Source organism: Agelaius phoeniceus, chromosome 3, assembly GCF_051311805.1.
Source record: "Agelaius phoeniceus isolate bAgePho1 chromosome 3, bAgePho1.hap1, whole genome shotgun sequence".
NCBI lineage: Eukaryota > Metazoa > Chordata > Aves > Passeriformes > Icteridae > Agelaius > Agelaius phoeniceus.
This window is the reverse complement of record NC_135267.1, coordinates 58,357,617-58,414,912: the sequence shown is the minus strand read 5'-3', so window position 1 is coordinate 58,414,912 and position 57,296 is coordinate 58,357,617. Positions and strand designations below refer to the sequence as shown.

Below are 57,296 nucleotides of genomic sequence, written 5' to 3'. Positions count from 1 at the left end.
AAATACTGAGGGAGGGGAATATAATGTATTGTGCATTGCTTTAATGAATTGCCAAAAGGTGGAAACCCTGTTGGTTGGAATTGACTTTTCCCATGTCTCAAATTCAGCCTACAGCTCACTACGTTGATCTAGAGGTCTGGGAAAGGACATATTTCATGGTGTACATTTGCCACCTTTTAGAAAGAAAAAGAGGGAATCTGGGAGAGGAAGAGGGAGATAAAAGAAGAAGATGAAAGTGGGTATGGGAGGAAGAAGAAAGATTAATAAAGTGAAGGGAAAAAAAACCAACAGCAACAAAAACCAAAATACAGGAACTGTCAGAGAAAAAGCTACATGTAGTTTAGTGTCCTGACCTGGAATGTAACTGTACCATGTGTGGGAGAGGGGAGCCTCAGCCTCTCTAACTGCCCCATAAAGTGGTCTCACTCTGATCTTAAAAAATCCACTATCTATTTAATCTCCAAAACTGAGCTCTCCAAAACTGAGCCTTTCCAATTCTTGCCATCTTCTGCTGTGAACCAAGCCCTGCCATTAACATCTATGCCATGCACTTTGAGATGCCACTGGCTGCTTCCCTGTTGCAGTCTCTGCTCTGGGGTGTCCAGTGAGCAGAGGCTCAAGTAGTCCCCAAATGCAGGGCTGTGGAGATCCTCACCCCTTCTCCTGGCATGGAGAGTGGAAGACAAGGCTGGTGTAGGCAGTCTCCTGGCCCTAGGTGTGAAGCTGACTGGTTTGCACCCTTGCTGCTTGGGGCTATCTAGTCTTAGCAGTTTTGTCTGGGGGACAAACATTTGGTACAATATGATGCTGCATCAAGTGAGATAACAAGCAGGGTGGATGATTGCTGCCCAAGCTTGTTCACAGTCATTCTTTTATTCAGCAGAGACATGTGTCTGTATGGATCTTAAACCTAGGCTGTGGTTTTCTGCATAACTTTATCAATGCTGTCAGGTAGGATGGTGCCCTCAAGTGCCTGCAAGCTGGGTGATGTCACTGCTCCACTGCTGACAGTGTTCCAAGAAGGACTTCGAGGTTTATAAGTGATTATCTGACGCAGTGGCAGAGGTTATCCAGGGTGTTGCAGTGAAGTTTTAACTGTCCAGGATTCAGTCACAGTAGGTATTCAGCAAAACGTCTCATGCTGTCATGCAGGCATGGATAAAGGGTAGTCTAGTACCACATATGTACAGGGAGTGGATGTGCCTTCCTCTCTGGACTACATGGGTTTCATTCCATGTCCAAAATAGCTGTGACATTTGGGCTGCTAAACAGAGCTCCAAATGAAGATGCCTGTGATTGTAATTTAGTTGTACTTCTATATCTCTATTTTCTCTGCTCCCCTTTCATCACCACTTCTGCATCTGCTCTTTCCCTGGCTTGCTCCCTTTACACTCTTCCCCCTCCTTCTTTCTGTTCTCTGTTTTTACTGCTTCTGCTCTTCTCATCAGCCAACATCTTCCTTGGCTTTTCCCAGTAACAAAGAGTATCATTTTTTACATATGCATAGGACAGAATGTTTAAAAGGATGACCCAGAGATCTGTTCTCAAAAATTTAAAAGCATTCTTTCATGAGGTTACAGTTACAGGCTTTGTGTACTAACCCATCGTCTTCCTGTCCTTAGATGTGCCCTGCTCTCACGGCACATGAAGCTGAAGTTCCAGGAAAAGAATGCAGAAGGCAGGAATTGCTTGCTGTGGAATAAATGCCATAATGCACACTCTCATACATCTGTCACTGTGATATTTTAGATTTCTTTGACAAACTGGAATCTTGAAGTACACTGATATGGTGGCAAATACTGATACACTGGTTTTGGACAGAGAACTTAAAATACAGGTTAACACTGAGAAACCAAGGTTAGCATGACACCACATATGCCAGGTGGTGGAAATGATTTCATTGGATGGATCCTTGCCTCTATGACCTGCAGTGTAGCTGCAGGGAATGTTAGGGAGGATCCCAGATGTCCTCTGCCTTGAGCTCAGCTCTGGTCTCTCTCGGGCTTTCTGGCTTCTGGTCTGACAGACTGCAGTGCATCTGCTGTCCATGACCAGAGCATAATGGACAGGGAAGTGTGAAATTTTGGGCTACTAGACCATGGGCTACTAGACCATGCATTCTTTTAGGGAAGAAGGTAACTCCAGAAGCAAGGTTGCAACAGTGGACTGAATTCTGCCTCAACTGAATCGAGCTCCATTGATTAGCAAAGTGTAATCACACCAATGGGTTTCTGAAACAGGAGGAATGTGGGGCAGCTACGTTGGTGCATGGCATTCAGGGGGTTAACCCTCATGATTCTGAGTTGAGCTAAAATTCTGTAGTGTAATAGTGGAAGGTGTCCCTGCCCATGGCAGCAGGGTTGGAACAAGGTGATCTCCAAGGTCTCTTCCAACCCAACTGTTTCTATGATTCTATGGTAATATTCAACAGGGACAGTACCAATATTTTTTAATTGTGGTAAGGCTTGAAGAGCAGTGAGTGTTTAATACACCCTTGGCTGGACCCGTGAGAGCGGCACATAGTCTGATTATCAGGGTCTGTCCCTATTTCTCATCTTTATGGTCTTCCTTACAAGACAATCTCCTCCCCTGTCACTGGAAGCTGTTGGAAGAAACATCACCTTTGACATCTCAGCATGATTGACTTCCCAATTAGCCCTGCTGGGATAAAAGAACTTCACTTGTTTGAAACCAGCCATCAGAGTGTTCCTCCTCTCCATCTGGACCCTAAGCTCGAGTACTACAAAATAGCATAACCAGGTATCCAAATTGTCTCAAAAGCATATTCTGATGCAAGCACAGGAGTGCACCCACCTAGAAATCTGCATCTTTGCAGAGCTCACACCACAGCACCAGTTTTCATGCCAGATAGCCTGTATAGGAATCAAAGCCTTCCTTGATTTGCACCTGTTTTTAAAATTGTACTTTGTTTCAGAACTGTAGACACCCATAGTCAAGGCTGTTGGTAACCAAAGACAAGGGATTGCAGGAGTCGTCTTTGATAGATGCTGTCTCTCTGCTCCTTCCCCCAAGAGAATACAGTTGCCATGGACCTCATGATCCTGAGGTTCAAAAAATCCCTCTATTGAATCTCTGATTTGATTCATGGTGTTCTGCCCAAGATATGCTCACATGCACCCTGGTCCTGGCTCCCTCTCCCCTTCTCCCCTTTCCTCAAACAGCTGAGTAGAAAAGTGACATGACTTGTTTTCCATTCATTTTTGAGAAAGAAACACTGACATTTATCTTTAAATATTTGAGAAATTTTGTGGAATTAAATTTAACAAGGTCATGTACAAGCCTTGAACAGGTAGATCAAACTCTAAGAAAAAAAAACAAACTTGGATTTTGGCCTGTTGCAGTTTGTGACCCTCCCTTTATTTATGCCACAGAAGGAAAAGGCCCATGTGGATTAGGTGTATACAGATGCTGTAGTAGTGCCTTGGAGAAGTAATTAAACTTTGCCAGAGTACTAATTTCTATTTCTGGATGGAAAGACTTTAGGTCTTTTGAAACCACTTTCTTTCTGCCCCTGCCATCCTGCAGAGAGCCTGCATCACTCACTAATGCTTTTTGCAACAGCTCCTGGGCTCTTTCCCATTTAACTCTGCTTTACATATTAATTATCGCAGGTGCTGCGGGAGCTGCCCTTTGCGGCTCGCCCGTCCCGAAGGAGTTAACGGGGTTTATTACATAATCTGTTTAACATGCGGGATGAATAGGAAACGCACGCCCCTCTCTCTTCTCCGGCACTCCGTGAGTTCGCTGAGCCCGGTGCCCGCCCCGCTGCCCGGCTGTGTGCCCGCCCGGTGCCCGGCTGCGCTGTGTGCCCGCATGCCCGCCCGCAGCCGAGCCCCGCTCCGCCTCCGCTCATGCCCCGCCGGCACCGCATGCCCGCGGGTCTGTCCGTCCGTCCGTCCGTCTGTGCGTGCACATGAGAAGAGAGGAGCGAGGGGAGGCGAGACCGTCCCGTTTGTAGGCAGCGCCGGCGGCCGGTGGGAAGCGTGAACGAGAACTCTGCCACCTCTGGGGCTGCTGCAAGTGGACAGACCGCCTCACATCATGCCATCTTTTGATGAGGTTTTGAAGGAGGCCGGGGAATTTGGAAGATTTCAAAAGAGGGTCTTTTTCCTCCTTAGCCAGACGGGCATAACTTTTTCTTCCCTGTTCGCCAGCGTAGTTTTCCTCGGGCGAGCACCAGGCGACTTCTGGTGCAGGATCCCTGGGGCAGCCGAACTGAGTGAACGATGTGGCTGGACGCTGGAAGAGGAGCGAAACTTCACGGTCCTGCCCCTGCTCCTGGGGAACGAGTCGGTCACGGGGCAGTGCGAGAGGCTGGATGTCACCTGGGACGCCTCTGGCAGCTGCAGCAGCCCGCTCGGCCGCCACGGCAATGGCAGCGCGGGCAGCCCGCCTCTCGCCCCTTGCCACCAACACTGGGTCTACGAACAGCCCCGCGCATCCATTGTCAGCGAGGTAAGGAAAACACCCACCCTCTGACCAGTGGTGGATACTCACAAAAGGGGATTGCCAATGCAAGGGTTGTTGCTTTGCTGGCTGGTTTTCCTTTGCAGATTTATTCAATTCCGAGTCACAAGCAAATCCAGACAATGAGTATGATCAAGTGCCGGCACTGAGCTTTTAGGGAAAGGTGAGCTGGTATGAAAGGTGGCTGTTCAAAGCCAAGTGCCCACGCTAAGTTGGATGCCCTGCAAAGGTATTGCTCTGTCTGTAGAGGAATGTCAGATTAAAATAAAGAGTTAAGTCCTTGCAGCTGAGGCTTCAGGTGCTCAATTTCAGGTTTAGAGGTGTAAATTCCAAGTGTACTCTATGACCAGGATCAATGCAGGTTATCTCTTCTCTATATTTCCAGTATTGAACGTGTAAGTTTGCAGGTAATAAAAAACAACAGGTGGCAGAGTGCCTATCTGAGATCTGTCAGGAGTCAGCAGAAGTGATTGTGCTTACTAAAGAAGAAAAAACAAAAAACAAACACGTTTTTGTCCAAAGCTAACATTCAGCTTTTCCTGAGTATCAGTGTCAGGGAACAGCAGGTTATTATCACTAGTGGTAAGCACTGGCAAATGCATTGATTTTTTAATGAGGCTGCAAAAGGCCAGTGAAGATTCTTTCCTAGGAGACCCTTTGTGTAATCTGTAATTGTGCCATGGGTATGCTGTGGTCTGGCTTCAAAATACAGTCTGCACACTGGGAGTGTGTATTTTAGGGTCATTCTGACAGCAGTTGTCACTTGTGCAGCGATGAAAAATCCAAAGTGTGCTTAGAGGGATTGGCTCAGAAATAATCAAGGTGCACTGCAAAATGTGCAGTTGAGGGCTCTGGTTCCTCCCTCTCTGGTGAGCCTCCTGATAAGCTTTTTAATTCAGTGCTTGCACTGGAGCTGTGTCCTCCAAAACAGGGAGCAGGGCACAGCAGGCAAAGCCCTGAGCAAACACCGACAGGAGATGCTTATCCCATCCTTCCAATTCAGCATCCTTCTCCCATCCAGCTGGGGCTGCTGTATCCTCTGTCAGCCTCGGGCTGTGCCGAGCAGCAGCTTTGTTCCCTGAGCCCCGTGTGCAACCTGAGCAGCTTTAGGCGGGGTTTGTGCCCAGCAGAAGAGAAATCAGAGCACCCGACTGGCCCGGAGCAAAGGTTCAGATCTGGCTTTTGTGTATGATCTGTGACATCAAGGCTGCTCAGAGGGCTGCAGATGGCATGCAGTGAGTTGGTGTCAAACTTTGGTCCCTAATAATGATGTGTCTCTGCCCACATTGGCAGTGGAAGCCAGGGAGGGCACACAAGTGGTGCCTGGGAGCTGCAGCCTGGCTCTGGATCAATCCATAGGACATGGATGTGGTGGGAAGTTTATACTGCTGCCTCCAAGGTACCTCTGCTGGGGGACTGCGAGGAGTTACACCTTAAAAATAAACATATAGAGATTCTTTTTCTGTTGTTGTCGTCCATTTTTCCCCCTGCTTCAGCCTTGCTGCAGGTGAAGGCATGTGGGCTGTGTCCACAAGATCATACTCAGAGTCCCTTTATGGCAGCACTTTGTGTATCTAACAGAGCCACTGTGATTTTCCAGCAGCAATGGGCACAGCTATGGGAAAAGGAAACAGTATTTGTCTTGCAGCAATAAATGGGAGTGAAAGGTTCAATGTTCTCAGGCAAATACCTCATCCATCTTCACTTTCTTACTCTTCTCTGCTGAGAAGACTTTTCAGGACCAGGGAAAGGAGGAGGGATGATTGGGCAAGCATTCCCACCAGTGCTCCCAAAGGTGCATATTGGGAAAACTTTGGAGTAACAGTCTGCAAAGCTGGGACTGTCTCTCCCCTCTGCCAGGGCAGCAGGTCCCACCACTGGTGTCACTGTGACTCCTAGAGACACTCTTGCTGGCTAGGTCCACCTCAGATGGAGTCTGCTGGGCTGTGACCTGTGCAACTTGGAACCTCTTCCCAGTTTTGCAACATTTTCTGGATGAATCATATCTCATGAGGCTCAATTTCTTAATCTAAAAAGGAGGCTTGTGGCATTCATGTCCTGACTCAATTGCTCTGAGATCAGCTACTAAAAGGGGCTTGATATCTTATTAATGAGTTATATATCCAGCAAAGACAAAATTTATGATTTAATTTAGTCTCTTTTCTCCCAGCTGAGTCTCTAACAAAGCGTGACTCAATTTAGGCTCTGTTTAATTAGCTCACCAGAGACTTCTTTTCTTACCCGTCTACTTGTAAATGCTTCATTCTGTCCATGATTGCAGAAATGTTTCTTTCAGCTAAAGATTTCTGGCATGTCTTGTTGAATCAGCAGTGGAAGTGACCAGGGAGACAAAGTCAAAAAGAGGAGTTACAAAACAGTCTCAGGATTCTTGTTCAGGGAGAAAGAGAGAGAAGGGGGGGAAAAGTCAGTGTACTGAAGGAGTGCTTCCAGGGCTATGGCAAGCACGGCTCCAGTGTGGATCTGCACTGTGGCAGGGGATTCAGAGGGCAAAAGCAGGCATGTAAAGCCTTCTCTTTGGATAGATGTCATATCACACAGGAGGTGTGGCAGCCAAAGCACAAGCTATTGCAGTAAGTTCTGAGCACCTTCAGAAGCTAAATCACATGGCTGATTTGTGAGGAGCTGTGAAACAAACGGCTCTGTGGTACTTCCCTGCTCATGCTGCCCACTGGCCGTTCTCTCTATCTTATTATCTCTCTTATCTCTATTGCTTAAGTTGTCTTATGCAAATGTGTTCACAGTAGCATCAGTAGAAGGAAGCAAAGGAAAACAGGGGAGTGTGGATTGATACAAAGCACACACTTCTTTGTAAGTACTACTGGGGGTGCCTGCTGCATCACCTGCTGCTGCAGGACTCCCAGGTCTCAGTGTTGGGGGTACAGTGAGGTTCTGGGAGAATATATGTTGTCATCTTATTGCAGGGGTTCCATGTTGTTGTCTCCCATCACAAAAGTTCCCTACCTTCTTGGTGTTTCTCATGGGCAGCTCCTCAGGGCACAGGAGGAGCTTTCTTCTTCACAAAGTAGCCAATGACTCCAGTTCCTGTCTCACCCAGCCACCCCACTCTTTTATAGCACTCTTCTTCTCATTGGTTACAGCTGTGGCCTGTTAAAGTCAGGCCTATTCCTAATCTTTGATGATTGGCCCAGCTGCAACTCCTTAGGGGTAAGATTACTTTCTACACTATCTTTATTTTCTTATATTCTAGCCCCCTACAAATGTGCAGGACTTTCCTCCTTCAGCATTTGAGAAGAGCAAATTATATTAAGAAGTCACCACAGGAGCAACACATGGCAAAGCCAGTTACCTTGTTCTAGTGATGGGCAATGCAGTTTTGCTAAAGATTCCCTCTTAAGATCTTTTGTGCCCAATGGGCTCTGAGAATAGGTCCTGACCTCTGCAGTGACATGACCAAGGGTCTCTGCGCTCCATTGCTTTAGGTCAGGCTTTTCTGTGAGGGCAATCCAGATTTCAAAAGTTGTCACTGGTGTTGCACACACAAACTTGCACTGTGTTTGAGGTGAGCAAACAAGACCTGGGTTGACAAAAAGGTTTCAAGATATCATTTTGAGACACAGCTGAGTCGAGGTGGTGGAGCTGTGCAGAGGACCTTGGCCCAGTGCAATCAGCTCTGGGTTAATTGAGTGAGCCTTGCCTGTCTCCCTGTGAAGCTGAGTCAGCAGCAGGATGGGAATGCTGCTGCAGTGAGGAAGTGGATTGTTTCCCAGTTTGGGCTATTGAGATTTTTCTTGGAGAGGGAAGCTGACAGGGTAAATAATCAAGGTAAATCAATTCCTGATTCACACCAGCTGGTGCCATCTGAAATGATGCTGGTCCCAGAAGGTGGCTCTGGCGCTGCTCAGGAGGGAGGGCTGGTGACAGCAGCAGCTGCTCAGAGGGAGGAGGGAAGGGAAGGACTGTGTTGTTTCTGTGCAGCAGATGGAGAAACAACAAATGTGCGGGGAGGTTGCAGTGGACTGGGGGGGTCACAGCCTCATGCTCTGGCCCAGGGGTCTGGAGGGGAGCCAGGTCAGCCCCTGACCTCTGTAGCACTTGAAACAGAAAGTGTTCTGCCTGCCAAGTCCTGCTGGGTGAGCCTTGTGAAGGACCCATGTATCCAGCACATACAGAAGTCAATAAATCAAACTTTTCCAGGAAACTGTGCTGAAGATGGGGTCACTGATCCTTAAGACTTCTGGGCTTTAGCACTTTGCACTACTCTCCCTGAGAGACAAATCAAGCAGTTTGTGATAGGGTGGCTGGAAATAGTGTGCAAAGGAAGAACCATTTTCTTCAGACATTTTGTCATTGGTGACTCCTCAAGGCATAGGCATGAGCTACAATTGTGACTGCAGGAGAAGGCCTGAGTGGTGGAGGAAAGGAAGAGGGAGATCTGTGTGGTCAGCAGCAGCTACAGCACAGATGGGCATATTTTAGGCAGCATTGATTTCAGCCTTTGTTGGCAGGAGTTGAGCAGAAGGGACAGATTTCAATATGTCCTGTCTGCAGCAAAGCTTCACCCTGTAGATGATGCCACTTTGAGCCCTAACAATACTTTGTTGCTGAAGTGTGAGGTCTGAGGAGGACAGATGATAATCTGAGCATAGCCTATTATACCTGCTGGGAATCAATCTTCTTACTTCTCTGCTTGCCAGCCATCTCAGAAAATACCAGTCAACATTTGCAGAGAAACCTGGAAGGAAAAAAAAATAATGTTTGTCTCATGGTTTTTAGTCCCTCAGAGAAGGAGATAACATGTCAGTCAAACTCAGGGTGGAAGAAGCACAGCTGATCCTTATGCTATCCTCCTCCAAGGGAATAAACAACTCAATTTACCCTCAAATTGTTGATCTAGTGTGACTGTTGTTATTGGCATGGCAGTATATCCTGTCTTATTTTCACTGTCATGGTGGGATTAATATTAATTAGGGGAGGGAAAAGGGGAAAGGTCACACAGAGAGCAGAGGAAGCAGCAACTGCTGAACTTCCAATGAAACTCTGACTAAGATTTCTCTGCATGAGAGGGGCTGGAGCAGTTGCTTGCAGGGCTCAAGCCAGTGGGGCTGTGTTTCTTCCACTGCCATCAAACCCTGGTACTAGTTGAGGGCTCCATTTTTTTTCTTATTATTTTAAGGACAGTTGCTGCTTTTCCCCCATTAGGAGATGAAGACTTTCTCTACCTCTTTCTTGCTTTATCCTTGAAGAGACAGAGAAAAAGGAGAAGTACAGAAAAGGCCTTTTGTGCTAGGACACTCAACAGGTGATCCCAGTGGCAGGGACACAAAGTTCATGGGCTTTTGGTCATGCACAGGAGATACAAAGCTTTCAAAACTCACCTTTCCCTCAGGCCCTGAGCCCCAGGGCCCTGGCACAGGGTAGTGGCTGACTCCTCTTGTCCTGGTAAGTGCCCAGCTTGAAACAAGACATGGAGAAGGACAGTTGCTTGATCCCTGAGCATTCTGCCAGAAGCTTTAACAGAAAGCAAAAAAGAAGACAATTTCTCCCTTTGCACTGCATGCACTTGCAGAGGGGTTTGATGCAGTAAGGGTGTAGGAAAGATAGCAGTCTGAAAGGCCAGTGGATGAGAGGAGAAGAACTGCCCAGCAACAACTCAGGAACATGTAGCAACAGTCAGCATCTCCCCAGCTTTCCTTAAACTCTGAATATCTCACTGAACCATTTGTCACTGGCAGTGAAAGGGTAAACCAAATTCTTTTTGGTCACTTGTGTGAATGCCATTTAAAACGTATGTCTGGGCTCTGGACATGCTGCTGCAATTGGGCTGGGGAGTCACTGTAAAATTCTTTATTGACCATAGAGTTTAATCCATTGTTTTGTAATTTAATTGTAACAGACAGTAAAGCTCTTCAAAATTCCTCCCCAAGGATGCTACATTTTGAGGAGCTGTTAGTGGCATGTTGTGATTTAAACCAATATATTTCTACAGGGATATGTCTGCTGAAATGAATAAAGGTCACTCAAGTACCAGGAATTACAAGTTTGTGGTTAGTCTGCAGGTCAGACTGAAATGGAAAATGTTGGCCTTGCTCAAAAGCCATGAAGAAAGGAGAAGTTGCCACAGTTCCATATTTCCCAGTCATTAGTCATGTACAAGCTCATCCAGTTGCTAATCCTTCTTACAGTGATTGCACCACTGAGGAGCTACAGGGAGCAGAGCAAAGCCTCTTCCTTCTGCCAGAGAGATCTCACTTAGGTGGTTTGCTGCTCCTTGATAGATCAGTGAAGCACCCAGCACTGTTCCTTCCAGTCACAGCACTGCTCCTGTAAATCTGAGCATCTTGTTGGTGCCCAAGCCTCAGCACATGTGCAAACATTCATGACAGGGTTGTATTTCCAACCAGCAGTGGCTGGACTGCCAGGCTGGCAGGGAGGACAGAACTGTTTTTTCCATCTGTTAAGGACACTCTAGGAGAATGTCTGGAAGGAGCTGGTTCCTGCTGCCTGTCTGTGCTGGCAGCACCTCATTTCTGCTTACAGTGGCAGCTCATCGTCAAGGCTAAGAGAGAAGCAGTGAGGAAGTGGATAGTTTCCCAATTTGGGCAGTTTTTCAGTCAGCTCCCTAAATGGAAAGGGTGTGTTCAGGTGCACAGTGGCTTGTGTCCTAGAGTGGACAGAAATCCTGTAGGGGAGGCCAGGACTGAATGCAGAGGTGAGTTGCAGGGCTGTGCTGGGTGCCTGCACCAGTGCACTGAGGGGCTTGGCTGAGAGCACAGCAAAGCCAGGAGGAGGACATGCCCTTAGCTGGAGCTGGCAGGATGAGCTAGGTCACTTGCTGGGTGATTACAGTGAGGAGTCAGTTTCTAACTCTCTGGTTTCTAACAGGGTCTGTTGGGGTGCAGCCAGCACTGTACAGAACAACAAATAGGCTTAAGATCAGGGTAAGAAAACCCTAAGGCTTTACATCACATTTTCATATCCTTATCTCCCCACCCTCTGGCACTGCAATAATTGCTTTAGCATTTTCAGAGGTGTAAACATCAGCCTGTGCATGGAGAGGTGCATGAATGTTCAGAAGGAGAGAGGAGGCACCACACCACTGCCTTTTGGGGAGGCTGCTAGCAAGGAACGTGGGAGGTGTTTGGGAGAGGTGTCATCCAGGACTAACAGGAGGCAGTCTGAGCACGTGGGTAAACTCTTGCAGATTATTTTTGTCCGAGGGATACATAAAGGGATAACTTTCATGCACAACCAAGCCAGGTCACAGCTGAAGCACTGAAGTGGGTCTGACAAGCAGCCTGGATAAAGAAAAGGTCTCTGCGGGATGTTCAATTCTCTTTTAAAGTTACATTCCCCTCTAAAGGTTATATTTGCAAAGGAAAAACAAGACATTAGCAGCGTGATGACTTCAATGCTAGGTGCTACGTCAAGCAAGCAGAAGTGCTTATCTATATCAGAATTTATTTAAATACTTAGAAAGTGACAAAGTGCAGGGCTAACTTAGGAGAACAGTTAGTGTATGTCATTAATCTTCACAAAGAGCCCTTAGCTCCTTAGGAAGTTTCCTGTATGGTACTATTTCCCAGAATATATATACAATATTTGACTACATTGTTAGTGTAGAGGTCGTTTCAGCTGCTGTATAAATAGTAGGAAATTGCTGTACAGATGAAAGAATCCTCTCCATTAAAGATACTTTCCCCTTCCTTTCTGGTATCCATTTGTTCTCCTGCCTTCTTTCATGATAGTTTATTCCTTGCTTGTTCGCAGTAAAGAGAGATAAAATAATTTGTAAAAAACAGGGGTTTTTTTCAGTTTTTGAAAAGGGGTCAAGGAGAGTCCCAACATCTGTCATCAGCACAGGCAATTGCATTGTGACTTTAAAAAAATCTTCTTTTAATGGCCATTCTCATAAATCCCCACTGTTTTCCAAAGATGCATCTTTTGATACCATTTGCTGGCATTGTCATAGCTTCAAAAAGCAAGAGGTTAAGCAGCATTTGAAATCTGAAAGTGCTGCTCCATGTTCAGTCTAATTTAGGAAAGCATTGCAATTACCCTTGAGTATGAAGCTGAGACCAGGTTTTGTTCTTCTCAGAGGTTTCTGCAGCTCTTGCTCAAGATTTACAGAAGTGGAAGCCAGGTGCTCATACTTTCACTTGGCTGACATGTGGCCAGTCAGGCTCCCTGGAGTAATGGGGTTGACATCCAAACCATGACTTTGTTTAAAGTCAGTGGAGGTGGGATATACATCAGATTGGAGACCTGTGAGGTGCCCCTTGTATGTCCTGTGTGATCTGAGACCTCTGAGATCTCAGGCCAAGATAATACTCTGGGCATTACAGCATGCAAATGGGCTGGGATGGAGCTCAGGCACATGACACAACATTTTAGGGTCTGGAGAACTGGGAATGGCCAAAGAGGCTGTTGTCTCTCTAGCCCACCCTGTGCCCACTCTCTGCTCAAGCAGAGTGCTTGAGCCTTGGTGCTGCCATGTGCTGGTGAGCACAAACGTGGCACATTGTGTGTGCTTCAGCGACCGGCACCTTGTTGACAATTAAAAAATTTCTTATAGCTCACATCTGAAAGCAAAAGGGTCTCTCTAGGTAAAGGCTGGCAGCTGCTGTTGTCTGTGTCTTCCTTTGGTCCTGAGGCCTCATTGTTTCAAAGATTACTCCATGTATGGACTGAAACCTCCCAAGTCCCATATGGTCTGCAGTGGTTAAATTTCTTTATTCTCCAGAAACAACTACAGTAATTTCCTATGCCATGCTTCCTATAGAATTACTTCCGTTTTAGTTTAATTCTAGTTTTAGTTCACAGTCCCTTCCTTCCTCTCAACCACTTTTCCCTTCCCTTTGCCTTCTCTCATCCCCACCCCCATCCCTGCTAGTAGTGCTAGGGAGTTATGGATGCTGGAGTATAAGGAATTGAAAAGTCTGGGAATGCTTCAGCAAGAAAACACATATTCAGTGGGTCTGCAATTGACCTGAGATCTGTTTTCAGTTTCCTTGGAGACTATGTGTTTTTGCTTTTATCTAGAAGGCACTAAGGAGAATAACTAAACTAACAGATATCTATAAGATGCTGTTTTTACTGGCAATAGCTGTGGACCCTTATTCTGCACCAAACAAAGTCAGGACTTTGCCTTGGCACCATATTTAACAGTGGTGTTTGCAGAAGAGTGATTTGCTTTCCAAATCTGGACAATTGATGTATGAAAGGCAGCATCCTCTTGGCAAGGAGGAGCTTTCCCTGTTCATGACCACTTTAAGAGTGGGCCCACCAAGTGCTTGTTATTGAGCAAGCAAATCTGAGCTTCCCCTTCCTCTTCCCCTGCCCTGTGGACCTATGCAGTTCTGTAGTGTTTTGCCCTGAGGGTGACAAATGACCCACCTGGGTGTGTTTATGCCTCTCCCTTGTTCCCACAGTATGATCTTGTGTGTGGCAATGCCTGGATGCTGGATCTCTCACAGGCCATCCTCAATCTGGGGTTCCTGGCTGGAGCATTCATCCTGGGCTATGCTGCTGACAGGTACAGTATGAGCTCATACTTTGGTTTGTTGGGAGGTGAAACCATTCTCAGTATCACCTGAAATAGGCACGTGTCAACATTTTGCAGGTTTAATTATCTTGGGATAAATATCTCCAAACTGAGTTAACAAAACCAAGCCAATGTAATCTTTGCTTTGATTTGGGCTGGAAACTTTATGCAGTTGTACTTACTGGTCCTGTTTGGAGCTTAGAATGCCACAAAATGAGCTTTTCTTGTGGTTTCCAAACTTTTCTGTGCACATCTGGACCCAGAAAGGGCATAAAGACACAGAAACAAAAAGGAAGCAAAGAGGAGCTTTCTGACTGATGTTTATGAAGGATATTTAATGGGCACCATTGATGATTTCCACTTTCTTTTCCTTTTTCAACAGATATGGCAGAATCCTCATCTACCTGCTCTCCTGCCTTGGGGTTGGAATATGTGGTATCATAGTAGCATTTTCACCAAATTTTACTGTATTTTTGATCTTCCGGTTTCTCCAAGGAATGTTTGGCAAGGGAACCTGGATGACATGCTACGTGATTGGTGAGAGCTGTTACCCTCTTTCTTTCTTGGTTAGGGAAAGTGAGGGGTTTTTGGAGGACAAAGACTCTGGCTGCATCAGCTTGTCATTCTATTTTTTCTTGGGAACAAAGCACTGGCCTGGAGTCAGCAGACAAAGAGTAACCCAAATCCATCCTGGTTAATGCACTTGTCCTCCAATGATTAAGAAGTGAGGGAATGGATTATTAATATATAAAGTTTTTGTTATTACATAGAAGATCTAATAACCAGGATGATAAAAAATCTACAGAGCAAGCCCCAAACAAACCAGATACACAAACAGGGACATGGCTTATTTTGGCAGAGTCTGCATGTCTCACACAGATGCTCAGAGGAGTTAGCTGCTTCTCCTCACTGGGAGGACAGCTTGGCTGGCTGCTTTCATTCTTTAGCTGAGTGTCAAGGCTGGACACCAGGGTCCATATTAGGATTATTATTTTCCTGAAATGGGAAGAGAAAGGGAAGCTTTGTTTTAAATAGCATCAAAGCAGTGGGGATACAGAATCTTTGGTAGATTATAATTTATCAGTCTGTAGTCTATAGCAATGAAGCCCTTGCACAGCAAGCTTCCTTTTGATGAGGAAAGGATATTGTTGTGGTGTCTTGAATGCCTGCCAGGTTCAGTAAGGCAGTCATAAAGCATGAAAAAGCCAGACATTGAGGAAGGCATCCTGCAAGTGACAGGATGCCAGATTTATTTAAAAATAAAACCAGCCATTTGGTGATCTACTGTTATAACCCAAAACATAGTGGTAACATCATTATATAGGGCAAAAGCTTGTAGCACTGCTGTTGTCTATGAGGCCTGTGACAAGTGTTTAAAATTCCTGGTGGAAGTTAGATGAATGGGAGTGGAATTGCAACCATACATAAACACTTACAGTGAGACCTGGGAGCACTGTGGTGATCTGTGTGCAAACATACCAGTTTAGTACCCTTTTAGTACCTAAAGTCCAAAAGAACCTTGTTTTTCTGGGCTAAGTTACACTGCTGAGCAGCTCCTGTCCAAGATCTAGGGAAAGAACCAGAAGCTGCTTTTCCTCTTACTTCCATGCACATGGCTTAAACTGAGATCTTATCTTGAAACTTTGGCAAGTGCTCTAACCAGCAATATGTTTTATGACAGACCCAGGGCTTCCTTAAAATGGCCAAGCTTTAACAGAAAGGAATGTTTTTCAATGATCAGGCTGCCTGACTTTAGGGAAAGATTCAGAGATCCAGAGAACCTCAGGAACACTGTATTACTGCAGGCCTAAGCAAGGTGCCTAACTCTTGGATAGAGTGATTCCTTCCAAATCCCTTCAGGGATCAACTCTTATCTCCTGGGATCACCCAGAGTATTTGCCAACCTAACATCTTTTAAGAAACATACATATACAGATCATAGGTTTGTTTGCACCAGGAGGGAGGTTGCTATTAATACATTCCCAAAGCTCTTGATCTGTTGTTCAAGCTGCCCCAATAAACTCCTTTTGTATGTACGTAAAAGTACAATCCAGCTCTTCTGGGGGCAGTGCTAATCAGCTATCCTTAGACAACAGAGTTGCCCCTGAGCTATGCAGAGGTGATGGATAGTCAATAAAAATAGTCATGCTGTCATATCTTTCTGCATTGCCAGCCAAAACAAACCATTGTTACTTGTACATTTGTGTCTCCTTTAGCAAAATAAATAAATAAATTTAGAATAATTTTTTAATAATAAATATTTTTTTTCTGTGTGTTGCAAGCCAAGGTAAAACTCTCTGCTCTTACTCTGAAGGTGTTGTAGTGAAGATAGTTTTGGAAAAAAACAGGAGACACTCCTTCATGCATTGCTCATCTCAATTGTGGATGTCATGGCCATGGGATATTGCCTGAAAAATGAGCACAGATTTCAGAGCTATTAGACACATTCACAAAATTAAAAATACACCAAATAATTTTAAAAAACCCCAAACAACAAAAACTAAAACTTTCCTTATAAATAAACAAACCAGACTGGATCATACCTTCCCCTCAGAGCAACCATGATATGGTTAAGCTCTCTTCCCCACAGATGCCTTGTCCATATTACCTGCTGTGAGCAGCCTCTGCCTGAAGGATCCCTTTGTCTGGGGCGTGTGCCAAAACTGCACCAGGGAGAGTGCTAAGGAATTCCCACCAAGCATGGTCGTGATGCAATCTCACCCCCCTGTTGTGGCCCTATGTGGTTCAGAAGCAAACACAAAGTCAGAAGCCCCTCTGGCTGGAGAAGGGTGGGTGAGTGGATGAGGAGGTGTCACTCGTGTTTGCCCTGGACAGCCTCAGTGACACGCCTACACTGCTGAAGACAAAATGCTGGGCTAGACACAACTGTGGCCTGATACAGCATAGCCTTCCTTATATTTCACCTCTAATCATTTATTTTCAGCTTGGGTTTGTTTCTGTGTTATTCATTGTGGCTTTGTCTCTGCTCAGTGACGGAGATCGTTGGTTCCGATCAGCGGATGGTTGGAATTGTGATTCAGATATTCTTTACCCTGGGAATGATAATTCTCCCTGGAATTGCATACTTGATTCCCACCTGGCAGGGGATCCAGCTGGCCATTTCACTGCCCAACTTCCTCTTCCTGCTCTACTATTGGTAATGTTGCAGTCATTGCTCTTGTCATTATTGCTATTGCTATTTGAGCACCTTGGGAGTCCTGCCGTGGCTCCAAGTCTCCAGAGTGGAAGATGTAGGTTAGGAAGAAGATATTTGCACATTGTTGACTTTGTAATTTGTAATTCCTTTTTAGTGAATCACAGACATACATCACTCTAGTTTTTCTGCCCATAGTTTGCCTCTCTGATCAGCCACACCCGGCCCTTCACATAACCCTGCTCTGTTTATGAGTTAACTGGACCAAAGTTGGTTTTTCCCATCAGCCATGAGATCCCACTTCTGCCTCCCATTATCTACTTAGTTAGAGTTTCACCTTGCCCTCAGGTCCCCTGAGCTGGGCAGTACAGCTGATGAGAAAGCAGAGCTCTAAGCTGTGGTAAACACCTGTCTCAGTGCAGCAGTCCTGTGGGATGGATCCCAAGAGACTAACCCATGGAGCTTCCTCCTGACCTGCTTCCTGAAACACTGCCTGCTGTGAACCTTAAAATAGTGCATCATCTTAACCCTAGGCTAGCAGAAACTGAAGCACCCATGAGTGGTATTGCTTTGTTCAGTTTATAAAGGAAGTATATGTTTGTGTGTGTGTATCTTACAGTGATACAGCCAGAACCTTCCTGATCTGCCTGTATGTGTTACTCTACCTGTTTAGTGTTGGCTTGCATTGTTGTTGTTCTACAGGAACCTTCTTTGCTTGTTGGTTATACTTTTGACAATCAATGTGCAGATACAATATTAAAATTTCTGATTTTTCAGCTTTGCAGAGTATTGATGTAGTGTCTTTTCTTCTTTCTTGCCCACTAGGATCAAATATTTTACAGAAGGTTAACTGGAAAAGCAGTCCTCAAAAGAGTTTTTGTGTCCCAAAGACTGACAAATCTGTGTTTTGTGTTAACACAGGGTAAAAGATAAAATACTTTGGTTTACTTATGATGCTATAAGGTAAAAGCCTTATTCACAACTTTTGTGTTCTTACAGGGTGGTTCCTGAATCTCCACGTTGGCTCCTGACACGTAAAAAGGGAGAGAAGGCATTGAAAATCATGCGCAGGATTGCAAAACACAATGGGAAATTTCTCTCACCCCATTACTCAGAGGTACAGTCATGTGTTTGAGCTAGAGGTTTTTCCAAAGCTTTCTTAAGCTTTGGAAAGTTCAGTGGTGTTAAAATGCATTCTCTCTAAGGGATGGACAACACTCTTGAAGAGTCACACCAGAACAGTTTGTTATCAGTCACACAACCACTTTGTTAATTGCAAGATGGGAAAAGTGAACTGGCTGGAAATATACAGGCTGCAAAAAAAAAAAAAAAGCTTGCAAAACAAGGAATCAGGTCTTTCTTTTGTAACACTCCTACTTTAAAAACTTGTGGGAAGTATCAGAAACTAACCTGAGGGGCAATGGTGTTTCATAGCAGTTGCCATTTGATCTGACAGAGCGAGTGGAGATAGCATGATCCACTTTCCTGGCTCCTTTTCTAGAAGTTCCTTTTACAACTCTAAGAGAAAAGGAAATTAGATTTCAAGTATAAATTTGCTTCCATCCCAACAGGGAGAAAATACACTGCAAAGTTCACAGCTGAGGAAGCTCTGTTGAGATCACTATTCACAAAGTAGGATGATAAGTGTTAGAGTCACAGTCCTTTGGCCAGTGGTCATAGCAGAACTTGAAAGGATTGATGCATTTAATGCAAATAATGCTGCTGTGACATTGCAGCATTTGGCTTGTCCTGTGTTGGTAGCAAGTGTCTGGCTCTCAGACCATGATTACTGCAGCATTGGACTTATGGTTCAGTGAGAACAGATGTGCTAAACTGGAGTGATTATGGTCCCTTTCAACACAAAACATTCTATGATTCCTGTGCTGGGAGCCCAGAGCTGATGCAGCACTGCAGGTGGGCTCTCACCAGAGCAGAGGGACAGAATCCCCTCCCTGGCCTTGCTGCCCACACTGCTTTGGATGCAGCCCAGGACACAGTTGGCTCTCTGGGATCCAAGTGCACGTTGCTGGGTCATGTCCAGCCTCTCACCCACCAGAACCCCCCAAGTCCTTCTGGGCAGGGCTGCTCCCAGACTGTTCACTCCCAGCCTGTGCTGATCCCAGGGGTTGCCTGGACCCAGGTGCAGCCCCTTGTTAAACCACATGAGATTATGAAAGGACATAGAGGTGCTGGAGTGAGTCCAGAGGAGGGCTGTGAAATGCTCAGAGGGCTGGAGCACCTCTCCTCTGAGGAAAGGCTGAGAGAGCTGGGGTTGTTCAGCCCAGAAAAGTGAAGTTTCCAGGGAGGCCTTCGAGCTGCCTTCCAGTACCTAAGGGAGAGTTACGAGAGAGCTGGAAAGGGACTTCTGTCAAGGACATGAAGGAACAGAACAAGGGGGAATGGCTTCAAACAGAAAGAGGGCAGTTTTAGATTAGATATTAAGAAGAAAATCTGCACTGTGAGAGTGATGAGGAACTGGAACAGATTTCCCAGAGAAGCTCTAAATGCCCCATCCTGGATAGTGTTCAAGGCCAGGCTGGACAAGGCTTTGGGCAATCTGGCCTAATAGACAATGTCCCAGCTCATGGCAAGAGAGCTGGAACTAGATGAACTTTAGTGCCCCTTCCAACCCAAACCTTGCTATGAGTCTATGAATCTATAGTCTTTTGCTGGGGCATATACACCAGTGTATTCCCACATCCAGTCAGAATTATGCAGTGCCAAGGTGCCCCAAGTCACGTAGCAGGAAGTTTGTGCTTCTGCAGCTTCCTCTCCACATTCAGCCCCACATTCCTACACCCACTTCCTCTCTAAACATGAGCATTTTCAAAACATCATGTCAGAAAGATGCGTCTTTCCATGTTTTTTCTTTAAAGTTGAATTTTGTTTGTTTTTTTTTTTCAAAAGTGTCCATGCTCATGACCTTAAGCCACTCACAGCTGTAACAGATGAACCTCCACACATCCAGATTTGTATTGGATCTATTCCTAGGACCTTTTTAATATAGAATCTCTGTCATCCTTTTGCTGTGCCCAGGGAAAAGAGAGCATCTCCAGGAAGTGCATGGGTAATGGATCAAGGGTATTTCTCACATTAACTGATATCAGACTTCTCTTTCATGAAGCAGCTCCAGAATTTTAGGCTAAGCGCTGCAGGTGTGGAGGCTCAGGAAGAAGTGAGAGGCATTATTCCTCAATGCACTTGGGCTCAGATTTTCCAGTATGTCTGTATCAATTTCATCAGCCAAGTCTCTTACACAGCTCTGGATGTTGCAGCTTTGGGTTTTTTTCTGGCATGCAGAAACCACAGATGACCTTTATATGAAAAAGGATAAACATTTGCTGCTTTTGCTTTATGAGTTATGACACTGGTGTAGGTCAATGCCAACCAGAACTTATTAAATTAATTCTAAATTATAAACTATTTTTTCCAGTTGCTCACATTTATCCTATCATGGAGAGTTTTTTCAAACTAATTTTCTAATTCTTGGTCTCTGTCCAAAACCAGAATGAACTGCAACCCTCTGAGTAGAGCTACTTCTTATGAGAATTGTGGATCAAAACCTGTCCCTTTATCTACAGATTTTCTCCCTACCCTATAGAACATATCAAGACATGTATATATCTTGCATACATTAAATTACATATGTAGATGCTACGTACATCCATGTTTGTAAACACCTGCACAGCCCATGAAGAATTAAGCATGTATAGAACTATGTACACAAAAATAATTGCTGGAAAACTGATATGTAATTTTGCTGGAACATGAAAATGTGAGGGAAGTTATAAAGGGCTCATCCAGGGTTTTCGAATAGTGTAACTTTGGAAACATGGGCCCTGTCACTGAATTCCTGACTGCACTGGTGTGAATAGCAAAGCTCTCCTTGACTTCAAAGAACAAAAAGAGGATTTTTTCCCCTGCAAAGTGTTGACTCTCCATAGTGCTTTCTTTCTTCATCTATAAAAAAGTGCTCAGTCATGCTGGGGTTATTTTGACTTTATTAAGACATAAAAATACAAGTGGCAGTTGTGCTGAATTTATCTTTAGTCCTCTAGAAATCTAAAACCATATTTGCACAAAGTCACAACTGATGTCTGGCAGCCTGTTCTTATAAACAACAGACATGGCAGCTTTATAACCATATTATGGAGAATCCAAGAGCAGTGCAGAAACCCAGCAACCTCAGCCTGCCTCACTAAGGACTCTGGCATGTAGCACAAGTGGCAGTGCTTTGAAGAAAACTTTTGGCTCTGGTTACAGAAGAAAAGTGAGAGGGAGTAGAAAGGAAGTTCAAACAACTGTGGGGTTTCTCTGTCTGACTTACAAAGCTTTGTGTCAGTCAGTTAGGAAAAAGTCATGTGTAAACACATCCAGCCAAATCTCACTGAAAAGCAGCTGTGCTACCTTATGATATAATAGAACAAATAAAGGGTGAAAGCTTTGGGCTCAGCTCTGGCTGTGCTGATGAGACCCTCGGGTAATGCCTTTGGCTTTACCTGTGTTCTCATCATGGATCTGCATGTTACCTCCAGCTTCTCTGTCTTTTCATTCCTGTCTCCCCTCTGGCCTGGGCTCCTGCACCTCTGTGAGCAGCAGGTGCTGTGGTAATAGAGAGGGGTTTGCTCCTCTCTTTGCTCCTCCTCTTAGGCTTCCTCTCAGGAGGGGTCAATAATGGAGAGTTAAAGCAACAAGGCTGCCTAAAATCCTTCTAAAAATGGCACAGCAGGTTTAACCCCATGTTCCCCACAGCTGCTTTGAGAACTGATAGCAATCCCAGCTGTGCCTGCATCATGTTTGGTGCCTGCCTGAAATTGCCTCTGCCTTATCTTCCTGGTGTCTTCCTCACTTGCCAAATGACCATATGAACGAAGGGTTTTCACCTGGCTTGGTTAAAAACTGCTGGCCAGAGTTAAAAACAGCCTAGATCAATGTAACTAATCCCTTTTTGGCCCTGCTAGTATTCTGGCTCTGTACTATCCACAGCAATGAACTTCAAAGGGTAAGCACAGGACTGTGTGAAATCCTGCTCTTTTCTGTTAGTGTTAAACCTTCTAACCAGTAGTTTCATTGAGTGTCTCATTGTGATTGTATTGCAGGCAGCTGAGAGCAGATTTATTGTACTTTGCAGGCAGTATAAGAACCATTAATTCATACTTAGCACATTATTTTTTTCAGGGTAAAAGCCATGTTCAGCACAGCGTGTGTGTATTTATATCAGGACCCTCTGAATTTCACCGGTTGAATATTTTGTAGCACCCAAGTTAGATCACAGATAATAGATGTCATAGATCTGCTCTTTCTCTCATTCCCCTTTTCTTCCTGCTGCCCAGCTTGCTGCCAGTGATGTTCCCAAGCCCATTGCCTGCTGCTCAGCCCTTCTCTCCCTGCTTCCCTAAGCCCATTGCTTTGCCCTGTCTCCTCCTCCCTGCCACCCCTAGCAGAAGGCAATTCTGTGCCCAGCGGCCCTGATGTGACAATGATTGCTTGTTACCTTCCAAGAAAATCCAGGTCAACAAGGAGGAAATAATTTTTCCATTCTCAAGTTAAGATTGGGGATTTTTAAAATTGATTTTTGCACAATCATCATTAAGGAAAGCTAACAGCTGTATCCAGTTATTAGCTGTTCCAACACCTGTGCACTGCTCTGGAGTGCTATGAGTGGCAAACTGGCTTGCCAGAACCTTTGCTCACTGGACTGGAACATTGCTGATCGCTGTATTTACACAGAAACCGTGTCCCAGTGTGTTGCTCTTGTGCTGAGATTGAGGCAGGAACAGGTGAGAAGCAGGATCATACAAAAAGCAAAGAAGGCCTTCCTTATTCAGAATAACCGCACTTTCACAGACACATTTTATGAAAAATCCTTTCCTTAGGATTTTTTCTCCTGAGAAGCTGAGCGGCCTCAGGAACAAAATGTGAACAATGGTTATCTGCTGCTGTGGAATGCAACTGGTAGGTCTGTGATTGGTCTCATGTGGTTGTTTCTAATTAATGGCCAATCACAGTCAGCTGGATCAGACTCTCTGTCCAAGACACAAGCCTTTGTTATCATTCCTTCCTTTTCTATTCTTAGCTAGCCTTCTGATGAAATCCTTTCTTCTATTCTTTTAGTATAGTTTTACTATAATATATATCATAAAATAATAAATCAAGCCTTCTGAAACATGGAGTCAGATCCTCGTATCTTCCCTCATCCTAAGACCCCTGTGAACACCATCACACAATGCAGTTTTTACAGAGTGGTATGATAGGCTCTATTCTATTGGCTAACTAACAGAAACATCTTTCTCACGCACTGTACTTGAGAGGAACAGAAAAATAAAGTAGAAAAACACCCTCTGCAAATTGTTTATACTCAACAAGTTATCACATCTTTCCAACTCCCTAAAATTTCTACAAGCCGCTGGGAGAAACGCTTGCCCTTTCTCTCTCTCTGTCCCATGGCATCCTCACCAGTGCCTGCCTGACTGCTGACAGCTGACTGCTGCCCACTTGTCTCCTCAGATCACTATTAGCAACGAGGAGGTCAGCAACCCCTCCTTTCTGGACCTGGTGAGGACTCCCCAGATGAGGAGGAACACGCTCATCCTGATGTACGCCTGGTGAGTGCCCGTGTCATCCAGCTTGTTACCTGGGCGAGGGGTCTTGAGGAAAGATTCCCTTGTGCTTTTTAGGGTCTCTCCAGCTGCTTGCAACCATTTGTTTGCCTCTCAACTCTTTTTTCCCTCTGCTGTTTAGGTTCACAAGTGCCCTTATCTACCAGGGGCTTGTCATGCGCCTGGGAATTACTGGAGGAAACCTCTACCTGGATTTCTTCATCTCAGGAGTTGTGGAGCTGCCCTCTGCTTTCCTCATCTTAGTGACAATGGATCGCATTGGCCGGCGCCTGCCCTTCGCCATGGGCAACATCGTGGCGAGCGTGGCGTGCCTCATCACTGCCTTCCTGCCAGAAGGTAATTCATTCCCTGCCCTGGGACAGGCTCTGCAGCTCAGTGGCACCCCCTGAGCAGGGATAGTGACCCACACAGAGCTGCAGGTAAAAGTAGAAGCATCTGGAGATAGAGGCAGCACCCAGTCATGGAACAGCACACCTTATCTGCATGTAGCACAGCACCTTGTTTCCCTGGCACGTGGAACAGCCATCTCTTTGATGGGTTGTGAACAACAGCTGGGAGTAGCCTTAGAGAAAACTTCTATAAAGGCCCTGCACTCTCTTTAAAGGCAAATGCAAGGGATGAATATGCAAACATAATGGGAAAAGACATTTCCTGACCTGGAACACACTTAGTGATGTAAGAAATCAGTGACTTTGGTGAGTCATCTTGGTAAGTCTTTTCCTTTACAAGCAAAACAATGCAAACCACAACACAATGTAGGGGCTGTGGTTGGCATCACAGAGATTGTTGCCTCGCCCTCACTCTCCCAGGGGTTTGGACAATGCTAAGAGGCTGGGAGAAAGATATGGCTTTTGATTAAGCCATTCTTATCTGGTTTCAAGGACAGAGAAGAGGTCTGATATTGCACAAAGGCTTCCCAGCACTTCTCTCCGTTCTTTAAAGTGTTTTCCCTAGCATGTTTTTTTAGAGGGTTTTTTTATTCTTGTTGTTTTTTGGGGTTTGTTTTGTTTTGTGTTTTTTTTGTTTGTTTGTTTGTTGGTTTGGTGTGTTTTTCTTTCTTTTTTTTTTTTATCCCTAGGGAGGCGTATGGAGGTGCTTTGAATTGTATATAACCATAGGATTATGCTTTGTCTTACTGGGGACCAGCAGCTCAAGGGACATCAGAAAGGCTTATTCCTCCCCAGAACTGTTCCCCTAAAAGTGAGGAACAGTCCTAAGAGGTTTTAGTTTCTCAAGGTGTATCATGGGGCTGCCAACAGCCTTCTCTCAGTAGGAGAGGACAGCCTTGGGATTAAGATACTTGCAGTTGGACACTTGAGGTCCAAGTCCTGCTTTTAAGTCTGTTTATACAGATGAAAAAAACTGCAGCTCTCAGATCTGAGCCCCTTCACACTGTCTTGCTTACAAAATTCCAGTCCCCTGGCAGAGGGAGGATCCACATGGACGTCACCATCACCTTGGGAGTCTGATGGACTGAAGGGATGCCATGGAGATGATGTGGATTTGTTCTGTTCTTTCCAGCCTTTGTTTTTCTTGTATACTTTTGAAAACAGAACTCTTCAGGGCAAAAGCAGTGTCAGCAACATGGGATGAAGTTTGACGGTGGTTTGTTTGGTTGTTTTGGAAGGGAAAAAAACCCAAGTGTCTCATTTTTGGTTCAGAGAAAACTGAAATGTTTTCTTGTTCTTCCACTGAAGATTTGAGAAAACACAATTGCTGCCAGAGCCCTCTCCAGTGGCAGAACTCCCCTTTGTGCCAAGTTCAGGCTTGTTTCACTTGCCTCTCTGTCTGCCTAGTCAAGGTTAGACCATGCAGGAGACTGTCCTCTCCCAAGAGCGTGACAGAAGTGCTTGTCACATTCCTTGTCATGCACTTCCAGAGAGCACTAGGTCTCCAAAGAGGGGTTGCTCACTCTGAGAGGGGCAGCTCTACCCTGCTGTGTGTGAGTGGCCACTGCATCTCTGCTGCTGTACAAGGTCTTCCTGCTGATGTATTTAGGGCAGTGGCTGCTCACCAGAGCTTGAGTGGAGCTGGGAGAGCTGGGCAGAGCCCACGGGGCAGTGCCAGGTACAGCCTGTGCCAGGTATGATGGAAGGGGAGGCGAGGATGACCAGGACTAGCATAATTAGGAGTTTGTCTAATGTGCAATGGCTAGAAAAATCACAAAGGGTAGGTGGACTGCTCTAGGGAGAATGATTTTACTGCAGCCTTCCTGGAGGTTTCTAAGTCATGTGTAGATGTGGCACTTAGGGACATGGTTTAGTGGTGGAGTAGCAGGGTTGGGGAAACGGTTGCACTCCATGGTCCTAAAAGTCTTTTCCAACCTAAGTGATTCTGTGATTCTATGCAGCTTTAGAGGTATTTTCCTTGGGGTCAGAAGGCTTTGGGAGGTGACTCAACAGTGTTTCTTACAGCATAACATCTCTCTATAGAAAAATACTCCTTTCTGGAGCACAATTTGGATGTGGTCATGGAAGCTTATGATGGTTATTCTCCCACCCATGCTGTTATGCCCCACCAGTATCTTGAATCAATCAACTCTAGTGATTTCTAATCTCCAAAGCAGCCTCACATGACATTTGAAAGCAATAAATGCCATTATAGATTGATACCTACAGCAGTGACCTTTCAGTCTGACTTGCAGTGTTCCTGTGGTATAATTTCTGCTGATGGGCCTGGGGCTCTCAGAAATGCTCTGCTGGTGTGGCAGAGCACACTTCACTCAGAAGTGTTTCTTTTTGTATGAACAGATATCCCATGGCTCAAAACAACAGTTGCCACGCTGGGAAGACTGAGCATCACAATAGCTTTTGAAGTTGTCTATCTAGTGAACAGTGAATTGTACCCTACAACACTGAGGTATGTCAAAAGCTCCTAGGAACCTTTCAGCTTTTTCCTGTGCTTTTCACCATTTCCTGTTTCACTGTCCTTTGGTTAAACTTGGTTGTCTCCAGAGTTTCCTGCTCTGAATAGCCACTGCTTAATGCGGACAGCAAATACTGAAGAGATAATTTTGGAGTTAAGTCTACATTCTACTCCTTAAACTGCTGGCTATTCTGTTTGGTAGCACCTCTCTAATATCTGGTACTTTTTGTCTTTTGCAGAAACTTTGGTGTTTCCCTGTGTTCAAGTCTGTGTGATCTTGGTGGGATCATAGCCCCATTCCTGCTTTTCCGATTAGCAGCCATTTGGTTGGAGCTACCTCTAGTTATTTTCAGTAAGATTTAATTTACAATATACTTTTGGTTTAAATATCCTTCTCCTAACAGAGCTTTTCTTTTGGGTCAAAAGCAGTATGTGGCCTTATCTCCCCCGCAGAAGAGGAGTGCTTCTCCACCTTTATGCCTAGAGCAAGAGGCTGAATGGCAAATGGGTGAAAGGTGATTCCTCTGCACAGTGGGGAAGAGCTCAGGTCTGCTTAGGTAACTCTGCTGAGGGAGCAGAAAAGAAACTATGTGAAGTGCTTTAAGACTTAGAAATCTTTCAGCTAGGTTCTGTAATTGCATGGGAGTCTGTGGCTAAACCAGACTTCTAGGAGGTAGATGTGACTGGAAAAAATCAAAATGAAAACGATAGAATAAGAGGAGAAATTTGCACTACTTACAACTTTAGCTGAAGACAAAATTGGAAAGACAAAAGACTTTAATCTTTTAAAAGATTACCATTATTTCAAGAAAATACATAGATAGAAGTACAGTGTTCACATTATCTAATTATTAAATTCTGCTGCTTCTGAGGGACATATGAATTCCCTCTGTCTTAAGTAAACAGCTACAAAATCAGAGAGGATCAGAGTGAACTATGCAACACTCAGGGAACATTTGATTTTTTGCTCCAGCCCTTCTATTTTTGACTTAATACATTCTATGAGTTATATCTATGCAGGAAATGATTCCAAAATATCCATTCCTAAATCAGATTGTATCTGAGTGCTGTTCCCCAAGGAGGAGTTTTTATTCTGAACCACATAATTTACTTTGGCCGTAGATAAAGAAGAGAGTATTCAGGAAAATCTCAGTGGTTTCAGGAAACACAGATACATCTACATGACAAGAGCCTTTTGAGAAAAGGCAGATTTGTTCAACATGAGAAATACCACCCTGGTTCCTGTGCTGTTTTTATACAACAGTCCAGGTGCACTCATCTCAGGTTTTTGACTTCTAAGACCTCCCTTTGCAGAGATCAGGCTGCAAATGAGCTCCTAGCCCTCGACTGATTTTGTAATAGGCTAAATTAATGTAACATAGAGGTATTTGATTATAATAGGTTAATCAGAAATAGCTGATGCACTTAAAACATCTCACTTCAAACTCAATCTGAATAAACTTTTCTCAGTGGATAAATGCTGAAAATAAAAAAGTAACAGTGTCCTTATTGCTTTTGTATTTCTTCCATGTCCATTCTAGGTATTCTTGCAGCTGTCTGTGGCCTCCTTGTATTGCTTTTACCGGAGACAAAGGGAATCTCATTACCAGAGACAGTGGAAGATGTGGAGCAGCTTCCAAGGTATGAGATATATTTTCTGACTTATACTTTGCTGAGGTTTCCAGGGGATGTTCTCCTCCAACTTTACCAACTGTCATAAAGTATTGACATTTTCCAGCATCAAAGTAAATTCCCTAGCTGGGTTGATGCTATGAGCAGATGGTATTTTTCTCAATAGAAACCTGAACTTTGTGATATCACTAAGGAAGGCTATTAAAAAATGTATGGTGATAAAACCTGTATTTTTCTCATAGAGACACAAAGTTGTCCTATGCATCTCTGGAAGCAAAAAGCAGCAACAGTGCACAAGAAAGGTGCTGCAAAGCATAGTCTGCAACTCTCTGCTCAAAAAAACTAGCCATTACCTCAGTTAAAGCATCTTGTGAAGAAGGGCCCCTTATCATGGATGCAATCCCACAATTGTGAAGTCTTTAAAAGTCACATATGAGATGGATTTATAGGTGAAGAGCTTTAGGCAGAGCTTTCCCACTCCTGGCGCACAGCAAGCCAGACTGCCCTACAGATATGCAGGGAATATTTGCACCTTGACTAAATGATTTGAGGTCCTAGTGCTATAAATGAGTTTCAAGGAGAGGCTTTGAATATTACATTAAAAACTTTTGCCTGATTCAATGTACAAACAAAAGAAAGAGGAAATTTTCTGGGGAAAAAAATAATGTTTCAGTACTGCAACTTGGACTACAACTTAAACTATATATTTGCCTGTTTTTTTACATTTATACCCCTCTCCCCTTCTGTTTCAACAGTCATTTTGGAAAATGTGGCAAGAAACAGAAACACCAGGACACCAACTCTTATATTTGACTTTTGAAGGACAGCACTGAGCTGAGAACCTTGTTCCCATACTGGGAATTTGTTCTCCACCTGCCACCACTTCAAAATTTGCTGCAGAATATGGATTAAACTTCATGTTTTCCTTCTAAGCACAAGGACATTTAATACAAGTACTGTATTTTTCTATGAATATGGAATAAATGCTTTTTTTTTTTCTGAGTATGCTGTTTGCAAGAAGGGACTGTGGTTCTTCACAGAGAACAGAACAGCTTTAAAAATATGGAATGTCCAGCTCAGTGACCTTGTATTTATTTCTGTATCTATTTGAGACTTTTGTTTATTGTTTTGTTTGGATTTACATTTGTGTGGGAAGGATTTAAATGGTAGTGCTTGTTTAGATGACTTTGAGGAGGAGAGGATGACTATTTTAACCTGTCTTCCTGTGCCCCTGAAGAATCTGGACCAATAGAAGTTATGATGGCTGAAGAAGGAGGGCACTGATCGGGGTGACATCTTCCCTGGTTGACAGGGATGGAAATCAGCAGTGTGCATCAGCAGAAGCTCTCTCTGGTCTGATTGTCACCCACAGGGACCCTTTTCAACAAGTGGCCTTCTTCCCTCCTTGTTCAAGGGCTTTCTCAAATGTGGAAGCAGTCTCCTCCTCGCCTTTCCAGGGCTTTATTTGGGTGTCAGTCCCTGCACAGGGCATTAGCTCTGCAGGACAGATTGTCCTGCTGCCCATTAGTGCCTTCCCCAGGCACAGCTGGGGTTCAAGTGACACCCCTCATCCCCCCAAGGGAAGGGCTTCTGCCTGCTCTCCTCTGCTGAGCCTTTTTCAAACACCTCTTTAAGAGCACGCTGATTTTTTCCTTTGCAAATCATGCTCTCTGCCCATCCCTACAAAACAAATTCCTTCACCCTCACCACTGCCAAGATGACCTGCAATTTCCGCGTTCTGTTCATTATCACTATTTGTCATCTTTCTGTCTTCGGGATTACTTTTTTGGGATTGTTGACAGAGATGTCAAGCTGTCTTGGGCAGGGATGAGCCAGGAGCTTTGGTTATGAAGGGAGGCAAGTGTTAATTGTTCCTTTGAAGATGACAGGATAACTCTCTGGCTCTGTAGCAGATTCCAGGGACAGACTGCCTTTCCCTTCTCCTGTATGACCTCTGTTAAGAATTGTGTCCTGGCCACTGGCTAGTGAACAATACGCTCCTTGCAGGGAAGGACTTGAAAAGATGTGGCATTCGAAAGGTGTCCCCTTACCAACAGAGAAATAAATAAAAGAAAGTCAGTGAGATGTTGTGAAGAACCTTATAAGCTCACAAAAAAACCCCATGTTTGGCACAAGCAAATATAGGACTGAATTTGGAAGGTTCATACCACAAATCAGTAGCACTATGGTACAGTCAGTGAAAATGAATGATCACTGCTCCAGTCTCACCATCCTAGGAGCCCAGGAGGATTTCCTATGGTGAGGAATATACTGTGCTTTTCAGCAATTCCCAACTCTCCCTGCCTTTTCCCAGCAACTGCCTTTATCACCAGCCCTTCTGGAGGAAAACAGGACCTTTAATAATAATCCCAGCCAAATGTTTGCACACTTTAGGCAGTTAGTGATAAAGGCCTGTCTTTCAAGGCTGTTTCTAACTTACTCTGAGGCACAGCAAAGGTCAAAGGTATGCTTAGCAAAAGTCAGTAATGACTTGGAGATATGAAACTAAATTAACATCTCACAATATATACAGCTAATCTAGACAGCACCACACAAAACTGGAGCTACTGCTACAAGGAGAAAACTTCTCCTGGACCAATACAATCTTCTGTAGATGGCTGATAGCCCAAGGCTGGCTGGCAGACACCAGCCCTGAACTGGAAACTGTGGGCTTGCACTGGCCAGATGCTGTGTCTCAGTGAGACCCCCAGCCACAAAACTCAGCCCAGCCAGCCCCTGCTGAAGGCACCTTGGAGAACCAGGGTGAAGTAATCACATGTGATGCTGGGTGAGCTGAACCACCCTCTTCCATTTAGTGCTTCTTCTTCGTGATTTTTTTTTTTTATTGGTGTCTTATACACTTTAGCAGCTTGAGAGAGATTGGAAATATATTTTAAAGCTATGACTTTCCAAATAAATGGGAATAATATTTGACAGCTTCTTCAGTTTGTGGACAACTAAAACGCATTGAGAAATGAGAGATGTAAAGACTTGTTTCCTTCTTTCAGATTATGCTTTGTTTTGCATAGCATTATGTGTTGCTCAAAAGATAATGTAAGTGATAAATTTCAGTAGGTAAAATGGCTTGGGGTAGTGTCAGAAGTTTGAATATATTTATTTCTTAAAAATTTGTTTTGTAAAGGACAGCAGGAAAAAGCCTATGCATATGTTTTGACTTCTAATCTAGTAGCAACTTCAGGTGGAGTTTGTATTTGGTCATTGCTTTTGTGCTAACTCTTAGCCCTAACAGGGATTTTTTAAGTTGAAAAACCCTTCCATCTCTGTGAGACTTTGTGTTGCCTCCTGAAGGTGTAGTGGGTGTGTAACGTGGTGCATGACCAGCAGTCTGGTAATGCTGGGGTTTCGCTCTTGTGGGTGAGAGATGACAGAGGAGGAGGTGGTAGCAGGTGAACAGCTTCAGTGAGGGAGAACCCCAAGCAAAACCAGCTCCATGGAGATGGATGCACCTAGGCATGCAGACCACGGGATAGGCTGTTTGTTCAAAAAAAGAGTTATCCTAAATTCATATGTGCCTCCAACTGATTAATACTTACAGGAAAGTCCCACAAGCTTCTCAGGAGGCAAAGCAATGTTCTCCTAAGATGCATGTGTTGACATTAAAATGGCTGTTGTGAGAGGCAGCTCTTCACTGAGGGCCTGAACTCTGTCAGCTATAATTGTCCTGCACGTGTGTCCTCCAGGGGCACAGGGAGAGATGTGAGGTACACAAGAGACAAAGTGTCACCGTACCATCACCGCAGGCACACAAACAATGTGACCTCAGAAACCCAAGTGTGTTTTCCCTGTTGGCAAAGAGGTTTCTTGGACCACAAACAGATGGAAGTGCTATTTTGGGTCAAATGTGCCACTGCCACCACATGTGCTGGCTTACTTTATCCAGTCTGTACAAAAGGTTACCACAAAAAGTGACCATTTTTATTGCCCCTGACAGTCTTGTGGAAGGAAAGGATCATGACTGGCACTGTTTGAAGTGTTATGAGGTGGGACTTCTACAGTCATTTATGCATATCCAGAAATTTCTAGCCAGTTTGGCAAGGAGAGCCGGGCCAATGGTTTCTCTGTCTATAAGCCAGGTATTAACCATGCCTTCAAGAGTTCATGTCTGAAAAGCTTAACAAATCAAAGCCCAAGCTGCAACACAGAATTTCTGTTGTCAGGAAGAACTGTACAAATCTCTTGGCTGGCTTAATGACAAAGTGGATATATATGGAAAATATGCAGGAGGGTATTTGTGCTCAGTGGATCCCTCTGACCAGACAGGTGGGTGGTGTGTGCTTTATCAGCGGTTCTCCTGGTCAGGAAGGCAATGCCCTGAGATGATTTCATCTCCCAGAATCAGACTCCAGATGTAGAAGCTTCAGAAATCACCCTGGCACCTAATAATGCTTAATAGTTAGCATCTCCCTTTAAGGCACTGGGAAAAAAAAAACAAACCAAACCAAAACTCCTAGGATGCAGCACATCTCTTCAGCAAGTGCAAGCTTTCAAAACATAAAGACAATTTTAAAATGACGTGCAGCTTGGCTTGTCTGGGAGTGCAGAAAATGGACAGGACAAATCCCACCCCAGGAAGTAGCTGTGCTACTTGGAATAGCCTCAGCACACCCAGGGGATGCCAGAAGGACCCCGTGCAGAGCTGGGGGTCTCCAGATGCCTGTGGGGAGCTCCCTGCTTTATCTGCCAGAGAGCAGGATGTGAGCAGGAGTTCATAGTCAGCAATTGCTTCACTTCGGCAAGCATGAGTCAAGCTTTCCCTGGAAAGCATTTTGAAAGGTTTAAGCTTACACTCCCTATAACCACATGTGTACATAATCTTTTAGAGGAGAAAAATGTACATCTAACAATTATTTAGTCAGATAATGTTATACGAAGAAATAAATGGGTACTATGGGTATACTATGGGTATACAATTTTATAATATGTAGATGCATTGTCACTTTTTGTGGTACCTACTGATAGCTATTTTCTTTTCTTTTCTTTACTAGGTACTAACTTCAGGGTGAGGCTGTTTTTTTATTCACTGTTTTATATCTTTGATGCAACGTTTATACCTTTGTGACACATGTATTTCCTTGATGATAAAAAATATGAAAACACAAACCAAAGGTGTTTCCTTCCTTTTTTTTCCATCCCATGTATTTAATGCTATCAGATATAACTAATAAAACTTCACAGGCATATAAGATATGTACTGTGAGATTCTTCTTTGGTTTGCAGCATCAAATTGGTAATAGGTTCAGACAACTCATAGAAAATAAAAAGTATTCTCATTTCTTCATATGTTAGAAGCAGAACATCTTGAAAATGATGACCTTAAAAGAAAATGTCATTGTAGAGCTTAAAAAAAAATTAAAATTCAGGTGTCCAGTTACAGTTAATGTTGGAATTTTCAACATGTATTTCAGAGGTGGGTAAGTCTATTGTCAGACATAGCAAACAAACTATAGAACATATAGAAACAGGGTAATGGACTGTCAACTGGGCTTTTTGGCAATGACTACTAATTTATAGCAATTTAAAATGGATGATCATATTTATTTTACTTTCTTATGAATGATTGTAGCTTTAATATTGCACTTGGAATCTTGTATTTCTGACATGCATGCTGCTTTCCAGGAGAGGGCAGTCCGTACCCAGGATCAGTTGCTTTCCATCACACTTTTAATCCAAGGAATGTAGTTGGAGACTCGAACATAAACACCAGGTTTCATGGGTAGGGCACAGCCAAGGCCCCAAGAGGTGACTCCATGTTGGACAAATTTATCTTGGTCCAGACAGACTAGAGGTCCTCCACTGTCCCCCTAAACAGCAAAAGAACAGGATGATTCCTTCTTGGACAGACCCTTCCCACAGGAGGCACAGAAACAGAAGTACCTCCTACATGCAAAGGACACAGGAGTTATAAGGAACACTGGAATTCCAGCAAGGCAAGAATTTTCCATGCATTTTGTTGAACTTTTATAATAAAAGCCCTCTTCATGTCACCCAGGCATTACATTTATTTTTGAAGTAAGGGGATTTCTTGAAAAAGAATCTGATTGCCCTTGTTAACTTAAACTGTGCTTCCTCCCTCAGTCTCTTTTCTGAGGTCTTCATGGGTTTCTGTTATTACTAGATGATCCTGGGGCATTGATACTTGGAAGTTCATAGTTCCTTTGGCCCTTGTTTTGCCTGCATGGCAGGTTCCACTGCATCCTTCCTTGACTGCTAACTGAGATGCTGTGAACTGAGCTAGCTTGGACATTGGAGGTAATCTGGTTGAGGCTAGCAAGGGGGCCTGGGGAAACAAAGTCAGACCTTTTGTCATTCTAAGTTGGCTTCCACACACCTGACTTGTGCAACTGTGTGTTACCATGTGCTCTGGAGTTCAGGCTTATCTGAAAAATTGCCCCACTTCCCAGCAGCAGATGAGGGAGCAAGGAAAGAGAAGAATACATGGGCATTTTTCAGCTCAGATACACGTGATGTGGTAACCCCCCAAGGATAATTCTGGGCCTCTAAAGCCCAAAAAGCAATGCCCTATTTGATTTGAATGTGCTTACAACTGACTTTCATGCTGACAGACTTTCTTACCTGGCAGGTATCTGTGCCACCATCAATATTCCCAGCACAGAGCTCGTGCTTTTTAACTCTACCGTTTAAGAATTCAGGGCGGTTGCATATTTTATTCTCAATTACAGGAAAGCCAGTTTCCTTTAAGTAGCCCTCACCAGGAGTACCTTTGAAAATGAAAATGAGATGAAAAAAGAATGAATGACAAAGGTAATTATCATATTCACAAAACACAGATATCAGGATATGGATAAGCAATAAAATCAACATAGTATGCACTGTGCATTCACTTCCCAGGCCCAATATGAATATATACCAAAATCAGTAAGCATTATCAGTATTATGGTACTTACCACCTTCTACCACCCACCATTGACCTTCCTGCTCTCACAGTACATTCATGTGGATCCAGTACCCACAGATACTTGTGGTAGCCATTCCCAAGCCATTTTATTTCTCTATATCTGAATTTTGTGTGGAAGAAATTAGGTAGGAAGCAAACAGTAGAAAATGGCATGATGGGAAAGGAGGCAGAGAAGGTACCAATGCACTTCTGAACCAAGACAGAGTGAGAGGTTTTGAAAATGAGGGTTTTATTTCTGTGAGATGCAAACCAGCCTGGTTGGGAGGAAGAATCACTCAAGAGAATGAGCAAAGTCACATTTGTGTGATTAAGAGATAGCCTAAATCTAGAAAACTTTCCATCCAATTGGGCAAAAGCCCACATTGGGGAAAAGCATATGGACTGAGAGAGAAGCGACTCCTTAGCTCTGCTTCTCCTCTTGTAGCATCTGTTTAGAGGGTTTCAGTTTACATGGCACTGAATGAATTAGTAGAATCAGTCAGAGAGACAGTGGGAAGTTTGGCAGCACCTGGTGAATTTTGATGAAACAAGTTTTTCATCAATAGCTTGTGTGGTGCACAAGAGAGGGCACACTTTGGACACAAGTATATACCAGTCAACAAACATGGAGCTTTTAAATGTGTCAATGCTGTCTCACCTTTTGTATCTCCCCAGCCTGTCACATAGCACTCCTCTCTTCCTCCTAACACAGAGTTTTCTTTTGGTAAACAAACTGGGATTACATAATTATTAATGACTGCTGGTCTGAAATGAACAAAGAGGAACAATCATTTGCACGATTATACTTAATACTAGGTTCTAATTCAGGTTTCTAAAAAGATTTTATATATATTTAGCCTTTTATAATTTAAATCCTTAGTTTCAGTTGAGGTTTTTTTCTGACATGCAAAATTTCTTTTTAGGCTCGAAACCCACAGAAAGTGATACACAAGATACACAAAAGCGAAACATAAAAAGAACCAATATTAATCCAGGAGAAGGCTTTGACTTAGGCTAATGCATAGGCAACAGGACCTAATTACAAAACTATTACAAAGGATTTAATTTAGTGGCATTTAACACCTAGGTGTTAGCTTGCTCTTTTTGCATCCAGTCTGATTTGAAATCACTTTCTGTCAGGACACTTGCACACAGCAGAACCTAAGTCCATCTGACTTGCCATCTGACTTGCCTTTGGGCGCAGCAAAAGCTCATTTAAAAGACCACATTTTTAAGCTGCCCCTGCATCTGTTTCAGACATGCACTGGAGCCACAGCACTGAAAGGCCAAGCAGCACACATTCACATCTGGTGGCTGCATGGACAAATTCCTTTTGATTGCACAGTTCCACAGAGGGCATTTCCAATGAATGGGAACAGATGCAAGAGGGGCCATACTGGGCATTACAGCAAACTCTTTGCCTGCCCACTGACCAGCCCTGCTGGTGGAGGAAATCTCCCCACCACAGCAGGGAAACAGCACGGAGCAGCATCATGCTAATGTTGCAGGTTTCAATCATCATTACCTTATCAAGGTACAAGCATGTAGAAATACAGACTGAAGGCTCCTCTTGGCATTACCTCCTGCTATTCTGCTGCCACTGCCTCACCTTGCAGCAGCTGACACCCAGTGCATTTCCAGCCTGGCTAACTGTCCCCAGCCCTCCTCCCCTCCCAAAGGCAGCCTTTCCTTTTCTGAAACCCTGGAGCCTCTGCAGAAAGGGAAGGAAGAGGGGGTCTCAAATCACTAATTGAACACAGAGTATGCAGAAATCCTCATTTCTACAACACCAGCAACCACTTTCTAGTCATCTTGTCCCATGAGAACAAGGGAGTGCTTCAGGGAAGAAGGTACCTGCTCAGTTTGAGCAGAGCAATATCTGCTCTGCGTGGCTCCCTGAAGAACTTCTCTACATTACGGATTTGTACTGATGGCTCTGTTGCCAGTTCTCTGTGTAATCCAAGGTACACTTTATATCCAGATGGTTGTGAGAACCTATTGGAAATGATTGCACATGGTGAGCTGATGAATACACAACCAGACCAGAGACCACTTTCAATGTTACTCAGCACCTTGCTCTGTCAAAGCCAGATAGCCAGCTTTGGAGTAAATTTAATCCCTTATAATGGCACATGAAATCAAATTGGCAGGAGTTATCACTGTCAGTCCGCTTTACAGTCAAAATTCAGCTTTAATGAATGACAAATAGACTTGATCCAGTTCTTGACTGCTTGCAAGCTGTTTGCAACCAGCTTGGGTTAGTTATCAGGTCTCTTGTTTCTCCTGTTTTTTTCTATCTTGTGTAAGAAGTTGCTGGTGGAGGCTATAACAGATACTTACTTTGCTAAGCAGTGGGCAGCAGTAAGAACCCATTGAGGATCTATCAGAGTTCCCCCACAGAAATGCATGCCAGGACTGTAATAGAGCAAAATGTCATTAAAAGGGCAGTGGTTTAAGATGGGAAAGTTAATCCTACTGTAATTTATCAGGTAATATTTCCAACATGTGTGCCTTTACTAACGAAAGACATTACTCCACAATTTCATTAAGAAATGTTTTGCTTTCCTAGAATAATGCTTCTTACAATGATAGTAAGAGTCCATGGACATTTTTAGGAGGCCTTGTATGAAAACACCTAGATCTTCATTCTTAGTCAGGGTTTCTATTACTGGAAAAAAACCTGTGTGCAGTGAGGTTCACCATTTTAGAGATTTTGACTTTTTCTAGCTCTAATCACAGTCATAAAGCTCTGCAAGTGGCCTTGATTACCAGTTTTATTAATAATTTTGCCAGTAGGATCAAATCTTTACATGGAAGGACTGATCAAGAGGTGTACTAGCCATACTGTTGCTTTTATTCATTGGAAACTGATTCTGTTATAGAATATAGTGACAGATTTAAAGTCATTCTGCCTTCTACTGAAAATGTTCTTGAAATTAACAAAATTGATTTGTCACAAAATAGTGTTCTTTGGTTGTCTAAATGACCTTCTTTAAGAATAGCACACACAGTGTTTAGCCTTGAGCTATGTTTAAATGAAAATCAAGTTTATAATGCCTGAACCACTTACTGTAACACTGTGTGAGAGGCAAGGTTTCTTTGCATGTAGAGTCCAATGTAATGGGGAATAACCATACCTGGTACGGAGACTGATCTGCCAGGGCCAGGAGTGGGGGTGTGAAACACACCCTGCAACAATCCTTTGAGCACACAATTTTGGTCTGAACTTGGATTTCCCACATTCATACTGAGGAGGAGCTTCAGAATAAGAAAAAAACATCGCTGTAAGGAACTTAAGTGGTTTGCTATATATTCACTATGAACTCAGTGAGCTAGAAGGTGAACCTGTTACATTTGTCACTTCAGCTTCTGATTCTCTTCAAGTAATTCTATACCATTCATCACGTATATTTTGTTAGGTTACCTTCATCTGGAACACCTAAAAATGCCTAGTAAATTTTTCTTTTTCACATACAGTTCTAAGTGGCCAGCAAATTACACACAAGTAGCTCTACAGTCAGACAGAAGAAAACCCAACCAAACAAGCCCAAAACAGAAACAGAAGAGGAAGGAGAAGAAAAGAGAGAGAAAAAAGAAATAAAGTCTTCCACCATTTTTAAATGGTCTCTTATGGACATCAGCAGTGCAGAAGCTGCACTGGCAGATGTTTTAAACTAGTCTTGTGAAATTCTAAGGCTGTCTCTGAGGAACAAAATTTTGTCAACTCTTATCTTAGGATCATTTGGCACTTCATATTTCTCTGAGTTATTAAAAAAGTAGTTCTTATTTGGCCTTGGTGAACTGAGTCTTATCAACACAGAATTTAGAATTTTGTCAGCAAAAAGAGCTAACTAAAGAAATTAAAAGCAAATTCCATGTTTCCTCTGTTCTTTAGATTACCTTCTCAACAAAAAAACCCAGTACTAATTTAAAGAAGAAATGGATCATCAAAATACAATGCAATAGTGATGTGAAAATGTGATTTTTTTTCCTTAAGAATCCCAGCACAACACATTCACTGCAGTACTACTTTCACAGGTCCAGTGTGTTTACAACAACAATTTTCTTTTTCTTGTTTGCTCAGTTTTTGGGTTTTGATCTGAGCACATTTTCTTCTGCTCACTGCTGAGGGGATAAAGCAGCAAGAAAGTCACTCTTCTTTTGAGAGCTACCTGTCTCCCTAGCAGAGCTTTTGTTGTTGATAGACATGAAAGGACTGGAAACCAAAATGTTATAAAACTTTATCATCGTAGACTTTGTTGCACCACCTCATTCAGAGCTTGATTACTACTAACAAAGACAAAGGGCATTTGGTTAAACATTTAGGGTCAGATGCATTTTGCAGATACTAGGAATGGTACAATATCAGAGGAGGGACAATCTGGTTGTCATCCAGAACAGAACCAGAGCCACATGAGCAGGGAGTGCAAAGATTTTGCTGGTATAAGAGTGTGCCTTGTTCAGCAAGGCCACACACAGAGTTATGCCAGGAGATTAGGCTGGGGCAGGGGAAATTTCTGCTGGAACTGCCCATTTTGAAACACATGACAAAACTCCATAAGCTTCAGTGGCCTCCATATCTTGTGGTGCATTTGGGGCTTTCAAGGAAGACCAATCTTAGGTCTTCAGACAGAGACCCTGAGAACATGACTTCCCAAGAGCCTTAATTTCTTATCTATATCTATTGCACTTAGATCAGTCTTTCAGACTAAACACCAAGTACTCTCCAGCTGTTATGAAAAGGTACAGGAAAGGGAGACAGTAGTCTTTAAGGGGAAGGGAGACACTAGTGTTTAAAGGAATAATTACGGCACTTGGGAATGTCACAGTACTCCCAGGCTTTTCTTGGGTCTGTTGTGTAGCACCAAGGTCCATTCACATCTCCATCAGGATTCCTGCAATACTGTAACAAAGAATAAAGGCACCAGCTATTAACCAGGGAATAAAAAGGCCAAGCAATTAAAGCTTCAAAATAAAATAAAATAAAATAAAATTTGGGGAATATTTCTTATTTTCATTCTTATAAGTGACCTCCCATTCCTTTTGTCAAATATTATTTCATTTTTCCATTTGCTCTGTGAGTTTGGAATAATAAAAATCAGACTTCCTCAACTGCCTTCAGACATTAAGCTTCACTAGGGCAACCTTGGATCCATGAGATCTCAAAAATTAGGAGATCTTGACTTTGGATGAAGCTTTCTAAAGCACAGAAAATATTTACTCTTGCTTTCCCTGCAGTTAATAGGAGCAGTATGATCAGTCCTGAGGTCTTTCCACATCCATTCTGGCTGCATGACTCAGGGACAGGAGAGTGCTGTGTAAGCTGTTCTTGCTCAACCTGATGATGCCTGGGATGGTGCAGGGCTGCAGGGTTCCCCCTCATGCAGGTGCTGAATCACCCTCTGGGCTTTCCCTGGCCATACTGACTGATCCCTGCTCAGCACACACACCTCACACAACTGCATGCTACCAGGTATCTTTTCCAGTTCCCTTCCCTATCCTGAATCATATCCCATGTCTTAGAGAAAATATATGCTACCAAGAGCCCCCGACAAGTGCAAGAACCAAGAATTTATGACAGACAGCATTTTAGAGACAGTTTCCCCTATCTGGAATTCAATACAGGGTATGTGATGACATCAAAGAATTGACTAAAGCAAGTTCTAAAGTCATCTACCTGGTAAAAAAATAGTTCAAGTTGTCAGCATCAAACAAGCTCTTTGTATCACATACAAAGCTTGTCACAGATCAGGCAAATACTGTAAATGGGATGTTACAAGGCTAAAGAGCTGGTGATGAGTACATTTGTTAGGACTAGGGAGATGAAGGTTAGAAAGGGAGATTGCAGGATGGTCAGGTACAGGTATAGCCCTGAATAAAGGGCTGTGGCAGAGGCTGGAGGGCTGAAGGGGAATTAGTGGGGAATGGGGGTCCACAATCCATCAGCTATGTATCTCAAGCAAACATTGAATTCATCACCACATCACCTGTACTACTGAAACCTATGAGCCCAGGTGTTCCTTCTGTCAGAGGAGACAGAGGCACTGCCCACAGACCAGCTCTGGTTAGTCCTCAGTAGTGAGGAGAAGCAGGTGCCCATCTGAAGGCCCTTGGATATGCTGCAGAAGCATTCAGTAGAGCTTCTGGGCATCTCTGTGTCCCACAGTGACCACACTGGTCATGTCAGCAAGAATTATCATGATCAGGTTTTTGGATTGAACTGAGGAAAAGAAATTAACAAAGACCTGTCACCAAATGCTTGCTGAGGGACCCTGAAAAAGACAGGCAAAGCTCAATGACAACAAGTATTAAATGAACAGTTGTTTACATTTTTTTCCAGGCCTGCTCTTGGATGAGTTGTGGGAGTGAAATAGTCGTGGCTATGAGGTCTCTGGGAGCTCCACTCTTGACAAGTCCTGCCCCTTGCAGTTTTTGCCACTGTGCCACGGTAGTTTACACCATTTTCAATAATGCACTCTGTGTAAAATGAAGGAAAGGAAATGGTTGTTAGCTGTGAGCTGTTGGGCCACATCAATACTTGATGGTTGTGAAGCAGAGATAAATTTGAGGAAATACTACTACAATTTACACTTCCTACATATTATGTAGATGAGGAAAAAAGGGCTATATAGAGTCAAGGATGACTAACAATGATATTTTAATTTCCTTGCATGTTAAAAATTTTCTTCATGATCATGAAAGTCATAAATAAAAGAAGCTTACATTTAGTCAATCCTTCAAGACTCCAGAAATCAGGTCTACAAATACCATGCACTCATAAAATATTTTTCTTGTAGACAGTGATATCTGTCCAATGCCACATTTTACAGTAGGTAAAACACAGTAACACATATTCAGCCAAAATTATTAACCTTCTAACCAGTGAAACAAGTCATAGCAAAAAAAATTTAAAAAAGAAAGCTGCAGTACTCTAACCATCTACTGCATAACAGAGTTGCATCTGAACTGAATCAAAAAAAGCCAGCTGTCCTTTGATGGTAAGTGGAACCCTAGAAATGTGAAAGCATGGCACAGGAAAAGACTTTTTGGAGCAGGTGCCAGCAAAATGCCATCACAGCTCCATTTTTCTGTCATTACTAGTTGCCCTCCCACAGCAGAGCCATCTGCTTCCTCGTGTTTCCAATACTGCCAGATGTAGCAGGTAAAAGATGTGATATTTGCCTAAAACCTAATGCAGAAACCCTGCTATAAAATTCTACAAAAATGCTCAGAAAATTAAGAGTGTGGATACAATACTGTATTAAATTCTGTATTTATTTAGAGTTTCCCGTATTTCATTTCTCATTAAATTCTTGAAGGTGTTTCCATAAAAACCAGCTTCCTGGTTATGTGCATTTCTGGGGAAGCTGAAAGTGTTCTCACCACGGTTTGTTTCCTCTGCTGTCTGAGGAGGCTTAGGTACAGTCTCTAGCCCCTGGTTGTCACACTTCTTCACGTTACAATACTCCCACCTCACGCTGGGGTCGGTGGTGTAGCACCATGGACGGCTGTCGGCATCCGGGTTTCTGCAGTAATTTTGGCTCAGGCCCCTGCAAATGCAAACATATTATATTATTATATGCCTATCCATGCCATTGCCCTGGGGAGAGCTCAGAAGAACATTTTAGGAAGCAGATCTGCTTCAGAGTTAGTATGTACCATTTATCATGTACATTCTGTCATGGCCTGTTGAAATTGTTTTTAGAGCAGAAAGAAATCAGGACACATACATTAAATATTTAACTCTGCCAAATACTTATTCGCTGATTAACACTTAAAGTAGAATATAATTTTAAAATCCAGATAAGTAAATGCATACATGTATAGCAAAGATATAATTTATTTTATTTTTTTTCAAATATGCCAATAGTTTTTAAAAAGGAATCATTTTTTGCATTTCAGAAAAAATAAGTGATAAATATTAGGAATAAGAAAACAATCTATCCCTTCTTCAAAGTTTTAATGACTTGCAGACTAGGAAGCAAAGACTTAAACTCATTAATAAATTAATGCATAGAAACAGTTCATTTCAGCATAAGGGAAAATTTATTATAACTATTGATTGCCTTAGAAGCGTAGAAACACACAGTTAATTAGTCCAAGTATAATAGTATAATAGTGACACCTGTGGTTTCTTTCAAGATGAAGTTAATAAACATTTCCATGATAAAAGAAGAAGAAAAGGAAGGGATTATTTTTATCTAGTACACTCCCTTCCCAGCTTTATAATCATTGTTGTGCAATGATGATGCAAATCAAAACAAGTTCAATGGAATGACCACTGTCCAAGGAAACCTGGCAATGGGAAGCACACGTACGCGTTGGGGAAGTTCTTGGCCGTTTTGTTGTGCCGGTGCGGCGACATTGAGCTCCAGGCCTGGCACTTCTTTCCCGAGCGAGTGAAAGAAGCTGTGCCACGGTAAGTGACCCCATTGCCCTGATAGCACTCCTCAGTAACTTCAGCCTGCTCAGGCACATCAACAGCTGTAGTGAATAACAGAAACCAATCTCTTGCATCTTAACTCTTTGACATTGATGCTTTAGCATAGAAAGACAACAGAAAACAAGAAGCCAGAGTATTTCATTGACCACCGCAGCATGCTCTCTGTAACAGAATCCTTCTCAGACAGTAAATCAAAACGAAGATCTCAAAAGATGCTTGCAAAATTTTCATTATATTCTAGATTAAAAGCACTTGTACTTAATTTCACTGTCACACATGGGGATTTATTTCAGATAACAAGCCAAATATGGATCAAAATATGGATCAAAATTTTTTCAGGATGGAGGTTGCCTGTGTCTTTGCCATACACCTATGTGTGGAACAAGACTACCTTGTGTAAGGAGAGTTCTCTTCTCATTGTTTTCTATGGAGTCTTGGTTCAATGCTCCTAAATTATCTTAGGTTTTTGCTACAGATTCAGTTTTTAAGGAACTGGCATGTAAAGATAACTAACTTTTCCATGGAGCATTTAAAAATATATCAGTGGAGGTAACCACCGCTGGGCAAAATGAAAAGACTCTTTTACTGCAAAATTTCCTGATCTGAGGCAGCAGCTGACTTAAAGCCTTCTGCACTTAGCTGCCAGACCGCACACACCAGCGTGGGCTCCACATCACACCCAGAAGCAAAACTAGACACGGCAATGCCAACAGTGACAGCAGCAATGCAACTGAGCAGAGTCACAGGAGATTTTTCAAAATGAACAATGATGACCCTTGACTTCCACTTGTCTTCTGTTCTTACCAGGGGCCTCTGGCTTGGCACTGTCACAGGAGGGGATGTTGCAATATTCCCACCGGGCAGTTGTGTTGGTGGTGTAACACCATGGCCTCTTCTCACCATCAGGATTTCTGCAGTAGTTTTCATCTAGGCCCCTAGAACAGAAAACTTGACTGATAAAATTCTCTCTTGGAAATCTATTAAAAGTTATGAACAAATGGAGAATCTCTTGCTGCCTAGTTTAATGTTGTATTTACTGATGCCATTTGTACATGAATAATTGCAATTTGCTGGTGTTTTGGATGTGCTAAACCAGATACCTGCACAACTGATGAATGAATTAAGAGACTGTAATACTTTGAAGTCAAGAGTAGCACAGCAGAGAGAATCTAGGGTGAAAGAATCTAGCCCCAAGCAAATATCACAGCTGTACCCTTCTTACTCCTCACGGTTTCACCTGAGCAACCATACAGTACAAGGATGAAATGAGGAGGGAAAAAGTCATCCAAGAAGAGCTTGAAAGTCAGAAGAGGACACACCTGTATTCAAGAAAAAGAAGTCAATAAAAAGAAATGTATGAAAAAATTGAAAATACGAGATCCAGCAGGTGATGAATGATGCTGGTGTAACTGAAGGACTTTGCTATACAGATGAAGAAAACTGAAGTAATTTTGAGACTTGGTATTTCTCATGGACACGGAGTAACAGAGGGGTTTCACTTACTGGCAGGGATAGTTTTCAGGAGTGCGGGCGTGTCTGTGGGGAGACTGAGAGCTCCAGTGCTGACAGGTATTTCCTGATTCAGTAACAGATATTGTGCCTCGATAGTCTTCTCCTCTCCCTGAGAGACACTGGCGTCCTGGGGCAGGAGGTGGTGGGGGTGTTGCTGTTACAGAAAAAGGAACTGAAATTAATCAGTGCCTTTTAGATATAGTAAAAAACGAAACCAACAAACCACTCTGATCTTTATAATCAAATGGGCTTTTTAGATTTCTTTGCAGGTAAGTTCTAAATATCAAAATATTTGAAAAGTCCAAAAGGCAGATAAAAGATCTAAAGATATCTTTCTTAACTTTTCTTTCTCCCATTTTGAGTTCTTCACAACCAGTCAGGCTGCCAGAAGGGCACTTGCATCTGCCCCTTTACAGCAGCCAGGATAGAAGACAGGATACAAAAGTCAATATATGAAAATGCTAGCAGCCTCATGAGAACAGATCTGGAAAGTAAGCAAGTGGTAATACTGTGAAGAAAACTGGGGTGAAAGTGTCTGGCCCATCAGTGATACAGACAGGTGCATGTGTAAAATAGACATACTCTGACTGGTGAGAGACAGCAAGGATGAGGTCTAGTGAGAAGTCCCAAGAAAAAGTATAATGGCAAGGACAGGCCTTTAGGGGAAAAGAAAACTGAAAAGGTGGAGAATTCATTTGGAAGAGCAAAGCAAAAGCCAAAGTATTTTCAGGAAGAGTGAAGCTTCTTGGAATCAAAAGAGGAACAACAGAAAAAACAGCAGAAATGCCTGGTCATAGGAAAACACATCAAGGAAGGGAGATGTGCTCCAGACAAAACTATTAGAAATGCCTATGACAGAAATGTCTAGCCTCAATAAAGCTATCAGAAGTTAATTTTAAAGTAATTAATTTTTTTCTTTGAGATAAAATTCAGCTGTCTTTTATACTTTTCTTTATCTTTGGGACCTCTTCTGTTTGCTCTGTCTCCTCACACCACTCTGACTGGAAGAAGCCTAGAAGGCAGACTCACTGCAACGAGGAATGTCACAATATTCCCAGCGTTTAGTTGGACTGGTAGTGAAACACCAGGGCCGAGGTTCTCCATCAGGATTACGACAATAATTATTCTTCAGATCCTTCTCTGGAAAACTGAACCAGAAAAATAAGATTTTTAGGTTTTAAGATAAGCTACTAATAGCTGTAACAATTCTCCTGTCTGGTGCAGGGTGGTCTTTAGCCCACCACTGGTGATAAAGGGACCATCACAGAACCTGACTCACTTTTCTGGGAGGTATCCATGGGAGTGAGGTTCCTGGGAGTCCCAGCGCTGGCACTCAAGCCCAGATGTTGTTGTTGCAACTACTCCATGGTAGTTTTCTCCACTGCAGTGCATGCACTCTACTGTAGGAACAAGACAGAGCAAGGACAAGAGAGACAGAAAGCCTCTGATGAACTGGTCCAGAAACATTGCCACTTGTCTCACACGCGGCACAAGAGCCTGATCAGAGCACGAGGCTGAAGTACAGTCATTTTTTGGCTAAGTAAAAGCTTAGTTTCCTTGGTAAGATGACTTTAACCATCAACTTGTTAAAGTAATTTTAGTTGTTGTAGTATTCCATGAAAAAAAAAAAAAAAAACAAACCAACATTACAGACTACAGGCTTTAAAAGAGCTAAATTGAATCTATTAATATATAATTTAAAATCTGTGCTTTGCTACTGTCACATTTTATTGAGTTCTGCACTAGCAACTGTCATTTTGTTCAATTCTAATTTTATGATATATCAATACACCTATATGCCTTTTTTATCTAGGGAAAAAATACTGTTGATGTGTTGATGTTTTCAGGGTTTCTTGATATCTTCCTTGTTGACGTTGAAAATGTTTTGGAAAATTTCATGTTGAGCTAAATTCAAGTTTGAAACAAATGCTCAATTGAAAGTAAAAGTGTCTGAATAACTTCACATTCTTTACCACATCTTTCAAAAACTGGAAAGAAGTCAATATGTGTGTCCTGACCTTCACACTCAGGGATGTTACAGTAGTCAAATCTGGTATCAGGATCTGTTGTGTAACACCAGGGTCCCTTTTCATCCTTGTCAGGATTTCTGCAGTAGTTTTCCTCCAGTCCTGCTTTGGGATATTTTTCAGGCGTGTAACTGGAACAGAATTGAATGGGATTACAGAATAAGGAAAGTGTCCCAATTATTCAGCTCAGGGCTCTAAAAACAAAATCTTTATCTGAGGACAATTTTGTAGATGCTGGTCTTTAGAGGGCCCCTAAGAGTTAGTGTGTGCAATTGCTGAAGCATTAGAAGTGCTACAATGATAGACTTAAGAAATACAGTGCCTCTACAGCCAGTTATGCCCTTAATACTTGCATTTTCTTTAGCTATTGGTTTCCAGCAGTTATTGCTCAGGCAGGGTACCATGTGGCATGTAGGGAACTGCCTCCTCTGGGATATGTTCCCTGGGAGACACAATGAGAACGTATTTGCTGAAATGTAAGAGTCCTCTGTAACCTGAGTGCTACAGCTTCTGAATAGAAGGTTACTAAATAAACCCAGTTAGGGGTTTTTTATTAAATACAAGAAATACTGCCTTGTTAATTGTAGATTCACTGAAAAAATGATGCACCTCTATCTCATCTGCCACATGTTCTATTTTGGAAAGGAAGAAGTTCTTACTCTGGTGAGACTACTGAAAAATTCTAATTTCAGCAGAACCAGATGTTTCTCTGTCTAGTATTTTGCTCATGTAAAGCCCATAAAATTTGAATGCAACTGCCAAGGCTGACAGTGTCTCTGCTGATCATGTAGCAACACTTAGAGGTCTCTGAGTAACAACTCAGATTAGAGAATTATCTTATTCTAGATAGGTACAGAAAAATCTTTTATAAGGAGATTTCTAACACCAAAAAAGTTGCTTACAAGACAAATTAGAACATATGTATGGCTTAACAAAATTTCAGAAAAACATATGAACAGATACGAAAAGACCTTACTTTGGTTTATGTGGGGTATTATCAGCCCACTTCTGGCACTTCACGCCTTTCTGAGTTTTGGCTTCTGTTCCTCTGTAATCCACTCCATTGCCCTCCTTGCATTCTAGAAGATATACTGAAATGATATGTGATTAATCAGTATCACAATATATCAATTGGATTCTAGCATACACAAAATCCATTTTCATGACAGCACACTTAAATATGTTTGATCATATTTTGACTTTCTTATGTTCTCAAAACTAGACATTTTACATTGTAAAAACCTGCTAGATAGCTGATATGTAATTTGACTTAATTGGGACTGAAAAATGTATGTGAAAGCAAAAGAATTTCTGCACCAGAATTCCAGAAAAATAAGTGCAATAAAACCCAGTTATTTTGGGAACACACCATAGTAGATTTAAATAATAAAGAACACTTTAAATACATTTAAATAGATACTATAACAAAATAGAAGCACATTCTCTTTTTCTTACCTCCTATGAGGTTATTATAGTTATGCACAGTAATTAAAATCAAATCTTTAAAGATGGTCACCTGAATTCAGCTGAAGACAAGACAGCTGCAGTTTAGGGACAATCACTGTCAGGCAACGTGTCCTCTGCCTCAGAAAACTAAGTAGGAAACTCATTTACCATTTTCCTGGGGAAGCAATCTGTCTTTTAGGTTGTGACCTGGTTTGGCTCAGGGTCTTTAAGTAGTGTCCAAAACAAATACTTGTAGAGATTGAGTTTTGCAACAGTTTTTCTCAGCATCAAAGTTGTAACAAAGCTGACATACAAGCAGAAGATTAACAGAAATCTGGAGAAATAATGCCATTTACACAGACCTGTCTTGCCCACAGTGAAAAGAACTAATATTTGATTCCAAAATATGGTTCAGCTTTTCTGAGGGCTGATATTTTAGACCTGAATTTATAGATGCACCCTTAGGAATCCTTTTATTTCAATGTATATATAGAGGCAAGTTTACTCTAGAAACTTTAGCTGGAAGCCATTTGGATCCCTCAAACAATTTTGCAATAAAATAACATTAAACCCCTCGATCACTCAACATTGAATCAGTCAAGTGCTGACTCTTCTTGTTTGTGTAAACTTTTGACCGTTTATATAACCTTCAGGGCTTTTCCTTTCTGATGACAAATTCCTAACTTTGATCCCCAAACTCAGCCCATGTCCCTTGGGTTAACTATTTCCAAACAGATATGTAGGAAACAATTCCCAAATGCCGCTTTAATTCTTGTTACTTTTACTGTAAGCCAGGGAAGATTAACTTTCTCTTTTATAGCACATAAAATAAATAACTTCTGAAACTGTCAGTTTTATAGTAATTGTCATCCTTTTTGTTGAACACAATGATAAATAGCAACTAGGTCTCATCAAGTAATTGCTTAGACTGAAAAAATTACTGCAGATACAAAAATGAGCAGCACAGACAGCATCTGACACATACACAAGAGATTGTGTATTTGATGTTTATGATACCAAGGTCCATCTTTTGGTTTCTGCAGGCAGAGGTGCAATTTTTGGAAATTTTGGTTTTGTCAAACAACAGTTTTTCACACTTTTAGTGGTGTGTTTCTGTTAGTTCAAGAAGCTAAAACATATGTCTATGGCCCCAAAACATGTAGAAACAAATTCCCAGTGAGTATTGCAGTACCAGGTTCTAACTTCAGTAAATCCAAGGGATGTCTGAAAAATAAACCAAAATTGCAATCTAGCTCCTGATCACAGTAAGAAAAACCAATATGATTACTTACATATAACTTACTCATACAATCTTTTAGGTTTGTTACTTATTAATTGATTCACTCAGTTTTCCTTCTAAAAGAGAACTTTCAGAAGATTTCTTAGTATTACTTAATTGTGATGTATGGAAATACCCACCTGCTTCTGTGTATAATGAAAGAACTAATGTTCTAAACTTTAAATTACCTACAGAAAAAAATGCAGCTGGCCAAAGGCTTCAGAAAATACTAGGTTGAAAAGGACTCTCAGTTGTCTTAGGTCCATAGCCCCAGAAATGGCACATTCAGGTTCTAACGTGAGTGAGACTGCTCAGAGCTGTGGCCAGCCAACATCTGCAAGGGTGAAGGCTCCACAGCCTCTCTGGGCAATGTGGCCCAGTACTTACACACCTTTCTGTGAAAAATTACCTCCTTATCTTCCTTATCAGGCACTTATCCACAGTGCCTGAACAAAATCTCCTTTGGATGTTCGGCTGCAATCCAGCTAAAGCTGTTGAACTACTGTCTAAAATCTCCTTGGCAGCTGCTATAGACACAGCATTGTCTTAGCCCACAGGGAGGGATAAGCCATCAAGGTCAACAGAGAAGTAAAGATGCATTTCTCTGAAGCTTATGGGTGTTTACTATCAACTTATTGAGATTCTTGCCTTTTGTTAGAAACTGGCCCATCAAAACCACTCCATGATTTTCAGCAGCTGAGAATCTGGTTCATTTTCTATTACTAAAGTGAAGTATTACTGTATTATTAAAGTCAGTGAATAGCACAGTGAAATTTATGTTACATTAAAAATAAACCACATTCCTTCTTCCCTGTATACAGCAAGAGCTCCATACTTGATAATGAAATTGAAAAATAATCTTAAAACCCAATTGTTTCCTTGCATCTGGCATAAGGTGATAATTTTTGAAACAGGATAAAGAATTGGATAGCTACCATTCCTCAGAAACACATTTCCTATTTTCAGAAAGAATTAGAGATCATTTCTGTCAAATAATCCTCATCTATGACAAAAATATTCATAAAATTCACCACGTCAATTAATGACAAAATAAAAATAAGAATGGGATAAAAATGTCACAAATTAATTAACTGAAGAGTACAAACATAATGCAACAATATACAAATACTATAAAAATAGATCATTTTTATCTGAACCACAGTTTAATAATACAAAAAAGATATAGACATACTTCTTTTTTCATAAAGAACTGCATTTGCTCTTCTGAATATCATTGCTGTTTTGGTGTTCTCAGTCAGTGTTAAACACTGTTGGTCTTTACTGGTAAATAAGAAGGCCCTGTCAAATGTAAGAGGAGAGAGCAATGTAAGAAACAATACTGAATATATGCTTATTTTCCTGAAAATATTTTTGAGTATTCAGTTGTCATTTTATCAAACACTACAGTTCAGCGATATTTAAGACTGAGATTCAAATTTCTATATATTAAGACAATATCAATATTTAAGACTGATATTTCTAATCACTGAGTATTGCAGCTCACATTTTCAGTGGTGATTTTCACTTCTAAGTGTTCATATCAAACCTAGCTTGAAGGGGAGCTACAAGAGGAAATTGTAACAAGGGATTTGTAACTTGCCAGAGGCTCAAGAACCCATGTTGAAGAGGATATATACACAAGGCACCTTGACCTTATTTTAAAAATATTAGTGGTCATTCAAGGAGTTAGACTCTCTCCAGTACACAGCAGTTACCAAGGAGCAGGTAAAACACAGTCCAGGACCTTAAATTATCTTGTGGTAACTCTTCTGAGAGTAAGCACTCCATAAGTCATAGCCTTTTGTAAACTGCAAAACTGAAGCAGATGGTGTAGCCTCTAGAATAGCATCTAAGGAAACCTTCTGACAGGCTAAATAATTCCTACAGCTTGGTTTTTGGGACGAAAAAGAAAAGAGCAGTAGCAGCATGACATTTAATGGGTAACAAGAAAGCTGTTAAGCCCAGTTAAGCCAACTAAGCTGTAAGTAATGTTAAATTTGTAAGTAGGAAAGTAACTAAGGAGCATGGCCCAATCCACCTCCAAGGTGGGATAAGTCTGAAGTATTGATCTGAACAGATTGGTCTGAAGCATTAATGTGAGGATGCTGCAGTGCTGCCCTGGTCCTAAGCTCTAACTAACATTTATCTTTCTTTCCCCAGATCCTTCCTGCCAGACAGCATCAGTTCTTGCTTGATTGTAATAGATCTCACGTAATTAATTAAGGAGCCATTAACCTGATGTCATTCCAATGCCAAGTGATGGCAGGCTTACACCCTAGGGCAGAAGCTAAAGAATGATACTGCGTCTGAATATGCTTCAAAAGGGAACATTAATTCTCTGCCAACTGTAAATATATAATCTGAATATACAGACTTGCCCTCTCTGCCTTCCTCCCTACTATCCTGAACCATGAGTTACTGCAGCTCTGCCCTCTTTGTGGTTTTCAGAGTGAAGCTGGATCCAGGGGAATTGGTGGTATTTCATACAGTCAGCAGACCCCTGTCATCCTTGAGGCTTACACCTTTTTAAAATAAGTCTCATTTTCTCTTTGGAGTTAAAACCCAAAGTTACAAAACACAGTTAAGAAGTCAGGACCATTGTATCCCTGCCTTGAATAAAAGCATTGAGTAGAACCAAGTGCTTGAAAGAGCACTGCAGGCAATCACTCTGCTGAGTTCAGAAAGGCATGCTGCAGAAGTGCTACACTGGAAGAGAAAACCCCTCTGCCCTGTATGTGCAGACTGCCTCCCACCACAGCAATGGACATTTCTCCTCAGTGCCCCAGTTTCCTGCTACACTGCTGGAGCTCAGTGGGCTGCAAGGCTTTGGCACAGGAGATCCAGCAGCCTCAAGCTCAGAGCAATGGGCTCCAGTGGGGCAGAAACCTGAGCAAAGGCCAACAATACAGGTTCATCAACACTTTTCATACTTTCTAGTCACTTGAGCCTGGTTAATGCAAGTGCAGCGAGAGAATTTGGCTGAAAGGGTTTAGAATCATTAAGGTTTAGGTGGCCATCTCCTTGTCAAAGTAAACAGCAGTTACCTGAGTCCAAATTCTAGTAAAATTCTGAAAAATGGATTTATCTGCAAGATAGGCAATGCAATTAAAATAAGCAATCCTATCCTAAATTTCCAAGACATTAATTATGACTGTTTATTGCAGAAGGAGAGCAAGAGTCCTGATAAAACCATGTCAAGTTTGTTTGCAGCATGTCAAGCTGTGCAGCAAGATATTGTAATGTTTTTCAATAAAAGTTCAACATAACCTTCTTACGTTCTCTATTTTTTCTGCCTTCATCTATATGTCCCAGGCATTCTGTTTGTGTACATTTTTTGTTTTTCCAGCAAACCTTAAACCCCCACAAAGTCATAAGAAAACCCTTGAAATTTCAGACCGCGGGTAAAAAAGGCATATTGTTCCATCACTTGCAATGAAAGATGTGTGTGGGAAATTACCTGCAAGAAAACTTTTCTTCAGTTTCACATTTCTCTGCACATTCTTCATCACTATTTGCTCTATAAACTTGCTTCATTGGATTGAGCAACCAAGCTCCCTCTGTTCTCACATAGCGGTCTAAAACACTTCCTTGCACTAAAATGAAAAAGAGAGAAAGGAGTGAAAATGGGAATGATGATTTATTTCAAACTCTCACATTAAATTCTTTGTCACCTAGTCATGTGACATCACCATTTAATTACTGGAATAGTTGGGTTAATGGTGACAAAATATGGGTAAATCTAAAATGCCTTCCTGGTATGGCAAAAGGCAGCATCACTGAAAACACAGTGTCAGGCAGGACAGAGAAATGGCTTGAACAGTGATAACACAAACCTATGGTATAAAGTAATGGAAGCACAAAAGATGACACAAGGAGCAAAAAAAGGGGAGGCGTTTCAGAAAGAAAATATTGGCCATGCATACTTTGGACAAAGCAGAGAAATGGGGCTCAAGAAAGGTGTGGAACAACATTTGTCCCTTGCTGTCCATCTGTCCTCATGGAATGACTTCAGATTTATTAGTAACCTCCTTACAAAGGCTCCTCTTAAAAGAAACAAACCACCCTCAGTCACTGGGGTTGTCAGATGTTCAGTTGGTCATTTTTGTAATAACCCTGTACTGAACTTGCTTAATAATAAAGGTGGCAGTTGTTGCCCTCCATTGCAATGAATTAAGACACTAAACTGGTAAATAAATTCACCTAACAACCTCTGGGCTACAGCTGCATGTCAAATATAAAGGATACTAAAAAGTACAGCTATGTTTAATGGTAAATTCAAAAAGTGTTCAAGAACATTTCTTCTTGTAAAGAACTTTGGCATTTAGTATTTTCCTGTTAGAGCTCTGCAATCTCAGAATTAGTGCATAGCACAGTGATTTTCATGACTTCCCAGCTGCAGAGTCATGGAATTGCATGAGTCCTATGATTTTTACAGTTTCTTTATCAGTGGAGCATATGACTCTTCTGACGAACATCTGGCCCTGGGAGTTACCTGTTCTTAGGGTTTCAACCCCAGACAGACACCCTGGCCCCTGGTCACTGCAGGACATCTCAGTCCTGCTCTGTGCTTCTGTGCCTGGCCTTACGCAATTGCCGAATAAAAGGCAGACAGGGGATGAACCAGACCATGACTGCAATCTCAGGAATAACAGCCATGCTGCAGAGAGGAACTTCACTTTCTCTGCCCCTTGTCTGTCTCAGCCATGGCCCAATGCCAGCAGGAGGGACAAAAAGCCTCCTTGTCCCACTCAGACCCATGGCCTGTGAGAGGGGCTCCACTGGGCTGTTCAGTGATGTCTTTCCAGCTGAAGAAGGCTACAGCTCCTCCTTTTCCTGAGTAACACTCTTCAGTGTGAAGCAGGCTCATAATGTCCTGCTATTAAATTCCTTCACCTGAGAGACAGCTCAGCCTGCAATTGGGAATTTTCTTAAAGATCATTTTGCATCTACAAGTTGAAGCTGGTAAAATAGGGATAAAAGCCAAATTATGCTTCCTCTCATACAATTGCAAGAGCATAGAAGTTACTGCAGGGGTTTTTCTGGATTTAAAAATCCCTGGGAAGAGCTCGTCCCTAAGGGTTGGCAGTTACTTTAACAGTATGCATGGAAGAAAAGGATAGCTGCTGGAAAACAAAAGAGTAAGTGAAAAATAGTCAAATGACATTTCCACTAGTTATTTCAAAACAAAAATATTGAGAATAAATGAGTTTTGAGACAAAACATTCAACTAGGTTAAGACAATGATAGGGATGCTGCAATGCTCTCCATAAGGAAAACAAGTAAAGAACTCCTATTATGGTACAGCTTCCATGCAAACTTAATTCTGTTCTCTTTTGACATTTTGCAACAATATTGTCATTATTAATACAACATTTGATTTTAGAAATTTTGACAGGGTCATAAGTGATTTGGGTCATAAAAATATTTTTCCCCTTTTCTGTTATATTTACATGGCAGGACATTACTTGTAGGGAAAATAAAAAGGAAAATATGCAATCAATAAAAAAGCAGTAAATTTTCATGCTACCATTTTCCCTATATCTATGATGTTTTAGTCTCAGAAAGATGTATTGCTATCTTATTCAGAAATGCAAATATATTCTACCATTTGATAAAGGATTACAAAACAAAAGTACAATATTTCAGATAAAAGCCCAAATTGTATATTTTTCTCCCTTATATAAAATTCCTACTTAATTGAGGAAGGTATTTGATTTTACAGAGGCTGTTCTTTTGCAAAAACAAAGCTTAGAAATTAGAATTTAAAGATAAAAACTCTTAGCATTAAATAACAGATTTTTTTCTATGCTGGGGCATGTCTAATATTTCCAGCTAAAATCTACCCATATATTTTCCTAACTGTTCCTTTTTCTTATGTTTTAAAACTGCACACGTAAAATGTTTGTCTATTTTATCGTATCTTTATATAAGCATTAGCACACTCACAACTGTATTTTTTACTACAATTGCAACATATTGTGTGGTTATACAGATGCCTGTAAGAAGCTGTGTGGTCTGAATCTCACACTTCACTGGAGTTTAAGGTTTTCAGGACAGAGAATATTCATATGTATGAAATACATATAAATATATCTAAAGAGCCCAATTCAGTTCCTGTGTGTTTCAAAAATTTTTATCATCTTCCACAAAAATATCTTTCTGTACCAAAAATATTGCAGAAACTAACAGTGAGCAGGTTTGGTCTCCCTATCCCATGGAATGAAAAATTCACTGTCAAGAATGTAGTTATGAAAAAGACCAAAATTGCAGTGTGTAGAACAAACTTTTCCTTCCTGTATGATTCTGTTTTGCACAAGCATTAACGAACTTTAGAGCGACCAGAATAAGGATCACAGTGGCTGGAAATAACGGAGAAAAAATCCCCAAACCTAAGACAAAAGGCTGCTGCAAGCAGAGGGAGCCGTGCAAGCCTTTGACAGGCTGCTCCCCAAGGGTGCCCTGTCTCTGGCCAGGGGAAATGTTTGCTGGGAGCCATCAGTGCCCATGCAGACACCAAGGCTGCTCCTCTTCTGGTGTCTCTAATGAACACAGCCCTGGAGCAATGACAGCTCTCACTCTGCTCAGCAGCAGCTCTTGCTGCCCAGCAAGCCCCAAATCCACCATCATCCAGGGGAGTTGTGATGCAGGGATTTGGGGACCTACCTTCCTCACATGGAGCTTGCAAGGGTCTGGCCCCAGCCTCACCCAAGCAAGCAGAAGGCAAAGGACTCTTACCTGAGCTGAGAAAGAACAGAAGGAGAAAGGCAGCTTTGCTAATCCCCATTTTGGGCCAGCTTGGAGGGTGCTGGAAGTTGTGTGTGTCGGTGCTCAAAGTTTTATTGACTTGCACTGGAGTGAGGCAGCATCAAACAAACAAGGCAGGAGGATTAAGTTAATCATTCTCCCATGCTGCTCCCCCCTTGCCGTGGCGTGGCTGTTCAAACAACCTTGAATTGGATGGATTACCAAATCAGATTCAATCATTCCTACTGGATGCTGTTAAATGCAAAGGCACTTTCTTGTTTTGCAGGATATATTTCGTTCTCAAATGGTTAGGTCTTTCTCTAGTAGAGAAAAGGCAGGAATAATGTTGCTGGAAAGCATGGGAAATCATGTGTCCAGGCAGGATCTGAATTTCTCTTGGCATTAGAGTCCCAATAGTAAATTCAGCCACACATGCCTGTATTGATTTATAAGGAGCAAATTCTATTTAATCTCATGGTAAGCATGATTATAAGATTCAGATATTAACTCTGTAAAATAGTTTAATTTTACTTCTTTATTGAAGAATTCCTTTTCTGCTGTCTCCTTGAATTACAATTTTCTCTTTTTTTTCTTCTATTTGGGAGTAGGACTTAATTTTAATGTCATTTAAACTTTAGATTTAAGAG

General features: G+C 42.3%; 2 protein-coding genes across 2 annotated transcripts; one reads left to right on the top strand and one right to left on the bottom strand.

Annotated features, from left to right (window-relative positions):
* The first annotated feature begins 3,744 nt into the window (after window positions 1–3,744).
* On the top strand, window positions 3,745–33,484 carry SLC22A3 (solute carrier family 22 member 3). The gene is made up of 11 exons (XM_054629831.2): window positions 3,745–4,476; window positions 13,899–14,002; window positions 14,394–14,548; window positions 17,003–17,168; window positions 18,165–18,282; window positions 23,673–23,770; window positions 23,907–24,121; window positions 26,536–26,644; window positions 26,890–27,002; window positions 28,192–28,291; window positions 29,038–33,484. The coding sequence occupies exons 1-11, from the start codon at window positions 4,063–4,065 to the stop codon at window positions 29,093–29,095; spliced, it is 1,650 nt and encodes a 549-aa protein (XP_054485806.2). The 5' UTR covers window positions 3,745–4,062; the 3' UTR covers window positions 29,096–33,484.
* On the bottom strand, window positions 33,425–56,726 carry LOC129118712 (plasminogen-like). Its single transcript, XM_054630230.2, has 19 exons — window positions 56,641–56,726; window positions 53,363–53,498; window positions 51,098–51,204; window positions 48,157–48,271; window positions 47,172–47,311; window positions 46,433–46,553; window positions 46,183–46,301; window positions 45,145–45,307; window positions 44,446–44,576; window positions 43,517–43,682; window positions 42,582–42,748; window positions 41,527–41,675; window positions 40,008–40,101; window positions 38,336–38,456; window positions 37,539–37,613; window positions 37,053–37,193; window positions 35,857–35,963; window positions 34,877–35,022; window positions 33,425–34,104 (listed from the first exon to the last, which is right to left on the bottom strand). Exons 1-19 carry the CDS (start codon window positions 56,687–56,689, stop codon window positions 33,943–33,945), a joined length of 2,409 nt encoding a protein of 802 aa, XP_054486205.2. The 5' UTR covers window positions 56,690–56,726; the 3' UTR covers window positions 33,425–33,942.
* Between the last annotated feature and the right edge of the window lie 570 nt (window positions 56,727–57,296).

Excerpts from the sequence above, each read along its gene's own strand:
- SLC22A3 (XM_054629831.2), top strand. The coding sequence starts at position 4,063 with ATGCCATCTTTTGATGAGGTTTTGAAGGAGGCCGGGGAATTTGGAAGA. Across the intron at positions 17,169-18,164 it reads CTCTTCCTGCTCTACTATTG|GGTGGTTCCTGAATCTCCAC; the intron begins GTAATGTTGCAG and ends GTGTTCTTACAG. Across the intron at positions 18,283-23,672 it reads TCTCACCCCATTACTCAGAG|ATCACTATTAGCAACGAGGA; the intron begins GTACAGTCATGT and ends TTGTCTCCTCAG.
- LOC129118712 (XM_054630230.2), bottom strand. The coding sequence starts at position 56,689 with ATGGGGATTAGCAAAGCTGCCTTTCTCCTTCTGTTCTTTCTCAGCTCA. Across the intron at positions 53,499-56,640 it reads TCTGTTCTTTCTCAGCTCAG|TGCAAGGAAGTGTTTTAGAC; the intron begins GTAAGAGTCCTT and ends TTTTCATTTTAG. Across the intron at positions 35,023-35,856 it reads AGGCTGGGGAGATACAAAAG|GTACTCCTGGTGAGGGCTAC; the intron begins GTGAGACAGCAT and ends TCATTTTCAAAG.